The 72,089-nt window shown below is 39.9% G+C and overlaps 1 protein-coding gene and 1 pseudogene across 1 annotated transcript; both read right to left on the reverse strand.

The window, feature by feature from the left end:
- Positions 1-17,536: 17,536 nt before the first annotated feature.
- Positions 17,537-18,474, reverse strand: LOC126074054 (olfactory receptor 7G3-like; annotated as a pseudogene).
- A 23,302-nt stretch (positions 18,475-41,776) lies between these two features.
- On the reverse strand, positions 41,777-42,715 carry LOC126074033 (olfactory receptor 7D4-like). The gene has a single exon (XM_049881377.1). It carries the CDS (start codon positions 42,713-42,715, stop codon positions 41,777-41,779), a length of 939 nt encoding a protein of 312 aa, XP_049737334.1.
- Between the last annotated feature and the right edge of the window lie 29,374 nt (positions 42,716-72,089).

The following is a 72,089-nucleotide window of genomic DNA, read 5'->3' on the forward strand; positions in this document are numbered from 1 at the left end:
GGGAAGTGACAGGCGGGGCCAGAGGAAAGAGGATCAATGAAAGTTAAAAGAACCAAAACCAAACCCAGTGCCGTCGAGTCAATTCCGACTCATAGTTAGAACATTCCTAATGTGAAAACGACAAATTTTAGGGAAGAAAAATGTGCCAAAACTCTACAGGGAATCTTGTTCATCTAGAGAAGCAGGAGGAGAGAACAAGCCAAATGAACATCACTGATATCAATGGAAAAGAAGCCCTGGTCTGGTGGCAGTGTTTAAGTGTTTGGCTGCTAATCAAAAGTCAGCTGTTCAAACCCACCAGCCACCCTGCAGGAGAAAGATGAGGAAGTCTGCTTCTGGAAAGATTTCAGCCTTGGAAACCCCTTAGGGCAGTTCTACTCTGTCCTCTAGGGTTGCTATGAGTTGGAATCAACTCGATGGCAACAGGTTAATGAGATATCAATGTTCATTTGGCGTGGACATAGGATGAAATATCTAGCAATTTAAATGAATAAATTAGACCTAGATGTACCATGACAAAGAATGAAAACTTAAAAAACAGAAGTTAATTTCTCTAACAAGACATCTATAAAAGACATCTATAGTATGGGAAAATTGAAATAAGTTTTAAAATTACACAGACATAAATTATTCTTCTTTAAATTGAAATATTTCAAGCACACTGAAAACTACAGAGAAAACAACAAAAGCCTAATTACCCACCACTCAGCACCATCGAACTAAAATATATCACCATACTTGCATTATGTACTTTTTAAAATTATGATTCTTTCCCTTTTTGTATGAGCTTAAATCCTTTATTCTATGAGTTATTTTTAGTTATTTTGTGATGTATTCAGTATTTTTTAAGAAAAGATACATATTTATTTGAATACCTACCCCTTTATTTTTTCACACATCTGTCTTTTTCTCTCCACCTGAACCACAACAATGAACTTGGTATGTATTATTCTCCTATGTTTTCATTACTTTCAGTCTAATTCAATCAATAAACAATGTTATTGTTTTACATTTTAATACCTTATGTACTGTGGGTGTCATTTTACAATTGGTCTCTGAAAATAATGCATTTAACCTTATCAGTCTTATTACAGCTCAGTCTGGTTCATTAACTTTAACTACTTTAAGGAATTTCACTCTGTTGTTACATCAGAACTTATTTATCCCTTCTCCAGGTGATGGGCATTTTCATTGGGCACACACACACACACGTAAAGGATGGGAATGGAGCGGAATAAAAAGGGCTTATCATCTTTGTGTTTACTATTTTGTTACTTTAAGAATAGAACTGTTATGGCAAAATGTCAATATTTATTAATTCTGAAAGCATCGATATATGACTATTTGTCCTATTACCCTGAGCTAATCTGTCTTAAAATATTTCCTAGGTTAATAAAGAGACACTGATAGATACAGGTATGTAGCCTGTGGAGTCAGACTGGTTCTCCACTTCCTCACTGCTAGTGCTCATAGCCAGGTCAAAGATCTCCCTTAAAAAGGTGTATCAAGAACCAGGTAAGGACAAGCTGAATGAACACACATGCCCCTTGCCAAAGAAATACAAAAATTGTTTTAAAGAATTCTAGAAAATTGAGCAAGGGCATATTTCTATTTAACACGGAAAAATTCCCTGGAAATTTAGATTCAGAGTAGGTGATTAGCAGAATGAGAGAAGCTCAAGTATTCGTGCAAAAGTACAAGGAAACATGTCAAGAAGATCATGGACAATTGGCAGGCATCACACAAGTAACTCCATTCTGCTCATCTTGTGCATGCACTCACCTCACAGCTGCCCCAGATGGACTTGAAGACAAAGACATCTCCCTATTTGCAAAAGATAAACTAGGGGACTTCAGATTACCTGAGTGCCAGCATTAAGAAATGACATTCGATTCTCCACTCAAGGCTGAATGATAAAAATGGAGGCTCTGGACTCACGGAGCACAGAAAACAAAGAAGGACCAGGATCCTATGGGAAGTGATGGAGACAAGGCTCAGGTGTGCTGCCTCCTGACCTGGGCAAGGTTATTGAGTGGGTGGTCACAGGCAGACTCTTTGATGTCTCTGTGCCCCTTGGGGTTTCAATACCCAAAGCTCCTCATTAGTCAAACTCTTTTGCTGTCATTCTGTTCCCTTAAGCAGCAAGCCTAAGAGAAGGAAAAATTTATATTGAATGATTCCATTATCCTAAGAGCCCAGGCATATGCCATCTTCTTTGCCTCATCTCATTCTGCTCATACTCATTTCAAGTGCCTTGTACAGATGGATATACCACCCTTCTGTAATTGTATTAGTCTTCTCTCTTTATATTCAAAGGTGCCCATAATCTAAAAACAAGATAAGGAAAATTGACACCATGTTTAGGCTAAAAATATATACTTTATTGTGTGAGGATGTGTATTCTATACAAATAAGAGCAATAATATAATAGATGAACCCTAAAAAGGGAGATGCTGAGAGCTAATTCTTTGATGGCACATGGATCCTTTTCCTGCATCTAATATCCAGCAGTTTCTAATCTAGCCTCTGTAATCAAACACAATTGAGCGTATAACAGGTATTTAACCTCCTTTTTAATATTTCAATATCAACGTTTCCAAATTTTATAGAAGTTAACTTCACTATCCACCCCTCATCTGTCAGTTTGTCACAGTGTGGTGGCTTGTATGTTATTGTGATGCTGGAAGCTATGCCACCAGTATTTCAAATACCAGCAGGGTAATCAATTCTGGACAGGTTTCAGCAGAGCTTTGAGACTAAGACAGAATAAGAGGAACAACTTGGGGACTACTTCTAAAAAATCTGACCACTAAAACGCATATGAATAGCAGTGGGAGATTGATATAGTGCTGGAAGATGAGCCTCTCAAATTGGAAGACACTTGTGGCCATTAAGATTGTGTGTCAACTTGGCTGGGCCATAATTCTCATTGGTTTGGCAGTTATAATGTAGTCTGGCAGTTCTATAATGATGTGATCATCTCCATGATGAGATTTGATATAATGTGACCACCTCCAAGATAAATCTGCTGTGAGTAGCCAATCAGTTGAAGGGGAAGTTTCCTTGGGAGTGTGGCCTGCATCCAATATATGTGGACTTTTTGGCAAGGCTCGTAGGCTTGTCCTTGTTTTGGATTCTGCAGCTGGTGCCTGTTCCTCTGAACTTCGGCCCTTAGAACTTGAGCTAGAGTCTTATGTGTTGTCTTGCCTGCTGATCTTGGGATTTATCAGCCTGTGAGCCAGAGCCCTATTGCCTGACTTGCTGATCTTGGATTCACAATCCCCTGAAGCTATGTGAATCAGAAGAAGCCTCCAACCTGACTCACCGCTTGGGACAATGTTCCAGCTTCTACAACCACGTGAGCCGTTTCCTTAATATAAACATCTCTCTATGTATATATTTATACACTTACTGGTCTTGCTTCTCTAGAGAACCTAGCCTAAGACATTTGGTACCGAGAGTGGTTCTAGAGAAACAGAACTGTAAGGATGAGTTTTCCAAATTGGTTTTCAAGTCCGATTAGTATTAAAGACGTTAATGACTGCTTCCAGTAATGAAGTGGGCACTGCCAATCCATGGTTGTTTTAGGCTGGGTTCTCTAGAGAAGCAAAAATGTCTATAAATATAGACTGAGAGATTTATATTAAGGAAACAGCTCATACAATTGCAGGGGTTAGAACTTCCCAAGTCCATGGATCAGGATAGAGTCCTTTCCCAATTCACAGAGCCGCGGAAGCTGGTGAGCCCAAGATGAGCAGGTTGGAGGGCATGGATCCTGCTCACAAGTCGTGACGGTCAAGGAATCCCCAAGGTCAGCAGACAAGACCATAAGTGTCTCCTGAGTCAGCAGCAGGGGCTGGAGAAACCAAAAGAAGCAGGTCAGGGAGCAGGACTCTTGCTCGCAGGCCATGATGACGGACAAATCCTAGGATAGGCAGGTAAGCTGCTAGCTCAAGTCCCAAGAACAAGAATTCAGACAAGAAACAGCTGTTGGGTCTAGAACAAGTCAACAACTTTTGCAAGGTGAGCAGGAAAAAGGAAGTAGCCAGCAGAAGGTAGAGAGATGAAGGCTGAGGAAGCGGTGAGCTACCACAGGCCCCACCTCCACTGCTACCATTCAACAGATTCTATCATGGGGGTAATCATATATCAAATTTCAACAGGACAGTGATCACAACATTACACAGCTGCCAAAGCACTGAGAATCATGGCCCACCCAAGTTGACACACTATCTTAACCATCACAGTGGTGTAAGGTGGCAAAGGAAATATTTTGATCACCTACGAGGCTCTGGGTGATCACTTTTGACACTTTTCTAAGTTTCGTAATAATGGGAAGTATAAGGAAGCAGGTTGCTTGGTCCTACATTCCCTAGACAAAGTGATGAAGGAAAGAGATGAGCTCAGGGCTTCAGAGTCACAACTCAAGTGCCACATAAACAACATAAATATTTCCACTTGTGCCTTGAAAGAAAGCCTGATTTCTTGTAGTAACAGACCTGATGTTGCAAAAAAACAAACCCAGAGTGGCTGAATTACAGTGCCAACTGAATTCCCAATCTTCAGTGGTGTCTGCAGTTAAAGTGAGGGCATTGATTGGGAAGAAATGGGATCATGAAACTTGGGATGGGGACATGTTTCTAGGTGCCATCAAGTCGATCCCAACTCATAGTGACCCTATGTACAACAGACCAAGACACTGCCTGGTCCTGCACCACTCTCACGATCGTTATGCTTGAGCCCATTGTTGCAGCCATTGTGCCAGTCCATCTCATTGAGGGTCCTCCTCTTTTTCATAGACCCTCTACTTTACCAAGCATGATGTCCTTCTCCAGGGATCGATCCCTCTTGATAACATGTCCACAGTGTGTGAAACGTACTTTGCCCTCCTTGCTTCCAAGGAGCATTCTGGTTGCACTTCTTCCAAGACAAATTTGTTGTATATGGAAACATATAGGCAGCTAATCAGGAAGCTGGGGACACCAAACCCCTAAATTCCATTAAGCCACTCCTACCAACAGAACCTGCCCTCTCATTCCCATCTGAAGAGATTATTCCATTTTTATTTGCTAAGCCACTCTCCTCGGTAGAACCCACTTCCACTCAACCTGATGAGATTAAAGCAGCTGTGCCTAAAAAGCCTTTGTCTGAGTCACTATGCCTGGTGCATTGCCTGAGGCAGATGTCTTACAAGGCAATGCTGAATGTTCTCAAACACACAACCCCACCACCTATTTTGGCTTCTAGGCCTGGCTGACATTCCAGTTAGCACCAAACGGTGAAGTATAAAGTGTGACATCAGCAGACGATTTTTAACAATCAAGTGGATAGGACGATGCAGTCTGTGGAAACCAGTCATCCTCTTTTCCAGCTACGCCTGTCATTGCTCAATGGGATTATGAACAAAGTGGTCATGATAGCAAGGATGGAGATTACGCATTGGTTCAGAAACACTCATAAGGCCAACTTGGCTACAGCCACAGCTGAGTGCCCTATCTGCTAGCAGTAGGGACCAACCCTGAATTTCCAATATGGCACCACTCCTCAAGGTGATCAGCCAGCAACATGGTGGCAGGCTGATTACATTGGGCCTCTTCCATCAGGGGAAGTGTGGCATTTTGTTCCTACAGGAATAGACACTCTGAATAGGAATGTTTCCCTGAACACAATGCTTCTGCCAATACTACCATCCATGGACTTACAGAATGCCTTATTCACAGTTGTGGTATCCCATACAACCTCACCTCAGATTAAGGGACTCACTTCACAGCAATTGAAGTGCTGCAGTGGGCCCATGCCCATGGAATTCACTGGTTTTAGCATGTTCCCATCATCCTGAAGCAGCTGGTTTGATAGAATGATGGCATGGCCTTCTAAAGACACAATTATGGTTGCAGCTAGGTAGTAGTACCTCGCAGGACTGGGGCAATGATCTCCAGGAGGCTTTATAGATTCTAAACTAGCATCCAATATATGGTGCTGTTTCTCCCATAGCCAAGATACCTGGGCCCAGGAATCAAGGGGTGGAAATGGGAGCAGCACCATTCACTAGAGCTGGAGATAGAAAACCAAAGGGAAGAATGTGCTTGGTATTTCTAAAGCTGAAAGAACTGAAGAAAAAATTCAAGCCTTGAGTTGTAATAGTGAAGGATTCTGTGTGGAAAATATTAAACGACCCAGGAAGCATCAAAAGAAGATGAAAGGAATACACAGAATCATTACACCAAAAAAAAAAAAAAAAAATGAGTCATCGTTCAAACATTTCAAGAGATAGCATATGATCAGGAACCAATGGCACTGAAGGAAGAAGCCCACGCTGCACTGAGGGCACTGGTGAAAAACAAGGCTCCAGGAATTGATGGAATATCATCTCAGATGATTCAACGTACACATGTACCACTGGAAATGCTCACTCATCTATGCCAAGAAATTTGGAAGAGAGCTACTGGGCCAAACGACTGGAAGAAATTCATATTTATGCTTATTCCCAAGAAAGGTGATCCAACTGAATGTGGAAATTATAGAATGATATTGTTGATACCATATGAAAGCAAAATTTTGTTGATGATCATTCAACAGTGGCTGCGGCAGTATGTCTCAGGGAACTGCCAGAAATCCATGCCAGATTCAGCAGAGGACATGGATCGAGGGATATCATTGCTGATGCCAGATGGATTCTGGCTGAAAGCAGAGAATACCAGAAGCATGTTTACCTATGTTTTATTGACTATGCAAAGGTATTCGACTGTGTGGATCATAACAAATTATGGAGAACATTACGAAGAATGGAAATTCCAGAACACTTAATTGTACTCATGAGGAACCTGTACATAGATCAAGAGGCAGTTGTTGGGACATAACAAGGGGATGCTGAGTGGTTTAAAGTCAGGAAAGGTGTGTTAGGGTTGTGTCATTTCAACATACCTATTCAATTTGTGTACTGAGCAAATAATCCTAGAAGCTGGACTATTCAAAGAACAATGGAGCATCAGGATTGGAGGAAGACTCATTAACAACCTGTGTTATGGAGATGACACTACCTTGCTTGCTGAAGGTGAAGAGGACTTGAAGCACTTACTAATGAACATCAAAGACCGCAGCCTTCAGTGTGGATTACACCTCAACATAAAGAAAACAAAAATCCTCACAACTGGGCCAATAAGCAACATCATGATAAACGAAGAAAAGATTGAAGTGGTCAAGGATTTCATTGTACTTGGATCCACAATCAACACCCATGGAAGCAGCAGGCAAGAAATCAAAAGATACATTTCATTGGGCAAATCTTCTGTAAAGGACCTCTTTAAAGTGTTGAAAAGCAAAGATGTCACCTTGAAGATTAAGGTGGGCCTGACCCAAGCCATGGTATTTTCGATTGCATCATATGCGTGTGAAAGCTGGAAAATGAATAAAGAAAACCGAGGAAGAAATGACGCCTTTCAATTGTGGTGTTGAAAAAGAGTATTGAATATATCACGGACTGCCAAAAGAACAAACAGATTTGTCTTGGAAGAAGTACAACCAGAATGCTCCTTAGAAGCAAGGATGGTGAGACTGCGTCTTAAATACTTTGGACATGTTGTCAGGAAGGATCAGTCCCTGGAGAAGGACATTATGTCTGGTAAAGTATAAGGTCAGTGGAAAAGTGGAAGACCCTAGAAGAGATGAATTGACACAGTGGCTGCAACAATGGACTCAAGCATAACAACTATTACAAGCCTGGCACAGGACCGGGCAGTGTTTTGTTCTGTGGTACGTAGGGTCGCTATGTGCCAGAGTCAACTTGACAGCACCTAATAACAACAACAACAACCATTCACTGTTACCCCTTATGACCCACTCGCAAAATTTTTGCTTCTTGTCCCCTCAACCCTATGCTCTTCAGGTCTAGAGCTCTCAGTTTCAAAGGGACTGGAGACACATTACTAATTCAGTTGAGAGAGAAGTTAAGAATGCCACCTGGACACTTTGGGCTCCTTATTCCTCTGGATCAACAGGCAAAGAAGGGAGTTATCATACTGCCTGGTGTGGTTGATCCTGATTACCAAAAGGAAATTGAATTGATATTACATGATGGAGGTAAAGAAGAGAATGCCTGGAATGCAGGAGATTCTTTGGGGTATTTCTTAGTACTACCATGCCTTGTGATTAAACTCAATGGAAAACCACAGCAACCCAATTCTGACATGGCCCACCAGCAACAAAGGTTTGAGTCATCACACCAGGCAAAGAACTACAATTAGCTGAGGTGCATGCTAAGGGCAAAGGTAATATGGAATGGATGGTGAAAGGAGGTATTCTAAACACCAGTTACAACCACATGACCAATTGTAGAAACATGGACTATAATTGTTCTGAGTATTTATGTCTTGTATGTGTACATCGAATATTTTGTTTTCTTCACTTATAAAACATAAGACATAAAGAGGGCTAATGCATTTTTGGTTATACGTGTGCTCGTTGTACACCTTGGACACAAATATGACTTTATAATTATTTTTATTCAGAGATTACATATGGTTTAAGGAGATATATATAGGCATCAAGTTGATAAGGCACAGACTGTGATCATTAAGATTGCATGGCAACATGGATGGGCCAATATTCTCATTGGTTTGGCAGTTATGATGTAGTTTGACAGTTGCATAGTGATGTGATCATCTCCGTGATGAGATCTGATATAACGTGATCACCACCATTATGGGATCTGCTGTGAGTAGACAATCAGTTGAAGGGAGAGTTTCCTTGACGGTGTTGCCTGCATCCAATATAGATGGACTTTATGGCAAAGCTCCTGTGCTTTTGCTCGAACTGGCTCCTGCAGCTGGCACCTGTTCATCTAATCTTTGCTTCTTGGGACTTGAGCTAGCAGTACACCAGCTCTCTTGCCTGTCAATCTTGGGATTCATCAGTCTTCATTGCCTGTGAGCCAGAGCCCAGCTGACTTGCCATTCTTGGATTCTCTAGCTCCTGCAGCTATGTAACTCAGGAGGAGCCTCCAGCCTGACCCACAGAGTTGAGATGTTCCAGCCTCTACAACCACGTGAGCCGTTTCTTTCATACAAATCTATCTCTACAGATATATTTATACACTTTACTAGTTTTGCTTCTCTAGAGAACTCAGCCTAAGATAACACTCAAAATATGACTGGGGAAACCTTTCTCTTCAAAGTAGAGTTGACCTTAATGAAATGGGTGGAGTAAAGCTTTTGGGACTGTCATTGGCTGGTGTGGCATGACTCAAAATGAAAGAAACAGCTGCAAATATTCATTAATAATTGGAATATGGTATGCAGGAAATATGAATCTAAGAAATTGGAAGTTGTCAAAAATGAATCGGAATACATGAAGATTGGTATCTGAGGCATTACTGAGCTGAAATGGACTGGCATTGACCATTTAAAATTGGACAGTTATGTGCTCTACTATGCCAGGAATGAAAAATAGAAGAGGAATGGCAAAAAGAACATTTCAAGATCGATCCTGAAGTACAATGCTGTCAGTGATAGGAAAATATCCATACACCAACAAGGAAGACCAGTTAATACAACTATTTAAATTTATGCACCAACCACTATTTTCAAAGAAAAAATTGAAGATTTTTTACCAATTGCAGCAGTCTGAAATTGATCAAACATAAAATCAAGATTCACAGAGAATTACTGGTGATTGGAATATGAAAGATAGAAACAAAGAAGAAGGATTAGTAGTTGAAATATATGGCCTTTGTAATAGAAACCATGTTGAAAATCCCATGGAGAATTTTGCAAGTCCAAAACGACTTATTCATTGCAAACACATCTTTCAACAACATAAATGGCTACTATAAATGTGGATCTCACAGGATGGAATACACAGAAATCAAATCGACTACATCTGTGGAAACAGTTGATGGAGAAGCTCAACATCCTCAGTCGGAACAAGGCCAAGGGCTGACAGCAGAAAAGACCATCTACTACTCATATGCAAGTTCAAGACAAAGCTGGAGAAAATTTATAAAGTTCACAAGAGCCAAAGTACAACCTTGAGTATACACCAACTGATTTTAGAGCAATCTCAAGAAGAGATTTGGCACCTTTGAAAGTTAATGAATGAACACTAGACCAGTTGTGAGATGACATCAAGAGAATCATACATGAAGAAAGCAAAAGGTCATTTAAAAGACAGGAAAGAAAGAAAAGACCAAAACGGATGTCAGAAGAGACTCTGAAACTTGCCCTTGAATCTCAAGTAGCTAAAGCAAATGGAAGAGATGATGAAGTAAAAGAACTGAACGAGAGATTTTGAAGGTTCGCTTGAGAAGACAAAGTATGATAATGAAATGTGCGAAGACCTGGAGTTAGAAAATCAAAAGGGCAAAACACGCTTGACATTTCTAAAGCTGAAACAACTGAAGAAAAAATTCAAGCCTCGAGTTGCAATAGTTAAAGATCATATGGGCAAAATATTGAATGACTCTGAGAGCATCAAACGAAAATAGAAGGAATATGCAGTCATTGTGCCAAAAAGAATTGATTGCAGTTCAATCATTTCAGAAGGTAGCATGTGGTCAAGAAACAATGGTATTGAAGGAAGACATCCAAGCTGCACTGAAGGCATTGGTGAAAAACAAGGCTCCAGGAATTGATAAAATACTAATTGAGATGTTTCAACAAGCGGGTGCAGCACTGGAAGCACTCACTCTTCTATGGCAAGAAATTTGGAAGACAGCTTCCTTGCCACTGACTGGAAGAGAGATCTGTATTTGTGCCCATTCCAAAGAAAGGTGATCCAACAGAATGTGGAAATTATCAAACAATATCATTAATATCGCATACAAGTAAAATTTTGCTGAAGGTAATTCCAAAATGGTTCCAGCAGTAAATGGACAGGGAGCTGCCAGAAATTTAGGAAGGATTCAGAAGAGGCCATGGAATGAGGATTACCATTGCTGATGTCAGATGGATCTTGGCTGAAAACAGAGAATACCAGAAAGATGTTTACCTGTGCTTTGTTGACTATGCAAATGCATTTGATTGTGTAGATGGTAACAAGTATTTATGGTAACATTTTGAAAAATGGGAATTCCAGAACACTAATTCATGCTCATGAGGAACCTGTATATAAACCAAGAGGCAGTCATTCAAACAGAACAAGGGGATACTGTGTGGTTTAAAATAAGGAAATTTGTTCATCAGGGGTGTATCATTTCACCACACTTATTCAATCTGTATGCTGAGCACATAATCCAAGAAGCTTAGCTATCTGAAGAAAAGTGTGGTATCAGGATTGGAGGAAGACTCATTAACAAGCTGTGATATGCAGATGACACAACCTTGCTTGCTGAAAGCAAAAATGACTTAAGCACTTATTGATGAAGATCAAAGACCACAGCCTTCAGTATGGATTACATCTCAACATAAAGAAAATACAAAAAAATCACAACTGGACCAATAAGATCTCATGATAAATGGAGGAAATATAGAAGTTGTCACGCATTTCATTTTACTTGGGTCCACAATCAATGCCCATGGAAACAGCAGTCAAGAAATCAAACAGCATATTGCATTGGGAAAACCTGCTGCAAAGGGCCTCTCTTAAGTGCTAAAAAGCAAAGATGTCACTTTGAGGACTAAGGTGGGCTTGACCCCAGCCAGAGTATTTTCAATTGCCTCATATGCATGCAAAGGTTTGACAATGAAAAAAGAATATTGAAGAAGATTTGGTGCCTTTGAATTATGGTATTGGCAAAGAATATTGAATATACCATGGACTGCCAGAAGAACTAAAATCTATCTTGGTAGAAGTACAGCTAGAATGCTCCTTAGAATTGAAGAACGTAAGACTTCGTCTCACTTACTTTGATCATATTATCTGGAGGAACCTCTAGCTGGAGAATGGCATCACTCTTGGTAAAGTAGAGGATCAGTGAAAAAGAGTAAGGCCCTCAATGAGATGGACTGACACAGTGGCCACAACAGTAGGCTTAGGACCGGGCAGTGTTTCATTCTGTTGTATACAGGGTTGCTATGAATACGAACTGACTTGGCCACACCTACCAAGAACAAGAACTTCAATATACACTTTTTCACATTATAATCCATGGGTTGAAATTACTGCTCTTAGTCATCAACATTGTTGAGAAAATTGCAAATGATCAAATAAACAGCCAACCTGTGATACAATGTATCTTTTTGGTTATAACCAACTCTGGATTTGGGCTTGTTCATTAGAACAACAAACTTATTTTGAGCAGAAAAAGACCAACACATAAATGTGTAGTTTATTTAATGTAGAACTGGTACTACAATGAATGAATGGGTTTATTAACAAAAGTCACTGGGACATAAAATGAATTTGGATGCTTGCTCACATCGGTGGCAAAAATAGTCTCCAAGCAGATAAATGGCAAAAATGTAAAACGCAAACTATAAATCCCTTAGATTGAGGTAGGTAGGGTTTGCATAAACAAGATCTTTTGAGGTGATCCAAAGGAATGCGGAAATTATTCAACAATATCATTAATACCACATGCAAGCAAATTTTTGCTGAAGATCATTCAAAAGTGCCTTCAGCAGCCTATCAACAGGGAACTGCCAGAAATTCAGGCTGGAGTCAGAAGAGGACATGAAACCAGGGATATCATTGCTGATGTCAGATGGATCCTGGCTGAAAGCAGTGAATACCAGAAGGATGTTTACCTGTGTTTTTACAGACTACGCTAAAGCATTCAACTGTGTGGGTCATAAAAAATTATGGTTAACATTGCAGGGAATGGAAATTCCAGAACACTTAATCGTGCTCATGAAGAATCGGTACTTGGATCAAGAGGCAGTTGTTCGAACAGAACAAGGGGACACTACATGCTTTAAAGTCAGGAAGGGTGTGCATCAGGCTTGTATCCTTTCACCATACCTATTAAATCTGTATGCTGAGCAAATAATCATAGAAGACAGGCATTATCAAGAAGAACTGGGCACTGGGATGGAAGGAAGACTCTGGAAGGAAGACTCGTTAACAACTTCCGTTATGCAAATGACACAACCTTGCTTGCTGAAAGTGAAGGGGACTTGGAGCACTTACTAATGAACATCAAAGACAGCCTTCAGGATGGATTACACCTCAAAATAAAGAAAGCAAAAACCCTCACAACTGGACCAATAAGTCACATCATAAACACAGAAAAGATCGAGGTTGTCAAGGGCTTCATTTTACTTGGATCCACAATCAACACCCATGGAAGCAGCAGTCAAGAAATCAAAAGACTCATTGCATTGGGCAAATGGGCTGTGAGAGATCTCCTTAAAGAGTTATAAAACAAAGATGTCATCTTGAGGACTAAGGTGTGCCTCACCCAAGCCAAGGTGTTTTCAATTGCCTCACATGAACAAAGAATAAGGAAGACAAAGAGAATTAACACCTTTAAATTGTGGTATTGGCAAAGAATATTGAATGTATACCATGGGCTTTGTTAGGCCAGGATTCCCAGTATTCTGTGGTTGTCTTCCATTTTGTGATTGTAATTTTAAGTTAAAGAGGATTAGGGTGGGATTTTAACACCACCCTTACCCAGTTCACATGCCTGGTCTAAAATAAAGGAAGTTTCCCTTGGGTGTGACCTGCACCACCTTTTATCTCTCAAAAGATAAAAGGAAAGGGAGGTAAGTAAAGAGTTGGGGACCTCATACCACCAAGACAGCAGCACCAGGAGCAGAGCATGTCCTTTGGACATGGGGCCCCTGCACCTGAGAAGCTCCTCCACCAGGGGAAGATTAAGGACAGGGCCCTTCCTCCAGAGCTGACAGAGAGAGAAAGCCTTCCCCTGGAGCCAACACCCTGAATTTGGACTCATTACCTGCTAGACTGTGAGAAAACAAATTTCTCTTTGTCAAAGCCATCGACTTGTGGTATTTCTGTTATGGCAGCACTAGATGACTAAGACAGAATTTTGTACTGAGTGGGGTGTGGCTGAAACAGACACCTATGATGTGGGAAAGGTTTTGAAACTGTGAATGGATAGAATTGCGACAGCAGCAGAGGACCAGCACAGCAGAAAACCTGCAGCAGCAAAGAAGCGGCAACAGCAGAGAAGCAGCAGCAGAAGCAGAACACCAGCACGAGGTGGCACTGGAGCCCACCCACGGAACCAGAGAGCTGAGTGCCTGTGTGCAGGAGGCTTCCTGGCAGAGTGGGTTGCCTCCAGGCACTTACTGATGGAGCTACTGAGCTTTAGAGCACTTGCTCCAGCAAGGCAGATGCAGGTGTGAGGCCTGAGGAGCTGAGAGGCCAAGAAACCATGAAGCAGAAGCTGAAGAGACAAGGAACACAAGAAGCTGAGCTGCCTCAGTCTCAAAAGGCACAGCCAAGACCTCAGGGGTTTCTAAGGGTGGAGTTGCCACTCAGATGGTTGAGGAGAATGGTGGGCCTAAAGCCTGAGGGAGCAGAGTTGCTGTCCCAGTGGGCCTGGAAGGGCACTTGAAGCCCAGGGCCGAGGGGCCTCTACTCAGAATCTGGAGAGTGTGGCCAATGCCTAGAGTCTAGAGGCCAGGGTTATTGTGTAAATTGTCTCAGAGAACAGAAGATTATTTTCAAAGCTTTGAGGGCTAATGTAGTGTGTTCTACTGACTTGCTTGGTGCCTGCTATGCCTTCTAACAGGAGTGTAAATTGGTTCTATCACTTAGGAAGACTTCTTTTTAACTACCAGTAGGAGAATAGGCACTCCACTATACACAATAACTTCACCCAAGCATGAAACTCTATTTCTACCAGGAGACATGTATGAGAATATTCCAACAATTTTATTCATAATGTTACAGGGTAGGGCTTCCCAGCTCGAGACTAAGCCCTGCATAGATTCTTACCTTCTTCTTACCAAGAATGACCAGAAGAGGCTCAGAGATTCTACACAAACAAAGGTTCATTAGGGACAAGCAAAAGGCTCATGAGGGAGAGAGGGAGAGGGTTTCCACCTACACTAGCCTCCAGTCTCTCACTGAACAAAGGATTTCACAGGGCTTATAAAAGTTCTTAGGCAGGAAAAAGGCATTGTTTTTATTCATTAGATGGGTGGAGATTTCTAGGCGAAGGGGAGGGATTATGAAAATCAAATGCTCATACAGTTAGAATTCAACATGGACTTCCTTCCACAGGTTGCTGGAACCAAGATGGAGTCTGTCACAAAGGCTGCTGGGATGTCGATAAGGACTTATTCTGGGACGTTGTGTATGCATGATGCCTCTGGACCTTGGTTCAAGCCCAGCGAGGGGACTCTGTTCATGTTAGTCTCACGTGGAATGTCATTCATAGTCCACGTGGATCTTGACTGTGCATGCCGTGCACCTGGTGAGGCCTTAGAAAAACAACTCAGAAGGATTAGCAGTAATTTATAGCTGGTCAACCACACAGGGCCTTGAAATGTAGCCCCTTATCTTGTCTAAGCACCTAGTTTGTTAATCACAAGTACTTTTCCCGTGCCAGCAGCAAAAGTTATGTGGTGCTCTGCACTTAGTTTTACATCCAGAGACTATTTAATTATAGCTGATTAAGCACAGAGGGCCTTGAAATGTAGCCCTTCTTTAATTCAGCCAGCCTGATCTCTTCCCTGTCTCAGTAACAGCAGAACACTAGTTATCAAAACTTCCATCAACATCAGAAAGGATGACATTTAAAAGTATATGGCATTGAAAATAAACAAAAGAATACATCCAACAACAAGATTGAATCTGAAAAGCGCACTGGGGAGAAAAGCTATCAAGGCACAAATTCATACATTAATACTAAAAGTTTAACAAGTTCAAAAAGGGACATTTAAGAAACTGTGTAAAAAAAACAAAAAAAACCATTGCTGTCGAGTTCACTCCAGCTCATGGTGACCCTGTAGGACACAGTAGAACTGCCCCATATGGTTTTCAAGGAGTGCCTGGTGGATTCGAACTGCCGACCTTTTGGTTAGTAGCTGTAGCTCTTAACCACTACGCAACAATGGTTTCCGATAAACTGTGTAGGGATACGTAAACTTGTGATAAAAAGATGTATTTAAATCTCATGAAAACACCAGTTTTGCAGAGCAAAAATTATCAAATAATGGCAACTTCATAGGATTCAACAGAATAGAAGGATATCAAAGAAAATGATAAATACAGAATTCAGGATCAATACAGAATTCAACAAAATGAGAAACAACCCAATCAAAAAACTGGCAAAAAACTTCAACAGATACTTCACCAAAAAGGATATACAAATGGCTAACAAACTCATGAAAAGATGCTCACAACATTAACCATTGTTGTCGTTGTTGTTAGGTGCCATCTAGTCTGTTCTTTTTTGTTTGTTTTTTAACCATAGCTATCCTAGTGGGGTTAAGGTGGTATCTCATTGTGGTTTTGATTTTCATCTCCCTAAATAGTTAATGTCCTCCACATATCTGTCAGTTTGGGGGACATTAACCATTAAAAAAATTTTTTTTTCTTTTTTTTTTTTTAGGGAGATGAAAATCAAAACCACAATGAGATACCACTTCATCCCACTGGGATAGCTAAGATTAAAAAACAAACAAACAAAATGGAAATAACAGTTGTTGGTGAGGATGTGGAGAAATTGGAACTTTCATCCGTTGCTGGTGGAACTGTAAAGTAGTACGGCCACTGTGGAAAAGTTCGGCAGCTCCTCAAAAATTAAACATATGATCCAGCAATCCTAATCCTAGGTAAATACCCAAAAGAATTGTTGTAAGCAGGAATACAAGCAGAGACCAATATTCATTGCAGAACTATTCATGTTAGCCAAAGGATCCCAATCTTTTGGCTTTAGCCCAGAAAAAAAAGATTTCAGACATCTGACCTTCAGAACTATAAGACAATAATACATCCGTGTTGTTTTAAGCCACTACACTTGTAATTCGTTACAGCAGGATGAGGAAGCTAATGCATGGTATATGTCCCAATTCATGCTGATGATGAAGAGAATGTCTTCTGGATGACACATTGGAAATATCATCTCTCCATTACAAAGACACCAAGGAGAGGCGATCATTTTTCTGTGTCTGGAAATGATCCAGGCACTGTTGCAGCCATTTGTGAACATCAAGGGAAAAACCTTAGGAGGAAGCCAGCACACGAGGGAGTAAAAACCACCCAGGTGGTTCTGTGCCTAAACTTACCCTACCTGTAAACTCTTTGTCAGGAAAGATGATACTTGTTTTTATTGTATGTCCCTATTTTAGTTGAGACTTTTCCCTCTTACAACTAAAAGCATCCTCACTGATAAAGTATCTCAGATCTTCCCAAATTTTGCCAAAGATGTGAGCTAATATAATTATGCCAGTTTTATAAATAAGGAAAACTGATCTTAGAGGGTTGAAATCGATTTTTAAACATCACAGAGCTATCACAGAACAAGGGATTCAAACCAAGGTGGTCAGATTCCAAAGTTCTCACCGTTAACCATTACAGTCTCTGGTCTCCTGTTTTCAAAGAACTTGGTCAGACTTTATGAATCTCTCATTATTTATTTCTTTCTGGTATGTTCCAGCAGCTTAAGGCTAAAGCCCCTGGCACATCAATGGAAAGAGAATATTCTAGAGATGAGTTTCCTCAAAGCCCCTATCATGTCCTTGTTCCTCAGGCTGTAGATAAAGGGGTTCCCCAGAGGGGTGACCACAGTGTACATTACTGAGGCTACTGCACTGTTCCTAAAGGAGTGAGTAGCTGCAGAACTAAGGTACACCCCAAAACCTGTTCCATAGAACAAAGAAAAAACTATTATGTGTGACCCACATATGGAGAAAGCCTTATACTTTCCACCAGCTGATGGCATTTTCAGGACAGAGGAGATAATTCGAGTATAAGAAAAAACTATCCCAGAGAGAGGAACAACACCCAAAAGACTGGTCACTACATAGACCAAGATGTTACTAATGAGGATATCAGAGCAGGCAAGCTCGAGAACATGAGCTAGTTCACAAAAGAAGTGGGGTATTTCCAGATCTGGGAAGAAAGACAGCCGCAGTGCCATCAGAGTGTGCAGCGGGCATCAAGGACACCAAAGAGGAAGGACAACAGAACCAGCAGCTCACAGAGTGTAGGACTCATAATGGCCGTGCACTTCAGTGGGTGGCAGATGGCCACAAATCTGTCATAAGCCATCATTGCTAGAATTCCGTTTTCCAGTCCAGCAAAAGTCAGGACAAAGCAGATCTGGGTGAGACAGCCTGTGTAACTGATGGATTTCCTCTGTGTCTGGGTGTTCGCCAGCACCTTGGGGATCGTAGTGGTGGTGAAACAGATGTCTACAAAGGACAGGTTGGAGAGGAAGAAGTACATGGGGGTGTGGAGGTGAGAGTCAGAGACGATGGCCAGGATGACGAGCAGGTTTCCAGCTACAGTGACCAGGTGTAGGGGCAGGAACAGCCCAGAGAGGAGGGGCTGCAGTTCTGGACCCTCCGAGAGCCCCGAGAGGAGGAATTCTGCCGCGTCTGACAGGTTCCCTGGTGTCATGTTGTTGATAGGTCTGATAGAAAAGATGGGGGTGACAACAAAATCAAATGTAAGAGAAATCTTAATTTTTATTATCTGAACCTTTACAGAAGAACTTGCTTGATTACATTTAGGTACAATTTTTGGCAAACGTTCTTATGTACTTTCATTAGGACCCACATACTGACTGCTTCTCCTATTTTTTTTAATGATAATTATTATCTGGAATCCATTAATTTATTGGGGTTTACAAAACGCTGATATTCTATTTTTTTCAATTATTGGCTGAAATACTCCCATAAAGAGGAAACCATATCAGTTATACATATTTCCTTCTGCTTCTCTTTCTCCTCTCTCCTCTCCTTTATTTACCTTTTATTCCCCTCACCACTTCTCCTCGTTCCCAAGTTTTTATTCACCACACATTCTTTGTCTAGGGGTCCCTGAGTGGTACAAATCGTTAAGCATTGGACTACTAACTTAAGGATGGTGGTTCTAACCCACCCAGAATCTCCTTGGCAAGAAAGGGCTGATGATCTAACTCTGAAAAAAAAATCAGCCATTTAAAACCCTATGGAGCATAGTTCTGCTCTGCCAAACACAGGGTCACCATGAGTCAAAGCTGACTCATTGGCAACTAGTTTGGTTTCGGTTTGATATTCTTTGTCAAGTAGGGCTACTTGCTGAGAATACGATAGGAACAAGACATTTTGCTCACCCTTAGGATTATAGCAGGACTTCCAGCAAATAATCAATCCAGGATGAAATTACTAAGGCTGTATTCCAGAACACAGGTTGGCAAAATTGAGCTTATGGGTCAAGTCCTGCTGGCTTTTGTAAATAGTTTTATTGAAAGACAGCCATTTGTTTCCACACAGTCCATGGCTTTTATGTGCTACAGCAGCAGAGTTGAGTAGCTGTGACAGAGGCCTAAAATATTTATTATCTAGATCTTTAAGGGAAAAATTTGCTTGATTAGATTTAGGTACAATTTTTGGCAAACACCCTATGTATTTTCATGAGGAAGCACATACTGACTGCTTTTCCTATTTTTTAATGATAAATATTGCCTGGATCCATTATGTTACTGGGGTTACAAAATGCTGATATTCTCATTTTTTTTTTCATTTATTGGCTGAAATACTTCCATAAAGAGGAATTTTCCCTAATCAAATATACGATTACCTTGAGGTACAGTTATTATAGGCAAAGCAGACTATACCTTGATTTCTGTATCCATCACTTTTTAAAATAGTAAATTAGTTCCCAGCATTATACAAAGGCAAACACTATATCATTATGAACTCTAGGATTGTAAATACATTTGATGCATTTCAACTCATTTCAGTTATTATTCATATTAATTCTCAAATTTCCCCATCTTTGGCCAGTGGGAACTTCTTCACCTTGCTTCCTGAGTCCTTCTGAAATGAGCCTAGCAATCTCATATCTCCCTTAACTTTGGTATGAAAGATATTCTAGGCCCATCTTATGCATTTCCTATCCCAGATCTTGAACCAACCATTTCTCCAGGAAGCCATGGTTCTTTTTAGTGGTAAATGATATTTAGAGACCACAGTCTGGCCACTATAGGGTTTTCAGTGCTGTTGAGTTGGTCATTGTTTTTAGCCTTTTCCATTGGGCAGAGCCATAAAATAGTTTTTTTTTGTTTTTAATAGTAACACATTTAACCCTTTTGTATAACCTAAAGGTTAGGTTTCACTTTCTTCTATTTATGCTTGAGGAAACTGGGCAAGGGGATATTTAGTAACCTACGCAAAGACCCAGCTAGTGAGTAACATAGCTGAGATTTGATCCAGAAAGTCTTATTCCAGAACAGGCATGCTTAAACATTATGTGGTAATGCCTCCCAAAAGTCTGTAATTCAGCTTCCTATGAAATTGTTCAGATTTCCTTTGAATAATTCTAGTGACTTAGTAAATAAAATCCTGAGCACAGTCCTCGATCTTCAGTCTTCCATGTCCTGGCCCACATAGTTAGTGTGTTTCAGGTGACAACACCAAAAAGGGGAAATCTTCAGGACCTGATGAAGATTAGAAAATGCTGCCTGATAGAATAGAGGCTTGTATGAATCTGTTACAGGCCAGACAAGCTACTTGCCTATGTGATTGATTTTAAGAGATGCTGGTAACTAGGGACTCTGCTCCACAGAGTCACTTAGGGACCCAAGCTAATAGAGATTCTGCTGCCTTGAAGTTGCATCACATAGAACATGTCCCTGTTTCAGTCCTGAGTGTAGCAACTGTAGAATGTGTCCACAAATTCCTTGATATTTCTCCTTAAGGAAAGAAGGGGAGATGCTGGGCAAATATATTGCTGCAACTTTCTCATTATTTGAAGACTAAATGTCCTTCTCTGAAGTAGGATGAGGCCACTTTTCCATAACAGAATGGTGGAGGAAACTTGCCTACATGGGTGTTATAGATTGGATTGAGTCCCCCCAAAAAGATATGTTTAAGTCCTAACTTCCAGTACCTGTGACACTGACTTTGTTTGGAAATGGGCACTTTGAAGATGTTATCAGTTATCAATTAACATGAGGCCATAGTGGAGTAGAGTGGATCACACTCTAATATGAGTGGTGTCCTTATAAAAGATAAGAGACAGGGAGAGACACAAAGGGATGACAGCCATGTGAAGATGAAGGCAGAAATTGAAGTGATGCATCTATAAGGCAAGGAATGCCAAGAATCATCAGCAGCCACCAGAAGCTAGGAGAAAGGCATGGAATAGATTCTCCCTCAGTGCCCTCAGAGGGAATAAACATAGCCAACAGCCTGATTCCAGATTTTAGCCTCCAGAACTATGAGAAAATAAATTTCTGTTTTTATAAGCCACCCAGGACTTTGTTATGGTAGCCCTAGGAAAACAATACAGTAGAGTCTTAAGTACGTAAAACAAAGTAGCAATAAGTTTTAAGTTTAATCTTCAGGGTCCTAAGCAGAAAATATGTCTTAACCCTGATATTCAGGCCACTTAATAGGTAAGTTGCCAACATGCCTGGTGAAGGGTTAAAAGGAAGTTGAAGTAAATACACCTGGGTAATTACACTTACAGAGTAATGTTGGGACTCACAGTAATAAGTGCAAAGTATTTGGCATAGAGCACACTCACAGTAAAAAACCTCAGCACTTGCTACTTGGTGTTAACCTTATGTTTGAGAGAGAAGACGAAACACTTGGGTTTTTAAATTCCTTAAGTCTTCCTCAATGTTACAGTTTCTATAGTAAAAACCCATGATCTTTTCTGTTTAACTGTCTTTAACTACATGAATGAAAGCAAAAAAAAAAAATTGAAAAAATATTCAAATGTTAACAGGAGGCACAATTAATTTCCATAAATAGTCAAGCTAGGTTCATTTGCCCTTTACTTTCTTCATATGTATCCCATCAGTGTCTTTCTCCCCATCATTTTTCCTTTCTTATTACGGTTTTTTATTACAGTTTGTGAAAATAATTAGTCCCTCTATACCCCGTGGAGTCAGTCCCTGGGAGGTGGAGATAACACACTTGGCTGCTAACCAAAAGATTGGAGGTAAGAGCTCACCCAGAGATACCTAAAAGAAAGGCCTGGCAATCTGCTTCTTAATTGTATTTGTCTCAGCCCATCATTTTCATTTGCATAATTAATAGATAATACTAGAAAAGAAAATGTTGAGAGTAAAAGTCACAGAATATGAGACCATGCCTCGTATTGTTCCTAGTTCCACCACCTCAGCCCCCAGTTCAGGCTTGGCACTGATTCCTGGAGAAGTTCCCAGTGAACCATCTCAGGACTAGCTCCAGGCCTCTCTTATCCCCTATGGCTTATCAAGTTTCTTGATAAATTGATCCTGGAGTCCCCAAAAGAGACAATAAGGAATTACTGTGCACTGGCAATGTCAAAGCATCTGTTCACTGTTTTCATAAGCTAATTATTAGCAATTTCTTTAATAGCGTCTCAAATTAGGGCAACCGTGTCTTGAATCCCAGCATGTGTATAGTGAAAGGTACAGTGATTTCACATAACCCAGCCCATTGCTTCACAGATTGAGGCCCTGAATAGGGAGTTGATTTCTCCTGGAGAAAAACAAGTGATCATAAAAATGTCAACCATATAGAGATAAGGTCAGGACTCAGACACACCCTGATTCAATCATGGACCCTGTCTGCTAGCTCTGTGACATAGAAAGGTCTCTGATCCTCGATGAGCAGACTCAAATTTTTTCAGTTGTAAAATGGAAACTACTATAAAAATAGAAGACCCTGGGTGGTACAAATGGTTAACATGCTCAGCTGCAACCAAAAGTTTGAAGTTCAAGCCTACCCAGAGGTGCCTCACAAGAAAGGCCTGGTGATCTACTTCTGAAAAATCAGCCATTGAAACCCCTGTGGAGCCCAGTTCTACTCTGACTTACATGGGATTGGCATGAGTCAGAGCCAACTCAATAGCAACTGGCTCCTATAAAAATATACAGGGCTGTTGCAGGGATAAGAAATAAGGAAAAGCACCAAGCATAGTGCTCAGCCCTGCCCTGCCATGACTTTTACGATCCATCATTATTGTTTTTAGCTGTGGCCAATTCCTGGTGCCCAGGGGGGAAGTGGAAGGTAGAACAGAAATGAAAGAGGAAGAAGGAGGAAAGGAGGGAAGATACCCCAGGAATAATGTCCTAGGACTGGGCAAAGGAGAGATGTTCTCCAGCTCCCACTGGAAGCCCTCCTAGTGTAATGAAGCAGAGGGAGGAAAGAACCTCAACACACATCAGTGTGGGGATAGATACACAAAATATGGCAATGTCAGGTGATGGAATAGTCTGAAAATGTTACTTTAATATTACTTCATCATATTTAAATTAACTTGTAAAAAGTATTCCAAATAAAAATATTTAAATTATTTCCAGATGTATAAAATTAAGCAAGGAAAAAAAATGAAGAGAGGAAGCTAATTTGACAAATAAGAGCTATAGCACAGTGAAATTTATAGAAATATAAATACACCCCAAAATAACTATCATTTATTTTTATATTTCAAGCATCTTGAAAATTATAAAAGATGACAATGAAGGGCTTGAACCCACCAGCCACTATGAACAAATTCAAGCACTGTGTCTTACTTTCTTGTTTTTTTTTTTAATAAGTAAAAAATGCAGAACTTCTTGAAGCCTTTGTATATTCCTGCACAATCTCAATCCTGACCTTCCCTCCCCACAAAGCTCTGACTCCTTAATTCTAACATCCATCATCACATTTAGATGTGTTACAGTTTTCTGTTTGTTTTTTTAATAGCAGAGAAGTATTTGGTAGACACATTCAAATGAAACAACATGCTAAACTAAGGATGGTCAATACCCACCAAATTCCAGAGAGTAGTGACCTATGGGAAGGAAAGGAGGAGGAAGAAAGAAAAATAAATAGCACTTCGTGGGTATGTGTAATATTTTCTTATTTTTGAAAAGGTGGCAAAGTGTCAGTATTAATTAATTCTGGAAGGTAATTGCATGGCTGTTTTATGGTTCACTGTGCTGCTCTGTTTTAAAACATTCCATAGTATTTTTTGTTTTGTTTAAAGAAAAACAAAAATACTGGAAAGGTAGAACAACAATTCTACATGGGTCTCAACCTCCTTTCCCAGGGTACTCACAGTGTGGTGACAGGGACGAGATAGGGTTCTCTAAGTGTGAATTCTGGAACCAGGAATAGGAAATTTGGAAAGGCAACTTCACCACACCCCAGCCCCACTCATGGCCAATGAAATGAGAGAATGATAGAACATTTATCAAATTTTTGGAAGGGCTAATTCGTGTGTGGGTGGAGAAAAAGTCCTTGGAATTTAGAACACATAGTAGGGAGATGGGACTAATGAAAGCTGCTTGTAAATTGGATGCAAGAGGGAAAGTAAATATTAGCAAAAAGAGGATCATAGTTTAACTTGAGGTCTCCTCTATAATGTAAACTCATTGAACTTTCTCTTACCTCTCAAATGTCCTCCAGATAGGCTGGTAAAAAGAAAGACCTGTTCAGTTTCCCACAGCATTATGAAATGCTAATCAGGGCACTTCAGTAGACCTTGGAGCCATCGGTGAAGGATTCTTCAGTGTTCTTCTGGATAGTGAAGGAGGAAGATGGAAAACCTGTCCTCAGGAAGGGGAGATGGACAGAGTGAGGCACATGGCTCTTGGGTGAGAGGGATCATCTCTGGGAGGAGACTCAGGTGTCCTTTTCCTGCCCTAAGCAGGGCCGTTGAGCGGGATGGTCAAAGGAAAACAATTTGCGGTTTCTGTGGTCCTGAGGGCTCGATTTCCAAAGCTTCTCACTATATTTTTTACTATCATTGCTTTCCCAAGGAAGCTCCAATTCTTAAGCAGCAGAGCTCACAGAAGGAGAGAACTCCTAGAGGGCTGACTCCCTGATCCTGAGAGGCCAGGTATAAGCCATCCTCTTCCCACCATGATTTCTTTCCCCTGTGGGGGAGCCCTCTCCTGTATCCTTGCGTCTGACCTCCAGGGAGCTGGTGAGATTCTCCTTAGACCAGATTCCAGCTGTCTCTGAGCCAGAAGTGATCATTGAAGGGCTATAGAACCACAGTAGTGTGAGTCCCAAGAGGGACAGAGGCTCAGGGATGCAGATGATGTGTCATGGGATCACCTCCACAAAGTCACACTTCAAAATGTTTCTCTTTTCTTAATCTCCCTTCATGAATGAGCTTATTATAAGAAAGAGGCAGCAAAGAAATCAGCCAGTTTAGTAGTTACTGGAGCAGGCTTTTAGGAGTTGTCTGAAAAATACAGACATCAAAACCAATGATCTTAAGGCCTATCCTCTGCTCAATCTATGATAAAGTCACTCTTGAAAAAATTTTAATTCAAGCTGAGGAAGGAATGAAATTCTCTGGAGGCCATTTAATTGCACTGTTATAGACTTTAGCATTTTAAACATTAATACTCTGTAAAAAAAAAAAACTGGAAGAGATTTGGATAAATCAGTGGTAGGAGGTGGAAGAGAGGACATACTATGGAGATTGATGACTTGGCTTAGACAATCACAGAGGCATGTGTGTTTGTTCAAGAAAGTGAATTTAAACTCTAGCCCTAACACAGCGTGCTGAGTGAATGCTTTAGGTCTGCAAGAATTTTATAAAAGTTAGATTTAGGAATTGTCATATATTTAGCTGTATTTTAAAGGTATAATAAAACCTTGAATGTTCAAAAAAAAAATAAAACAAAAAGCAATGATCTGATTGAGGAGGCCACAGAAAAGAATAACTATAAAGGAAGCAGTTGATAAATTCATTACATTAACAATGTGAACCTTTGAGGGGTATGCAGAAACTATCTGTACTATCTTTGCAACTTTTCTAAGTTTAAAATTAACTGAAAATAAAATCTGAGGTTTTTTTTTTTTTTAAACTAAAATAATAAAACATGGTACCAGTACATACTTATCAAAATGGCCAAAATGAAAAAGACAGACGTAAAATATTGGCAAGGTGCTGGAGATGTAAATTGATGCAGCCACTTTGGAAAATTGTTTAGCAGTATCAGACAAATCTGACCTATGTATTCCCTATGAGCCAGAAATCCCACTCCTGTGTATAAACCCAAGAAAAACAGGTACACCTGACAAAAACATCCATCTTATGGCAAACCCATGCACAAGAAAACAATATTGTGCTCTGCCTGGTCACACATCATTCCCATGATCATTGTGACCACTGGCTGATTTTCAGCATTAGAACACCAGGCCTTTCTTCCTAGTCTGTCTCAGTCTAGAAGCTCCACTGAAACCTGTTCAGCATCATAGCAACACACTACAACCACAATGCTTTTCTTGGGTTTAATTCACTTGTATGTCTTAAAGAATGAGTGTCCACTGAATGCCATTCCACAATGATTTTATTAAAAGGGATTCTCTGCAGCAAGAGTTCTTTGATGATGCCTGAAGAATAAACATTTACTGAAAGCTTTCTTACAGACATTGCATTAATAGAATTTTTCTTTGGTATGTATTCTTTTATGCACAATAAGATTACACCTTATCCTAAAGTATTTTCCACATCGATTACACTCAGAGCATGTCTCTCTAGTATGAGTTCTCATGTGTAGTTTAAGAGATACATGCCTAATAAATGTTTTTCCACATTGACTACATTTAAAAGGTTTCTTCTCCTTGGTGTGATTTTTCACGTTTCCTATGAGATAAGAGATAACTGAAGACTTTCCCACATTCCTTTCATTTGTATTGTTTCATTCTCATGTGAATTTCCTTGTGCCGAATAAGGAAGCATTTCACTCTGAAGGTTTTTCCACACTGATTACATGAAAAGGGTTTTTCTCCAATGTGAATCCTCCTATTTTCTTTAAAACATGAGCAATCCCTGAAGGCTTCCCTACTGTTAATGCATTCAAAGTGTTTTACTACAGTATGAAGTTTCTTGTGCATAATAAGATTAGAGCTCATCCTGAAAGTTTTCCCACATTCCTCACACTTGTAAGGTTTCTCTCCAGTGTGAATTCACAGGTGTGTCTTAAGGAATGACTGATTATTTGTTGCTTCTCCACAGTGGCTACATTTAAAATGTTTATCTACAGAGGGGTTCACTTATGTCTTCTAAGGCATGGAAGAACACTGAAAGTTTTCCCACAACCAATACATTTATAGGATTTCTCTCCAGTATGTATAATCTTGTTCATGGTAAACCTAAAGGTCCTACTGAAGGCTTTGCTGCATTGATTATATTTGTAGGGTTTTTCTCTAGAATGAATTCTTTCATGTTGTCCAAGCAGTGAGCTGTCCCAGGAGATTATTCCACAGTCATGACATTCACAGTGTTTCTCCCCGATACGATTTCTCTTGTGTCATATAAGGCAATAGCTTGAGCATAGGCTTTCTGCATTGATTACACTTGTAAGGTTTTTATCTAGGATGGGTTCTCATGTACAATTTAATGGATTAGTGGCTCTGAAATGTTTTCCCACACTGACTACATTCAAAGGATTTCCTTCTAATGTGAGTTTTCTCATGCTTCCTAAGATATAGGATTGAACTTAAGGCTTTCCTACAGTCACTGCATTCATAGGCTTTCTATTTTGTATCTTTTCTAGAGCCCAGGCTGGAGGTATGTTCATTTTGTTTACATCCAGGGGATTTTTCCCCAGGACAAATTCTATCTTGTGGTTGAGGTTGTGAAAAATCTCTAAAGGCTCTCCCAGAATCAAAGTATTACTGGGATTTCCCTCTAGTATGAATCGTCTTATTCAAGTACTCTTCATGCTCATGGTTAAAAAAAGTTTCATTACATTTAATGAGTTTATATACATGAATTCACCCCTGTTAATTAACATGAGTTATAAGCACAGAATTTATCATACTAATTGTATTGACCCCATGCATCTCTCAGTTTGTCCTACTTTGGTGGCTTCTGTGTTGTTGTGATATTGGAAGCTATGCCACTAACATTTCAAATACCAGCAAGGTCGCATGTTATACACATATTTCAGCAGAGCTTTCAAATCAAAAAAGACTAGAAAAAAGTACCTGGAAGCCTACTTCTGAAAAAATTGGCCAGTGAAAACCTCGTGAATAACAGGTGAACATTGTCAGATATAGTGCCAAAGGTGAGCCCCTTAGCTAGGAAGACACTCAAAATATGACTGGGGAACAACAGCCTCCTTAAAGTAGAGTTGAACTTAATGATATAGATGGACTCAAGTTTTTGGGACCTTCATTTGTTGATGTTCCATGACACAAAATGTGAAGAAAGAGCTGAAAACATCCATTCATACTCGGAATCTAGAGCATACAAAATAAGACTCTAGGAAAATCGGAAGTCGTCAAAATGACGTGGGATGCATAAGAATCAATATGCTAAGCTTTAGTGAGCAAAAATGGACTGGTATTGGCCATTTTGAGTCAAACAATCATACAATCTACTAACCAGGAATGACGAATTGAAGAGGAATGGCTTAGCATCCATTGCCAAAAAGAAAATTTCAAGATCTATCCTAAAGTACAAGGCTGTCAGTGAAGAGATAATATCAATATGCATGCAAGAAAGACCAGTTCATATGACTATTATCCAAATTCATGCACCAACCACTAATACCAAAGACAATGAAATTGAAGATTTTTACCAACTTTTCCAGTCTGAAATTGATCAAACATGCAGTCAAGAGGCATTGATAATTACTAGTGATTAGAATGCAAAAGTTGGAAAAAAGTAGAAAGAACTGTAGTTAGAAAATATGCCCTCAATGATACAAATGACATCAGAGATCACATGATGGAACTTTGTAAGACAAATGACTCATACATTTCAAATACCTTTTTCAACAACATAAAAAATGATGATACACACGGACTTCACTGGATAGATACACTGGAATCAAATCAACTACATATGTGGAAAGAGACAATGGAAAAGCTCAATATCATCAGTCACAAGAAGGCCAGGAGCCAGCTGTGAAGCATACCATCAATTGGTCATCTGCAAGCTCAAGTTGAAGCTGAAGAATATTAAAACAAGTCCACAAGAACCAAAATATGGTCTTAAGTATATCTCACATAAATTTGAAGACCATCTCAAGAATAGATTCAACACATTGAACACTAATGACCAAAGATCAAATGAGCTGCAGGATGGCATCAAGGACATTACACATGAAGAAAGCAAAAGGTCATTTAAAAGACAAAAAATAAAGATCAAAAAGGGTGTCAGAAGAGACTCTGAAACTTGCTTTTGAACAAAGATTAGTTAAAGTGAATGGAAGAAACGATGAAGTAAAAGAGTTGAAGAGAAGTTTTCAAAAAACAGCTCAAGAAGACAAAGTAAAGTAGTATAATGAAATGTGCAAAGACCTGGAGATAGAAAACCAAAAGAGAAGAAGACACTCAGCATTTCTCAAGCTAAAAGAACTGAAGAAAAAATTCAAGCCTTAAGTTGCAATTTTGAAGGATTCAACTGGTAAAATTTTGAAGGATTCAACTGGTAAAATTTTGAAGGATGCAGGAAGCATCAAAAGAAGAAATTCTCTGAATTTTAATTTCAAGGCCTGAGTGGTTTTTCACTACAACATTCCCAGTACTCTTGTTTTCCTTCACACTGCATGCATCTTTCACATTTAACTAAAAATTACTGTGACAGTTAAGGTTGCATGTCAACTTGGCTGGGTCTTGATTCTCAGTAATATGACAGTTACATAATGATGTAATTTGGCAGTTATGTAATGAGGTAGTCATAATCCATGTTGTGATTTTATGTGATTAGCCAATCAGTCATAAGCAGAATTTCCTTGGGAGTGTGGTCTGTATTCACTATTTATATGGACATTCTGGCAAAACTTATTTGCTTCTTCTGGATCCTGATTCTGACTCATCTTCATCTGGCCTCCGGTCCTCGGGACTTGAGCCAGCAGCCTTCCATACTGCCTGCTGATCTTGAGTTTCATATGTCTCTACAGCCTGTGAGCCAGCAGCCTGCCATCTGACCTCCCAATCTTGGGTTTGTCAGTGTCTGCAACTACGGGAGTCCAGAGAAGCCTCCAGCCTGACTCCTGAGCCATGCACTTGGGACTTGCCACCCTCTACAACTGCATGAGTCATTTCCTTGAAATAAATCTCTCTGACTCACTACATATATATATATATATATATATACACACACACACACTTGACCCAGCCAAGTTGAGATACATATATATATATATATATATATATATCATGGACTGCCAAAAGAATGAACAAATCTGTCTTAGAAGAAGTACAGCCAGAATGCTCCTTAGAAGCAAGCATGGTGAGAATACACCTCACATACTACGGACATGTTATCAGGAGGGATCAGTTCCTGGAGAAAGACATCATGCTCAGTAAAGTAGAGGGTCAGGGAACAAGAGGAAGACGCTCAATGAGATGGACTGACACAGTGGCTGCAGCAAAAGGCTCAAGCATAACAAAGATTGTGAGGATGGCATAAGACCAGGCAATATTTCATTCTGTTGTACATTTGATATTTATGATTTGGAACTGACTGGACGGCACCTAGCAACAACAACAATATATATATATATACACACACACACACACACACACATATATATATATATATATATATATACATACTTACACTTCACTGTGTTTGCTTCTCTAGAAAACCCAGCCTAAGACATTTGGTACTGAGAGTGATTCTAGAGAAACAAAATTGTAAGGATGAGTTTTCTAAACTGGTTTTCAAGTCTGACTAGTCTTAAAGGTGCTGATTACTCTGCCTCCAGTAGGAAAGAGGGTGCTGCTAATCTATGGAATGAGGTGGCCATATTAATATGCAAAATATCACTACCAATGAAAGAAGTATTCGGGAGAAGCAAGGTTCTGTGTGGTGGCATGTTTGATACTTTTTTACAATTTTGTCACAATTGTGACCAAGCTGGTTGGTTGGTCCTAGTTTCTCCAGAAAAAGTGGTTAAAGAAAGACATGAGCTCAGGGTTTCAGAGTCACAGCTCAAGTGCCACATAAAAGACCTGAAATTTGCCACTTGTGTCCTGAAGGGAATCTTTATTTCTTGAAGTAACAGAGCTGATATTGCTGAAAGCCAAATCAAGTCATATTGTAAGAATGGCTGAATTACACAGCCAACTGATTTCCCAACCCCAAATGGTGTCTGAAGTTAAAGTGAGGGCATTGATTGAGAAGAAATGGGATCCTGAAATTTGGGATAGGGACATGTGGGCAAATAATCAGGGATCTGGAGACATTGAGCCTCTGAATTCCATTGAATCACTCCTGTCAAGAGAACCAGCCCTGTTACTTCCATCTGAATGCATTATTCCCTGCTTGTCTGCTAAGCCAACCTCCTCAGTGAAACCACTATCTCCTCCACCCTCACCTGAAGATATTAATGCAGCTGTGTCTGAAGAGCGTTTGTCTGAGATGTTTACTGGTTTGGCATCTGAATCATCATCTGGTGAATCGCCTGGGATGGTTCCCCTGCCAGACATTGCTGAATGTTACCAGGACCAATACTGACCACCTATTTTTGCTTCTAGACCTGTAACTAGACTTAAGTCTCAGTGATCCCCAAAAGGGGAATTACAAAGTGTGTCCCAGAAGGAGGTACACTACACTCCAAAAGAACATGTTAATTTTTCTAATATGTACAAACAGAAACCTGGGAAATATATGTGTTAGAATGCCTATTAAGGGTGTGGGATAGTGGTACAAGGAACTTAAATTTAGATTAGTTTGAATTAATTGATATGGGCCCACTAAGCACAGATTCTTCATTCAATGTTTCAGCTCAAGATGTTGGGAAAGGATCTAACCGTTTCTTTGGCTGGTTCACTGAAGCATGGATTAGGCAGTGACCTACACTGAGTCAAGTTGAAGTACCAGGCCTGCCTTGATATACCTTAGACGAAGGTATCCAAAGGCTTAGGGAAATTGGCATGTTAGAGTGGATTTATCAGGTTAGACTTACAGACTCACACATGAAGTGGCTAGAGGACACACTTTTTACTACAATGGTAAGGGATTTGTGAAGGAAGCCTCAACATCCTTGAAGATTGCTGTGATTGTTATTTTATGTAAGTCATATTTGACAGTGGGAACTACCCTAACTGAGTGAAGACACCTAATTACAATGGGGCTGATTGAGCCCCATGGTGGTAGGAGCCAAATGGATGCACTCAACTGAAAAAGACAAGGTGGGCATGGTTACCAAAATGACAGTGGAGTCAAAGCAGTAATCAGAACAGTCTGACTCATATGAACTTACGGTGTTGGCTACTTAGTCATGGTATGTCTAGGAGTGAAAGAGATGGAAAATCTACTAAATACTTACTTGAACTGTACAAGCAGAGGAATTCTAGGTAAAGTGAACAGCAGTCTAACTCAAATTGCCATATAAGAGAGTCATGGCCCCTAAATCAATTCCAAGACTTAAGCCAGTTTATAGACCCACAAGGGGATACCAAGTCCCCCTGGTGAAGGACCCCACTATACTGTCAAAAACATATACTGTTTATCTTTCTCCCCACCCTGCCACATGTCTGTCAGTTTGTCATACTGTGGTGGCTTGCACATTGCTGTGATGTTGGAGGCTAAGCCACTGGTATTACAAACACCAGCAGGGTCACCCATGGTCGGCAGGTTTCAGCTGAGCTTCCAGACTAACAAACTAAGAGGAAGGACCTGGTGGTCTACTTCTGAAAAAATTAGCTAGTGAAAAGCTTCTGAATAGTCTGATACAGTGCCAGAAGATGAGCCCCTCAGGTTGGAAGGTACTCAGTATATGACTAGGGAAGAGCTGCCTCCTCAAAGTAGACAGACAAGAAAAAAAAAACAAACCCCTGCCACTGAGTTGATTCCAATGCATAGTAATGTTATAGCACAGAGGAGAACTGCCCCATAGAATTTCTAAGGAGTAGCTGGTGAATTCAAACTGTCCATCTTTTGGTTAGCAGCCTGAGCTCTAGTCGACCTTAGTGATGTGGATGGAGTCAAGCTTTCAGGACCTTCATTTGCTGATGTGGCATGACTCAAAATCAGAAGAAACAACTGCAAGTATCCATTAATAATAAGAACATGGAATGTACAAATTATGAATCCAGGAATATTGGAAATAGTCAAAAGTGAAATGAAAGGCACAAACATCAATGTCCTAGGCATTAGTAAGCTGAAATGGACTGGTATTGGCAATTTTGAATAAGGCGATCATATGGTCTACTATGCTGGGAATGACAAATTGAAATTAAAGACTTTTACCAACTCCTGCACTCTGAAATTGATCAAACATGCAACCAAGGTGCACTTATAATTACTGGTGACTGTAATGTGAAAGTTAGAAACAAAGGAGGATTGGTAGTTGGAAAATATGGCCTTGGAGACAGAAATGATACCAGAGATCACGTGGCAGAATTTTGTAAGACCAACTACATCTTCGTTGCAAATGCCTTTTTTCCCCAAATGTAATTCTGTGACTATAGAGGTGGACCTTGCCAAGCAGAATACACAAGAATCATACTGACTACCTCAGTGGAAAGAAATGATGGAAAAGCTCAGTATTATCAGTCAGAACAAGACCAGGGGCCGACTGTGGTACAGACCATCAATAACTCATATGCAAATTCAAGGCGAGGCTAAAGAAAACAAGAACAAGTCCATGAGAGCCAAAGTACGACTTTGAGTATATCTCATATACCACCTGAGTTTAGACACCATCTCAAGAATAGATTTGATGCGTTGAACACTAATGACCAAAGACCAGATGAGTTGTGGAATGACATCAAAGACATCATACATAAAGAAAGTAAAACATCACTAAAAAGACAGGAAACAAAGCCCAAAATGGATATCAGAAGAGAATCTGAAACTTGCTTTTGAACATATAGTAGCTAAGGTGAAAGGAAGAAATGATGAAGTAAAAAAGTTGAACAGAAGATTTCAAAGGGTGACTGGAGAATACAAAATAAGTATATAATCAAATATGCAAAAACCTATGGTGTAGTGGTTAAGCGCTACAGCTACTAACCAAGAGGTTGGCAGTTCGAATCCACCAGGTGCTCCTTTGAAATGCTGTGGTGCAGTTCTACTCTGACCTATAGGGTCACTATGAGTCGGAATCAACTTGATGGCAGTGCGTTTGGCTGAAAGAGATCCATATTTGTGGACATTCCAAAGAAAGATAATCCAACAGAATGCAGAAATTTTCAAACAATATCATTAATGTCACAAACAAGTAAAATTTTGCTCAAGATCATTCCAAAGTGGTTGCAGCAGTACACTGACGGGAAACTGCCAGAAATTCAAGCTGGATTCCAAAGAGGGTGTGTTACGAGGGATATCATTGCTGGTATCAGACAGATCTTGGCTGAAAACAGGGAATACCAGAAAGATGTTATCTTAGTTTTCTGGTACTGCCAATACAGAAATACCACAGGTGGATGGCTTTAACAAGTAGAAATTTATTCCCTCACAGTCTAGTGGGCTAGAAGTCTGAATTCAGGGCACCAGCTCCAGGGGATGGCTTTCTCTCCCTGTCAGCTCTAGAGGAAGGTCCTTCTCATCAATCTTCCCCTGGTCTAGGAGCATCTCAGTGCAGGGAACCCTGGTCCAAAGGATGCACACTGCTCCCAGCTCTGCTTTCTTGGTGATAGGAGGTCTTTTCAGATTCTGCTTCCGGGTTTCTTGGCCTCTTGGCCCCTCAAGCCTCACTGCCTGCATCTACCATGCTGGGGCAAGTGTTCTAAAGCTCTGTAGCTCAATCGATAAGTGCATGGAGGCACCCCACTTTGACAGTAAAATTCAGCTGGAGGACACACAGCTCTCTTGCTCTATGGGTTTTATTTAGCACATACTGTAAAACTATGACAATCATAATATTCTGTATTCCCAACGTGTAGAATACTTGTGTCTCGAAACCAAGGGGTAAAAGTATAAATGACGCAACATAAAATCACTCCCAGTGACACACTTCAGGAGTTTGTGCTTCAGGTTTCCTCCACTCTGGCCTGTTCAGGTTTAGAGGTCTTAATTCATAAAGGGAAAATTCTTCTACTTTACATTCCCACCAGATTTATCTCCACATTTTCACCAATACTGTTATTTTCTCTTTTATTATTTCTTTTATTATCAAAATCATCCTCATGGAAGTGAAGTGGTATCTCAATGTGGTTTGATATGAATTTCTTTAATGACTAATTATGTTGAGCATTTTTCATGTGCTTCTTCACCCTTTGTATATCTCCTTTAAAGAAGTGTCTATTCACATCATTTGCCCAGTTTTTATTACGTTATTTGGATATGGTTGTTGAATTGTAAGAGTTTCTTTTATTCTTTTGTTCCCTTTTATATCATTTTGTTATCTTCCACCATAATACTGCTGAACTAGTATATTGGGACAACCCTATGGTACAGCCAGAAGTAAACTAACTGTGGAGGCATCACAGTCATGTGAGACTGCCTGGGATGAGTCCTTATTGCACATGTTCATTTGACTTGGTTCATTTTCCTAAGCCAGATTTCCCACTTTGATGTTGAGTCTGTAAGCTAGTAGATATTCATCCTATAACATTAATTATCCCCTTAATTTTTGCCAAAAGGCAAGGGCAAGGATGTCATTTTCTATAATTATCTTTTAGGTCTAGTTGCTTTATAATAATATTCAAGTTCTTTATTTCCTTACTGGCATTTTTGTCTAGATGTTCTAATCATTTTTGACAGTTGTCTATTGAAGTCACCAACTATTATTAAAGAATTGTCCATTTTCCCTTCAGTTCCATGTTTGCTTCATATATTTTGGCGCTCTGTTGTTAGGTAGGAAAACCTGGTGTAGTAGTGGTTAAGAGCTACAGCAGCTAACCAAAAGATCGGCAGTTCGAATCCACCAGGTGCTCCTTGGAAACTCTATGGGGTGGTTCTACTTTCCCTAAGGGATGTGCTAATGCTACAAGGGATGTGTTAATGCTATCAATAGCTGTGACTCTCAAAATCCCATTGTGACAAAAATGGAATGTATTTTGGTTAAGCAATCTTTGGCAGATCATGGAAGCAGAATAAGGTCCCTACTTCAAGAAAAAGAATGCAGTCATTAGTAACTTTGCTAATGAAAAACCAAGCAGTGTGAATGCTAAAAGCATCCCTTAGAATTTGTTGAGGATAGAAGGTCACTGCAGACCTCCGGGAGCATGACCGAGATGGAGGTAGAAAGACTCCAGATCAGGTTGGTTGAGGAGAGAGTAAGCAGTGTGGAAAAGAAAAAAACAAGTGCAGAACAAATATTTAGAAGTTTGCAGCAATATTCAAAGAGGAATGGGGGTGATGAGTGAGTCTTATTTACATTGAAAGATATGGGAATATGTTTGACTACATTGCAAATTATAAACTTGCATGCAGACATTGGAACATACAGGATAAAGAAGGGATAAGTGATAGTGTAAAATACTAATACATCAGGAAACCCTGATGGCATAGTGGTTAAGTGCAACAGGTGCTAACCAAAGGATCGGCAATTTGAACCTGCCAGGCACTCCTTGGAAACTCTGTGGGGCAGTTGGATCAGGAATGGATTGAATCCAAAAGTCAGGTGGATATTTTGAAGAGACATTCATCGATAAAATAATTGTGTACAATGGTGGCTGATATTGTGATGGATGGCTACAGTGTCCAGTGAGAGCATATGTCTGGTGGGGACACTATAACTGAGAACTGAAGAATCATGGGTAGGATTCAGCCAAGAGTCATCTCTTTCTAACTCTAGACTAAGCACTATTTTCTCCCTCTATCTGGGCAATTAATTGATTACATTGCCACAAGTGCAGACTGATGAATGCCAAACCATTATATTTGACATCTGAAATGATAGCACCAGTGAGGAATTCTGTGGTCTCCACTAACTCAACAATTCCTAATAATAAGCTGATGTTTTGTTGTTCTTGTTGCTGTTGATAGGTGCCATCGAGTCCGTTCCGACTCACTGCCAGCCCTATTCACAGCAGAATGAAACACTGCCCAGTACTGAGCCATACTTACAATCGTTGTTATGCTTGAGTGCATTCTTGCAGCCACTGTGTCAATCCACCTCATTGAGGGTCTTCCTCTTTTCCACTGACCCTGTACTCTGCCAAGCATGATGTCCTTCTCCAGGGACTGATCCCTCCTGACAACATGTCCAAAGTATGCAAGACTCAGTCTCGCCATCCTTGCCTCTAAGAAGCATTCTGGCTGCACTTCTTCCAAGACAGATTTGTTTGTTCTCTTGGCAGTCCATGGTATATTCAATATTCTTTGTCAACACCACAATTCAAAGGCGTCAACTCTTCTTCGGTCTTCCTTATTCATTGTTCAACTTTCACATGCATATGATGTGATTGAAAATACCATGGCTTGGGTCAGGAGCACCTTAGTCTTCAGGGTGACATCTTTGTTCTTCAACACTTTGAAGAGGTCTTTGCAGCAGATTTACCCAATGCAATGAGTCTTTTGATTTCTTGACTGCTGCTTCCATGGCTGTTGATTGCAGATCCAAGTAAAATGAAATCCTTGATAACTTCAATCTTTTCTCCATTTATCATGGTGTTGCTCATTGGTCCAGTTGTGAAGATTTTAGTTTTCTGTGCTTTGAGGTGCAATCTATACTGAAGATTGTGGTCTTTCATCTTCGTCAGTAAGTGCTTCAAGTCCTCTTCACTTTCAGTAAGCAAGGTTGTGTCATCTGCATAACACAGGTTGCTAATGAGTCTTCCTCCAATCCTGATGCCCCGTTCTTCTTCTGGTATTATTTGTTCAGCATACAGATTAAATAGGTATGGTGAAAGAATACAACCCTGACTCACACCTTTCCTGACTTTCAACCAGTAATATCCCCTTGTTCAGTCCAAACAAACGCCTCTTGATCTATATAAAGGTTTCTCATAAGCACAATTATGTGTTCTGGAATTCCCATTCTTCGCAATGTTTTATCCTCCCTTAAATGTTGTGTCTCCTATTTTCCCTGTCTCCTGGAATATTAAGGCCATCAACTCCTGCACCTTTTAGACCAGTGGTTCCCAACTTGGGCTATTTTGCCCCCTAAGGAACAATTGGTAATGCCTTGACACACTTCTGGTTGTCACAAATGATGAGTAGAGTTCTGGCATGCAGTGATTAGAGGCCAGGGATGGTGCTAAACATCCTACAATGTACAGAATAGTTCTCCACAACAATGAATTATCCAGCCCAAGATGTCAATAGTGCTTAAGTTGAGAAACACTGGTCTAGACTGTTAAACAATCATATTAAAAATATTATCTAAAATATCCCAGCAGTTTTCTATTATTTCACCATGTTATTGAAAATGTTATTTAAAATAAATCTCACAATCTTTCTCTATTCTTTGGTGCTTCTTCTTCTTTTTTTTTTTTTTTTTATGGTCCTTTCTGTAATTCTAAAGTTTTTATTGGTTCACTTGTTTGTCTTTTTTCTTCCCCAATGGAATGTAAGCTATATAAGGACAGGATCTATTTTTTCCTCACATCTTTGTTCCCAGCACCTAACACATAGTAGATTCTCAATAAACATTCCTTCTATAAAATGAATGTATCACTTTGATGGCTATGAGGGTGGTGAAGGAGGAAGACTGGTATTCACCAACTAGATGGTAGACAAGAATTACTTTAGGTGAAGGGAAGGACAATGCACGATACAGGGGAAGTCAGCATGACTGGAGTAAACCTAAAGCTAAGGAGTTTCCATAATGCAACAAAACACTTAGAGGGTCAGAGTAGCAGGGGCAGGGGTCTGGGGACCATGGTTTCAGGGGACACCTAGTTCAACTGGCATAAAAAGTTTATTAAGAAAAGATTCTGCATCCCACTTTGGTGAGTGGCACCTGGGGTCTTAAAATCTAACAAGCAGCCATCTAAGATGCATCAATTGGTCCCACCCCACCTGGAGCAAAGGAGAATGAACACCAAAGACACAAGGAAAATATGAGCCCCAGAGACAGAAAGGGATACATAAACCAGAAACTCCATCAGCTGGAGACCAGAAGAACGAGATGGTGCCCGGCTACAACCAATGACTGCCCTGACAGGGAACACAACAGAGAGTCACTAATGGAGCAGGAGGAAAGTGGGGTGCAGAACTCAAATTCTAGTAAAAAGGCCAGACTTAATGATCTGATTGAGACTAGAGGGACCCCAGAGGTCATGGCCTCCAGACTCTCTGTTAGCCTGAATCTAAAACCATTCCCGAAGCCAGCTCTTCAGACCAAGATTAGACTGGAGTATAAGACATAAAACGATACCAGTGAGGAGTGTGCTTCTTAACTCAAGTAGATACATAAGACTAAATTGGCAGCTCCTGTCTGGAGGCCAGATGAGAAGGCGGAGGGGGACAGAAGCCATACATGGGAAATACAGCGTGGAGAGGAGAAGTGTGCTGTCACATTATAGGGAGAGCAACCAGGGTCACAGAACAATGTGTGTATATGTTTTTGTATGAGAAACTGACTTGAACTGTAAACTTTCACTTAAACCACGATAAAAAAGAAAAAAAAAAAAAAAAATGAATGTACCAGTAAATCTCCTGGAAGTCTAAGATTGAAAGAGACTGAAAATAAAACAAATAGGACAGATATTCTCCCTATGGTAATTAAAATTTTACAAATACACTATTTTTTTCCAAATACTACTAGGAAGCAGTCCCAATGATAAGTACATTCAAGGTAACAAGTTGTACAGGGTAAATCTGGAACTCCTGGGGTGTTTTAATAAATTATTCAACATAAAAAAATCACAGAAAGGGCGGGCACTCTCCTTATCTACTTGTTTCCTATACAGTTATGGAAAGGAGGTCATTACTGGAGGAGACTAGGAAAACAATACCAAACATTGCTTTATAAAATATTTATGAAAGATTTTTGATAGGACCTGGAGCACTGCCCAACCCCAATGTCATTAGAGATGCCATATATTCAAACAATCTAAGATTGCTCTGACCAAACGGACTCTGTCTGTAATACCTCACTCTCTGAAACTGGATTTGGGTGACGAATGTACAACTAAATAAATTTGCTAAAATCATTGGATTATAGCAATGGGACTATTTCATGGTATGTAAACTGTACCTCAGTAAAGTTGTCCAAACTACCTTCAGAAAGTTTTCGATAGAATCATTCAAGGTGAGTTGAAAATACTTACTTTTGTTTACAACAGTTTCTAGTACACATCAGTATGATTATGCCTACTACTTGGAATTGAAATCTTTTTTTTCTCTTTTTTTATACCTCTCTGCCCTCCTCCTCACTTTGTACAAGTAGATAATAAGCTAACCAATTAAGATTTTTCAGTAAATTATTTCTTCTTTTTTTAGTTTTGTATTGGCCACAAAGAACCCAGTTCCTTTCATGTCTCCCTTAATACCTGTTGGTCTTTATCAACTGTCCTAGTTTTGGTTCCCACAGAAGCAGACACTGAAACAAGGATTCAAGTGCAAGCAATTTACTTGAAGGAGCAAGGAATATGTATGGAGAGTGGAGAAGTGACACAGGAAAGAAAATACATCCAGTAAAGTGTGCATTAAGTCAGCTACCACAGTGAGTGAGCAGAATTTTCAACCCTTGGGGAGATTTTGGAAAATGTGCAAAACCCACATCTAAGAATTACCCCCAAGTAAAGAGGTAAATCCCACACCTCTCAGTGAAGGCTACCCCAGAAATAAATAATTACAGATCACATTTGCTACTATGCATTTGGCAAAGTAGGTTCCAGCTGGTGCTGTCCATAGGCAGTCAGACTGGGGTACAATAGAGATGGTGAGAGGACCCCAGGGAATGTGATAGGAGCATCTACTACTCCACCAATCACTGGGTAGACTTAATTCTACCAATATTCTTCTCAAAAAATGAATATCTGAATGCATTCCACAAGTGTGTAACTACCTTTCCGGATGACACCTCCAGAGAGTCCCAGAAAATTAAACCACTTGTGGGAACAACTCTTATTCCACTGTATTCAATACTACATTGTTTTACTATCTTGGGGAGTATATCTAAAAACTGCAATGATGAGACATAAAGGTAAAATGAAATAAGGAATTGGAGAAAGTAAGGAAGAAAGAAAGGGGAAAAGAAGGAAGAAAAGAACCAAGAAAGGACCACAGAGAATGAATCAACATCTCAGGTCATCCAAGGCAGTATATTACTATGAATCATCTGCAAAAACCATCTATCAAATCTAGATTACCACCCTTGAACTTGAAAACCACATCATTGTTCTTATACAAAGTAGGATAGCAAAGTATGGTTGCCAGTTTGAAACCATCCCAATCTCAGACTCTTCTCTGAAAAATGGGGTGAATGAGAATATATCTCAAAGAAATATTGCCATGGTTAAATGAAATCATATGTGTAAAGCAGTAAGGACAGTCCAGATGGGGAAAGCAGTTTGTGATGACTGTTGTATGATTTTGATTTTATTTTGTTCAGGGAAAAACACACACATAACCAAATGAAGGTGAAATGCATCAATGGTTGAGAGATTAACTTTTGGGAAAATCATGTCTGCACTTAACAAGATTAATGATGTCAATCTAAGGTTGGATTTTCTAGGAATGGCTCTAAGAAAGCTGACCAAAGAAAGAACTTTATGGACAGCACATAGGAAAGAAGAGTCAAAAAAATTACTAAGTCAAAACGGTACAATAACAAGTAGAAGGCCAATTATAGTTGCTTTGGGATTGGAAGAAACGGTGCATGTCTTCTGAGGAAGAAAAAAGATCAGGATATTTAAATTCATGATATTTGGCTTTGGGGACTGTGAAGCCCATTTAGCCCTGAGGCCAGTGGCCATCATCATGGACAAAAAGCTGCTCTACAGAGGAGCCTTCCCAGGGCTCCCTTCACATCCTTATTCCTTAGGCTGTATATGAAGGGGTTCAGCATGGGTGTGACCACACTGTACATCACTGAGGCAATAGAGCTTCTCTGGGAAGAATGGGTCACAGCAGAACTGAGGAAAACCCCAAGACCTGTCCCATAGAACAAAGAAACCACGGAGAGGTGAGACCCACAGGTGGAAAATGCCTTATACTTGCCCCCAGCAGAGGACATCCTCATTAAGGTGGAGACAACCTGAAAGTAAGAGAAGAGGATCCCTGAGAGGGGAAACACACCCAGCAGGGCAGTCAACACATACAAGAAGACATAATTGATGTGGGTATCAGAACAGGCCACTTTGATAATCTGAGTCAGTTCACAGAAAAAATGTGGTATTTCAGTGTCTATACAGAAGTTCAGCCGTGTGATCAAGACAATATGAAGCAGGGAGACCCAGAAAAAGATGACCCAAGACACCAGAACCAACAAAACACAGAACCGGGGGCTCATGATGACTGTATAGTGCAGGGGGCGACAGATGGCCACAAATCGGTCATAGGCCATCATGGTCAGGAGGAAATTGTCCAGTCCAGCAAAAATCATGAAGAAATACACCTGAATGAGGCATCCTATGTACGAAATGTCTTTGTTCTGTGTCTGGATGTTCACCAGCATTTTTGGGACCGTGGTAGTAACGAAACAGGTGTCAACAAAGGACAGGTTGGAGAGGAAGAAGTACATGGGGGTGTGGAGGTGAGGGTCAGAGGTAACCGCCAGTATGATGAGTAGGTTCCCAAGCACAGCGACCAGGTACATAGACAGGAAGAGTGCAAAAAAGAGGGGCTGAAGTTCAGGATCCTCTGAGAGGCCCAGCAGGAGGAATTTTGAAAATTTTGTTTGGTTTTCTGCTTCCATGTATTTAGTGTGTAGGCTGGAGAAGGTAAGAGCAACATTCAATGAACTGCCAAATGGCATCTCAGCTAGTCATCACCTTTACAGTACCACCTGCATTTTGTTATTAAGTCCTTCCATTGACTGTGACTCTCAGTTACAGGTAGCCCTTTTCATTTTAAACATATATAATTATTCAGACACTTTAATTCAGCAGAAATTTCTCTTTTTAGCTTCTATTCACTGGTTCTAATTATCCTATTTGAATCTATACTCATAAACCAATTTCCAAGCTAATTGGAAACATGTAATGTGAACTCCTAAGTATGATCTTTTCCCTGATAATCTCCATGCCTCATCCATTCTGGTAACTCTATGTTAGTGATTAAAGGTCATCTGAGCTGAAAATCCATGTCTTAAATGTGACCTGTCACATCCTATTGATGTAACAGTTAACTTTTTGTGCCTTATTTTTTTTCTTTTTTAAAAAATCTGGTTATTGCTATTACCTTCTTTGCAAGGTTTAGAAATGCCTTTGTGAACGGGAGGATCTGTTTTAAAAATAACCCCCACCCCCAAAAAAAATCCAAACCCATTGCCGTTGAGTTGATTCTAACAAAAACAACTCTATAGGACAAAGTAGAACTGCCCTACCATGTTTCCAGGGCTGTTATCCTTAAGGAAGAAGACTGCCACATCTTTTTCCTGTGGAGTTGCTGGTAGATTCAAACCGCTTACCTTCTGGTTAACACTAGAGTGTTTAGCTCCTGTGGTACCAGGGCTTCTAATTAGTAACAGCTATTATCTTTTTTTTTTTTTTCTTATTATCGATGGCAATGGGCTTGGGCTTGGCTTCTTCATTATTATTATTAATCTGTTCTTTTTATGATAACTATTTTAGATACATAATTCTCCAAAGCTACAGTATAAAGCTGTGATTTCAAAAATGAGGGTTTGAATCATACTGCCCAGAATAGAATTTTGGCTTTACCAACTTACTATCTTATGTGACCATGAGAAAATTACTTAATCTCTCTTAACTGCAGATACCACCTTCTCAAATGAGAGTGCTAAATATTCCCGACATAATGAGATCGATGAGTGAATTAAATGAGATGATGCATGTCATTTTTCTAGTGGTGTGCCTGTGATATAGAGCAGGCACCTGATAATTGTGAGCTTCTGTTTTTTTTTTTTTTCACTATCACAATAAACCTGCCTTGCATGTCCATCGATTATCAATAGCTCCTTTAAACTATGGCAGCCATAAAGCAAGGATGGAATTGTGATAAGTATAAACAAAACAGGTCTGTTACCTCTTTTGATCTCCATGCAGCTCTTCCAATTAGTGAAGATCCCTATGGCTCCTTATTGCAGAAACCACCTGCCAAATGCATTCTTCCAAGAAGGGGAAAGGCCAAGTGGACTCTGTAAATAAGAGGAGGAAATAGAAGAGCACAACCATTGAAATGAAATACAAACTATGTGTGTACTCATGTGTACATGCTCTTGAAGAAGGATGTGTTGCACTAAAATCAGTGGAGTTTATTACAAAGTATAGGATGGATAAACTAGATTAAAATATCAAAAACTTCTATACAGCAATTATACCAAAGAAAACTAAAAGTCAAACTTAAGATATGAAAATTTAAACTTAAGTCAAAAAGTCAAACTTAAAAAACCAAAACCAAACCCAGTGCCTTCGAGTTGATTCCAATTCATGGAGACCCTATAGGACAGAGTAGAACTGCCCCATGGAGTTTCCAAGGAGCGCCTGGCAAATTCGAACTGCTGACCCATTGGTCAGCAGCCTTAGTACTTAACCACTACGCCACCAGGGTTTCCAAACTTAAGTCAAACTTAAGATTTGAAAATTTCCAAAAAAGAAAAATAGTATTATTCATGCATAAAATATGGAAATTAATTAAAAAGAGAAAAAAAAAACATTGTGGATATATAATTTAGGCTGGGTCTATGAGCAAAAAAAAAAAAAAATTTGTTTTTTCTTTTTTTCCTATGAGTAGGAAAGATTTTCTCTGAAATAGGATTCTTTGAATTGACAGAGGAAGAATAGGTAATTGTTATTCACAGGAAGTAAGAAAAGGGAAAGCACAATAGACTGAGAGAATAGAAGGTTAATTCCCTGTGAGGCAGTGAGCTTGGTAACCAAAGGGATTTGAGAGACCAGTGAGATGAAGAACAGAGAATGACAGATAGGAAGGACTGAGCTTATGACTCCCACAAATAGAGCATGCAGAACTACTCATTGATGTGTCTCTTACACGGGTACTTTTATGTTTACTTGTGTGTCAGAGGTTGTGACTTTGTTTTCTCACCATTCCCTTAACCCAATATAGAGTGGCTGTTTTTAAACCACAGCCAACAGGATAATCTCTATTAAAACACTAAAATATTTGTGCTAAATTCATGAATAAGCCAAGGAAATCTAATTCCACTTTAGTCATTCTCCTGTATCACTTAAGATGAGAAATGAAATAAGTCTGAGTATTAAAACCTCAAAAATAATTTTACTATTTACAGATGATATTGAGGACACTGAGGAGAAATAACGTGAAAATAGAACTTTTAAGTGCTATCAGTAAGTTGGCAGTGTATTCAACAAATATTTAAAAAGCAGTAAATTTCCATTTGGAGGAAAAATACTTAGGGAATATATAGAAAAACCCAAACACTTCAGGAACAAAACAATACTTCCCTTATAGTAGATTTTCTTTGAACAGGTAATAGAAAAATTACTGGATGTACGAAATCTAACAGCAATCTTTAATTTATAGAAGACAGAAGAGAAGTGATGTTTGATGAGAGAGATAAGATAAAATGTCATAACTGGGTGAGTCAGAGTTTCTTTGGAAAAATTGCACATTCAAGAAATGGCCATTTCCCTTCGGGGGTCTTAAATGCTAGCAAGCAGCCATCTAAGATGCACCAATTGTTCTCAACCCACCTGGAGCAAAGAAGAATGAAGACCACCAAAGACACAAAGTAATTATAAGCCCAAGAGACAGAAAGGGCCACAAACACCAGCGCTTATATCAGCCTCAGACCAGAAGAACTAGATGGTGCCTGGCTACAACCAATGACTGTCCTGACAGGGAACACAACAGAAAGCCCTTAGGAGCAGGGGAGCAATGAGATGCAGACCTCAAATTTTCGCAAAAAGACCAGACTTAATGGTCTGACTGGACTAGAAGGACGCCAGAGGTCATGGTCCCCAAACCTTCTGTTAGTCCAAGACAGGAACCATTCCCAAAGCCAACTCTTCAGACAGGGATTGGACTGGGCTGTGGGATAGAAAATGCTACTGGTGAAGAGTGAGCTTCTTGGATCAAGTAGACACATGAGACTATGTGGGCAACTCCTGTCTGGAGGGGAGATGAGAGGGTGGGGGAGGGTCAGAAACTGGCTGAATGGACATGAAAATAGAGTGGAGGGAAAAAGTGTGCTGTCTTATTAGGGGTAGAGCAACTAGGAGTATATAGTAAGGTGTATATAAATTTTTGTATGAGAGACTGAATCGATCTGTAAACTTTCACTTAAAGCACAATAAAAATTTTTAAAAAATTCTACATAAACAAATTGAAAGAGCCCTTGAACCAGACAAAATTCAGGACACCCAGTTAAGCTTCAGATAAACAATGAATATTATTTTAGTATAAATATTCCATGTGACATGCAATATTGCATGGGACATAGTTATATTAAAAATAAAAAGTATTATCTGAAATTCAAATTTAAATGGATGTCCTGTATTCTTATTCAATGAATTTAGCAATCCTACCCTGAGCATATGGCAGAAAATTAATATCAAGAATGCTTATCTGAATTATATGAACTCTCTAGACATGAGAATGTCAGAGAAAGCTATCAGAAGGCTAGAATCTTCTTGGAGACCATGTGTCAATATTCATGTTGGGGAGGAAGTTCCTTGATTCCCATTCCATCTCTGGGGCCATGTTATTCCTCTAGCTGCTGTACCCTGAGGAGTCCCCCTAGGTCAATAAAAATGAATGACATTGCGTATTTCCCCCTTTGCACAAGTAAGTGTTGATCATCTATCATCTTTCCCTTTTCTCCCAGTGCTTCTTAGTAACAACCTCAGTTGCTAATGTCAAAAAGGAACAAAAAAGATTCTCTTGTCATAAAAGTTCTTCTAACACTTTTTTTTGTTATACACTGTGGTGGCATAGCTAGCTGAAAAAGGAATCTTTCAAACCATCAAGGGAGGAAGGAACGGCTGTTGCAAACTCAAAATTACAAAAAAACAGAAAAAATGTTAAAGCTGCAACTGATGCCATTCTAGCACTTTCAACAGTTTCTTTCCTCTTTCAGAATTTTGACAGTTTAACTTTTAAGAAAAATTGGGGACAGGAGTAGACAAAAGATAATAAACTAATAAAGTCTATAGCTACAAAAAAAAAAAAAAAGAAATGGCCATTTCCAACTCTTCTTGGAAAGAGATTCTAGATTACAGAAAGACAAAGAAGAAACAGAATGAGAGCTGGAAAAGACTGGCTACAGTGGAAAGTAAAGTGCGTTCAAGGGACAGGGAGCTCACATTCCTAAGCAAATATGGAAGGTTTCAGTATCCTTACCAGAGAGATGAGGCCCAGTACATACTTTTGTTCCTCTTGTCCTTCTTACTCCACCAGCTCTGAAGGGAACACACTAACTCTTTCTAATGGTGTCACTGAACCAGTTTCTCTTCTCCATTGTCTGTCTCTGACAAGCCAAATTTGGTTTTCACCAAGGCTAGGGTCAAATATTTACATGGTGAGGGACAATGATGAGATGTTTAGAGTTTGCTGAGTCTCCTGGGTTGACTCTCAGAGCTCTTCATTAAAAAATTGTTCTATTCTCCCCTTACTCTCTAAATAATTCACCTCCCATGGGGTACAAAAAAATAAAAACCCATTGCCTTCAAGTTGATTCCAACTCCTAGCGACCTTATACGACAGAGTGGTGTTGCCCGAGAGGGTTTCCAAGGAGCAGTTGGTGGATTCGCCCTTTGGGTTAGCAGCCAATGTCAAAAAAAAAAAAAACCAAACATTTTTTTTGCCAATTTTGTCTCTTTGTAGAGAGCAATGGGGGGAGGGGTGGGGAAGGGTTTCTGAGATGGATTTTTTCCTCCAAGGAGAAATTCTTCTGTTTTTAGTTTCATTTTAAAGTAACAAGCTGTCCTTTAAGGAAAGTTAACTGCTACAAGGAACCAAACCTAGGAACCATCTTTCTTAGAGTGAAATCCCACATTGGGAAGTGTTTACCTTAAAGAATATTTGGCAATTTTATGGAACACTTGGTGTCCTCAAGGTTATGGAGGCAAACGGGTTCTACCTGAAGAAAGGCAAGCTGGTCAATAGTTTTAATGCTGTTAAAGAACTAAGAAGACAAGGACTGAAAAATACCCCTTGATATGCACTTAGTGACATGAAAACTTTGTTGATCTTAGAGAGTGCTCCATTTATTTCCTGGCTCTCTAAATAAAGAGGTAGGGTTAGAAATAATTCAGGTGCAGTGGCTAAAGAGTGATTGAGTATTGAAGAAAAGTAGGCGGCGGGTATAGACCTGTTTTGCAAAAGTTTGTAAGGAAAGGGAAGGAAAGAGGCAAAGTATAGCCTAAAGTGAATTTGAAGTTCAGAAGAATTAAAAAAAAAAAAAAACAGTGGTTGTATAGGAAGATAATTAATTACAAAGGTAATCATCATATATAGCACAACATTTGAATACACAGGCAGTTATGACTACATAATTTTCCAGATGGTATATACACTGAAGAAGCCCTGGTGATACAGTGGTTAAGAGATCAGCTGCTAATCAAAAGGTTGGTGATTCTAACCCATCAGCCTTTCTGCAGAAGAAAAATGTGTCAGTCTGCTTCTGTAAAGATTACAACCTCTGAAGCCCTATGCGACAGTTCCATTCTGTCCTATAGGGTCACTATCAGTTGGAATAGACTTGATGTCAATGAGTTTGGATTTCGTTTAGTATATACTGTAAATTAATGACAATCATAGTATTCTGTTTTCAAAAAGTGTAGAATACCTGGGTCCAGAAATCAAGCGGTGGAAGCATAAATGGCCCAACATAACATCACCCCCAGTAACCCACCTGGGGAGTTTGTGCTTCAGATTTCCTCAACTCTGGACCCAACTCATAAAGAGAGTTTTTCCATTTTATATTGCCACCAGAAATATCTACACATCCTCACCAAATCTGTTATTTTATCTTTTTTTTATTATTTATATCATTATAAACCCTCAAGTGTCTGTCAGTTTGCCATACTGTGGGAGCATGCCTGTTGCTGTGATGCTGGAAGCTCTGTTACCAGTTTTCAAATACCAACAGGGTCACACATAGCAGACACATTTCAGCTGAGCTTTCAGACTGAGGGAGACTAGGAAAAAGGGCCCGGTGGTCTACTTTGGAAAAGAATTAGCCACTGAAAACTTTTTGAATAGCAGCGGAGCATTGTCTGATACAGTCCCAGAAGTTGAGTCCCTCAGGTTGGAAGCCACTCAAAACACAACAGAGGAAGAGCTACCTCCTCTAAGTAGAGTCAACATTAATGACGTAGATGGAGCCAAGCTTTCAGGACCTTCATTTGCTGATGTGGCATGACTGAAAATGGAAGAAACAGCTGCAAACGTCCATTAATAATTGGAAGCTAAAATGTCCAAAGTACGAATCAAGGAAAATTGGAAATAGTCAAAAAAGAAATGGCAGGCAGAAACATCAATATACTAGACAATAGTCAGCTGAAATGGACTGGTATTGGCCATTTTGAATTGGACAATCATGCAGTCTACTTTTGGGAATGAGAAGTTGAAGAGAAATGGCATTGCATTAATCATCAAAAAGAGCATTTCAAGATCTATCCTGAAGTGCAATGCTGTCAGTGATAGAATAACATCCATAAGCCTACAAGGAAGACCAGTTAATGCAGCTGTTATTCAAAGTTATGCATCAACCACTAAGGCCAAAGATGAAGAAATTAAAGATTTTTACCAACTTCTGAAGTCTAAAATTGATCAAACATGCAATCAGGATGTATGGATAATTACTGGTAACTGGAATATGAACGTCGGAAACAAAGAAAAATAACTGGCGTTTGGAAAATACGGCCTTGATGATAGAAACAATTCCAGAGATCACATGATGGACTTTTGCAACACCAACAACTTCTTTATTGCAAATATCCTTTTTTTTCACCAACTAACACATGGACCTTATGAGCCAGAATACACAGGAATCAAATCAACTACCTCTGTGGATAGAGTCGACTGAAAAAATATCATCAGTCACAACAAGGCCAGGGACCGAATATGGAACAGACTATCAACTGCTCGTATACAAGTTCGGGTTGAAACTGTAGAAAACCAGAACAAGTCTACAAGAGCAAAAGTACGACCTTGAACATATTCCTCCCAAATTTAGAGACAATCTCAGCAATAGATTTGACGAGTTGAACACAAATGATTAAAGAGCAGACAAGTTGTGGAATGCCATCGAGTACATCATACATGAAGAAAGCAAGAGGTCATTAAAAAGAGAGGAAACAAAGAAAATTCCAAAATGGATGTCAGAAGAGACTCTGAAACTTGCTTTTGAACGTTGCGTAGCTAAAGTGAAAGGGAGAAACAACTAAGTAAAAGAGCTGAACAGAAGATTACAAAGGGCAGCTGGAGAAGTCAAAGTAAAGCGTTATAAAGACTAGCGCTAAGACCTAGGGGTAGAAAACCAAACGGAAGAACACACTTAGCATTTCTGAAGCTGAAAGAACTGAAGAAAAAATCCAAGCCTGGAGTTGCAATACTGAAGGATTCTACAGGGAAAATATTAAAAGATGCAGAAGCATTAAGAGAAGTGAGAAATAGTTTAAACTGAGAAGAAAACATTCTTTTGTGGTTAGGAGAGGGGGGAGGGAGAGAGGGTGGGAGAGGGGCATTCACTAATTAGACAGCAGATAGGAACTACTTTAGGTGAAGAGAAACACAGCACACAATACAGGGGAGGTGAGCACAACTGGACTAAACCAAAAGCAAAGAAGTTTCCTGAATAAACTGAAAGCTTTGAAGGCCAGTGTAGCAGGGGCAGGGGTCTGGGGACCATGGTTTCAGGGGACATCTAAGTCAATTGGCATAATAAAATCTATTAACAAAACATTCTCCATCCCACTTTGAAGAGTGGCGCCTGGGGTCTTAAACGCTAGCAAGCAGCCATCTAAGATGCATCAATTGGCCTCAATCCACCTGGATCAAAGGAGAATGAAGAACACCAAGGACACAAGGTGATTACAAGCCCAAAAGACAAAAAGGGCCACATGAACCAGAGACTACATCATCCTGAGACCAGAAGAACTAGATGGTGCCTGGCTACAACCGATAACTGCCCTGACAGGGAACAAAACAGAGAACCCCTGGGGAAGCAGGAGAGCAGTGGGATGCAGACCCCAAATTCTCATAAGACCAGACTTAATGGTCTGACTGAGACTGGAAGGACCCTGGTGGTCATGACCCCCAGACCTTCTGTTGGCCCAGGACAGGAACCATTCCCAAAGCCAACTCTTCAGACATAGATTGGACTAGACAGTGGGTTGGAAAGGGATGCTGGTGAGAACTGAGCTTCTTGGATCAGGTGGACACTTGAGACTATGTTGGCATCTCCTGCCTGGAGGGGAGATGAGAGGGTAGAGGGGGTTAGAAGCCGGTGAAATGGACATGAAAAGAGAGAGTGGAGGGAGAAAGCAGGCTGTCTCATTAGGTGGAGAGTAATTGGGAGTGTGTAGCAAGGTGTATATGGGTTTTTCTGTGAGAGACTGACTTGATTTGTAAACTTTCACTTAAAGCACAATAAAAATTATATAAAAAAAAGAAGATGGAAGGAATACACAGAGTCACTATGCCAAAGATAATTGGTTGACATTCAACCATTTCAGGAAGTAGCATATGGTCAGCAACCGATGGTACTGAAGGAAGAAGTTCAATCTGTACTGAAGACTTTGGTGAAAAACAAGGCTCCAGGAGATGGCAGAATACCAGTTAAGATGTTTTGACAAATGGATGCAACACTGGAAATTCTCACTCATCTATGCCAAGAAGTTTGGAAGATAGCTACCAGGCCAATTGAATGGAAGAGATCCAATTTTTGCCTATTCCCAAGAAAAGTGATCCAACAAAATGAGGAAATTATGGGAAAATATCATGAATGCCACACACAAAATTTTGTTGAAAATCATTCAAAGGCCACTGCATCAGTGTATCAACAGGAAGCTGCCAGAAATTCAAGCTACATTCAGATAAGGACATAGAATGAGGTATACCATTGCTATTGTAAGATGGACCACAAAGATGTCAGCTGTTTACCTGTGTTTTATTGACTATGCAGTGGCCTTCCATTATGTGGATCATAACAAATTATGGATAACATTTGGAAGAACGAAGATTTCAGACCACTTAATTGTGCTCATGAGGAACCTGTACATAGATCAAGAGGCAGTGGTTTGAACAGAACAAAGGGATACTGTGTTGCTTAATGTCAGGAAAGGTGTGTGTCAGGGTTGTATTGGACATTTTACCAGAAGTGATAAGCCCCTGGAGAAGAAGATCATGCCTGGTAAAGTGGAGGGGCAGTGAAACAGAGGAAGGTCCTCAACCAAATGTATTGACACAGTGGCTACAACAATGGACTCAAGCATAACAACTGGGAGGATGGCACGGGATCAGGGAGTGTTTCATTCTGTTGTACATAGGGTTGCTACGAGTCAGAACTGACTCCATGGCACCTAACAACCTAACAACAACTTTATTATTAAAGTCATCCTCATGGAAGTGAAGTCACATCTCAATGTGTTTTGATTTGAATTTCCTTAACGAGTAATATTGTTGAGCATCTTTCATGTGCTTCATACCCCTTGGTACATCTCTTTGAAAGAAATGTTTATTCACATCTTTTGCCCATTTTTATTAGGTTATTTGGATGTAATTGTTGAATTGTAAGGGTTTCTTTTATGCCCTTTTGTACCCGATATCTTCTGGCTCCACACCCTCCCCACCCCGCACATGGAAGAGGATCCTCCATCCAGCTACAGCAGATGACATTTTCCAGATTGTTATGTCCAGTTGTTCACAAAACCTCCTATCCTTGGAATACGTGTTCCATGCCCCAACCACCAGCAGAAAAGTTACTGTTAAAGATCTCAGTTCAAGCATCATCCCCTCTATGGAAGGCTTTTCCAATTCTCCTTCCCAAGGGTATAATGAAAACTTTCTCCTTTCTGTCCCCAAGGTCTCATCAACAAGTGTAGTCTTCCATCATCATACCTGTGAAACTTATTGACCCTGTTCACAGGCCTGACAAAGTACAAAGAAAACCATGGCCTGGCTGATGTCATAAATAAATAAATAAATAGAAGAAGAAGAGATAAGATTCACCTGGGGGTTTACTGAAACATAAATGGCTAGAACCCACCCACTTGCACAGTTTGTCTCAGTAGTTCTGTGGTGTGGGTCAAAGATTTGCATTTCTAACAAGCTCCCAGGTGGTGCTGAAGCTGCTGGTCCAAGGACCACACTTTCAGAGATTACTGGATGTTGGCTATGAATTGACTCTAATTCCAGGAGACCCAAAATGCCACTGTGGCCCGCCAGTCAGAGTGGGGGCATAAGGAGGTCAGGTTATTAATGGGGTCTTAGCTCACATCCATCTCACAGTAGGTCCAGTGGGTCTCTGAACCTGTCCTGTAGTGATATGTCCAGTTCCAGAATATATAATTGGAATAGATATACCCAGTAATTAGCAGAACTGCTGCATCGAATCCTGACAAATGGTGTACGAGCTATTACAGTAGGAAAAGGTGACTGGAAGTCATTAGAACTGCCTCTACCTAGGAAAATAGTAAAATAAAATCAATGCCACATTCCTGGAGGGATTGCAGAGATTAATGCCACCATCAAGGACTTGAAGGATGCAGGGATGCTGATTCCCACCACATCCCCATTCAACTCGCCTATTTCGTCTGTGGAAAAAACAGATGGATCTTGGAGAATGACAGTGGATTATCAAAAACTTCACCAGGTGATGACTCCAATTTCAGCTGCTGTTCCAGATGTAGTCTCATTGCTTGAGCAAATTACTACATCTCCTGGTACCTGGTATGCAGCTATTGACATGGCTAATGCCTTTTTCTCCACACCTGTTTTGAAGAGCTGTCAGAAGCAGTTTGTCTTTAGCTGGCATGGCCAGCAATACACCTTCATTTGCCTACCTCACTGCTACATCAACTCTCCAGCCCTACATCATAATTTAGTCCACAGGGACCTTGATCACATTTCCTTTCCACAAGATGTCACACTGGTCCATTACCTTGATGACATTATGCTGACTGGACTTGATAAGGAAGAAGTGTCAAGGACTTTGGACTTAACTGATAAAACACTTCTGTGCTAGAGTGGGGGAAATTAATCCCACAAAAATTCAGGCATCTTCCACCTCAGTGAAATTACTAGGGGCCCAGTGGTGTGGGGAATGTCGAGACATTCCTTCTAACGTGAAGGGTAAGTTATTGCATGTGGCTCCCCTCAAAACTAAAAAGGAGGCACAACACCTAGAGGGCCTCTTTGGATTTTGGTGCAACATATTCCTCATTTGAGTATGCAGCTCCAGCCTATTTATCAAGTGACTTGAAGAGCTGCTAGTTTTGAGTGGTACTGAGAACAAAAGAAGGCTCTACAACAGGTTCTGGCTGCTGTGTAAGCTGCTCTGCCACTTGGGCCATATGATCCAGCTGATCCGATGGTGCTCAAAGTAACCATGGCAGATAGAGATGCTGTTTGGAGTTTTTGGCACCTCCTTTTGTTAAATCACAGAGTAAACCATTAGGAGTTTGGAGCAAAGCCCTGCCATCCTCTGCAGATAACCACTATCCTTTTGAGAAACAGCTTTTGTTGTTACTGGGCCTTAACAGAGGCTGAATGCTTAACCATGGGACGCAAGTCACCATGCAGCCTGAGCTGCCCCTCATGAACTGTGTGTTGTCTGACCCACAAAAGTCATAAAGTTAGACATGCACTGCAGCTCTCCATCATTAAATGGAAGGGGTAGTTATGAGATACAGCCTGAGCAGGACCTGAAGGCACAAGTAAGTTGCGTGAGGAAGTGGCCCAAATGCACGTGGTCTCCACTCCTGTCACATTACCTTCCATCTCCTAGTCTGCATCTATGGCCTCATGGGGAATTCTTTATGATCAGATGACTGAGCAAGACAAAACTTGTGCCTGGTTTACAGATGGTTCTGCGCCATATGCAGACACCACTCGAAAGTATACAGCAGCAGCACTACAGCCCCTTTCTGGGACACCCCCTAAGGACAGTGGTGTTGGGAAATCCTCCTGATGGGCAGAGCTTTAAGCAGTGTGCCTGGTTGTTCACTTTGCTTGAAAGGAGAAATGGCCAGATGTGTGATTTTATACTGATTCATGGGCTATGGCCAATAGTTTGGCTGGGTGTTCAGGAAGTTGGAAGAAACATGATTGGAAAATTGGACACAAGAATTTATGAGGAAGAGGTATGTGGATAAATCTCTCTGAATGGGCCAAAGAAGTGAAGATATTTGTGTCTCATGGGAATGCTCGCCAAAGGTAACCTTAGCAGAGGAAGATTTTAACAATCAAGTGATTAGGATGACTAGTTTCCAGAAAACTAGTCATCCTCTTTCCACAGTTACTCCTGTCATTGCTCAGTGGGCTCATGAACAAAATGGTCATGGCGGCAGGGATGGACTTCCATTCACAAAGGCTGACTTAGCTACAGCCACTGCTGAGTGTGGCACCATCCCTCCAGGTGATCAGCCAACAACCTGGTGGTAAGTTAATTACATTGGAGTACTTCCATCATGGAAAGGGCAGCATCTTGTTCTTATTGGAATAGACACTCAGGATATGGATTTGCATTCCCTGCATGCAATGCTTCTGCCAAAACTATCATCTATGGACTTACAGGATGCCTTATCCACAATCATAGTATCCTGCAAGCATTGCCTCAGATTAAGGGACTCACTTCACAGCAAATGAAGTGCAGCAGTTGGCTCATGCTCTTGGAATTCACAAGTCTTACCATGTTCACCACCATCCTGAAGCAGCTGGCTTGATAAAGATGCAATTACAGCACGAGCTAGGTGTCAATACCTTACAGGGCTGGGGCAATGTTCTCCAGGAGACTATTGCTCTAAACTAGTGTCCAGTATGTGGTGCTGTATCTCCCATGGCCAGGATTCATGGTCCGGGAATCAAGGGGTGGAAATGGGGTGGCACCACTCACTAATACTCCTAGTGACCCACTCACAAGATTTTTGCTTCCTCTCCCTGAGACCTTATGCTCTGCAGGTCTAGAGGTCTCAGTTCTAAAGGGAGGAATGCTCCCACCTGGAGACACATCACTGATTCCACTGAACTGGACACTAAGAATGCCAACTGGCCACTTTGGGCTCCTTATTCCTCTGGATCAACAGGCAAAGAATGGAGTTACCATAGTGCCTGGCTTTTGTGATTGATCCTGATTACCAAGAGGAGATCAGGTTGGTATTATATAATGGAGGTAAGAAACGCATCATGGATTGAATTATGTCCCCCCAGAAATGTGTGTATCAACTTGGTTAGGCCATGATTCCCAGTATTGTGTGGTTGTCCTCCATTTTGTGATTCTAATTTTATGTTAAGAGGATTAGGGCAGGATTAGGGCACCACTCTTATTCAGGTTACCTCCTTGATCCAATGTAAAGTGTGTTTCCCTGGTGTTTGTCCTGCACCACCTTTATCTCAAGAGATAAAAAGAAAGAGAAGGAAGCAGACAGTGGGGAACCTCATACCACCAAGAAAGAAGCACTGGGAGCAGAGCACATTTTTGGGTCCAGGGTTCCTGTGCCGGAGAAGCTCCTCGACCAAGGGAAGGTTGAGAACAAAGACCTTCCTCCAGAGCCAACAGAGAGATAAAGACTTCCCCTGGAGGTGATGCCCTGAATTTGGACTTTTAGCCTACCTTACTGTGAGGAAATAAATTTCTGTTTGTTAAAGCCATCCACTTCTGGTATTTCTGTTACAGCAGCACTAGATGGCTAAGACTAAGAGTATGTCTGGAACGCAGGAGATCCCTTAGTGCACCTCTTAGTACTACCATGCCCTGTTTTAAAGTCAACCCAAAACTACAGCCACCCAATTCTGACAGGACTACTTCAGAAATGAAGGTTTGGGTCACCCCACCAGGCAAAGAACCACGACTAGCTGAGGAGCTTGCTGAGGGCAATGGGAATACGGAATGGGTAGTGGAAGACTGTAGTTCTAAACACCGGTTATGATCATGTGCAGAAACAAGGGCTGCAATTGTCATGAGTGTTTCTGTTTTTTATGTGTGCATCAAATATTTTTGTTTTCTTCACTTATAAAATATAAGATGTAAACAGGGCTAGTGCTTTTTTGGTTGTATGTGTGTTCATTGTATCATGTTAAGCGTAAGTTTGACTTTATAATTGTCTTTATTCAGAGATTATGTCTGGTTTAAGGAGATGTGTACAGGTGCCAAGTTGACAAGGGGTAGACTGTGGTGGTTAAGATTGTGTTTCAACTTGGTTAGGCCATGATTCTCAGTGTTTTGGCAGTCGTGCGATGTTGCGGTCACTTCCCCATTGAGATTTGATGTGATCACCCCAATGCTGGGATCTTGTGTGAGTAGCCAATCAGTTGAAGGGGAGTTTCCTTGGCCATGTGGCCTGCATGGAATGTGCAACAACACTTTGACAGCCTGCGGAGGCTTTTACTCATTCTGGACACTGCACCTTCTTCCTGTTCATCTGACCTCTGGTTCTTGGAACTTGAGTTAGCAGCTTACCTGCAATCTTGCCTGCCGATCTTGGAATTTGTCAAACTTTACATTCTGTGAGCAACAGCCCTGCTGTCCAGTCTGCCAATCTGGGGCTCACCAGTCCCTGCGGCTGCATGAATCATGAGAAGCCTCTATCCCTGCCCACCGACTTGGGACATTACAGCCTCTACAACCTCGTGAGTCATTTCCTTGATATAAATCTCTCTCCCTATGTATATATCTATTTACACTTTTTCTTGGTTTCGCTTCTCTAGAGAACCTGGCCTAAGACACCCACCAATGAATATTCAGCCCAAGATGTCAGTAGTGCTTAGGTTGAAAAACCCTAGTCTAGCCTGTTGAGGAATAATATTAAAAATATTACCTAAAACATTTCAGCCATCTTCTATTATTATATCGTGGTATTGAAAATATTATCCCAAATAAATTTCAGTTTTTTCCATTTATTTGGTGCTTCTTCATTTTTTTTTTCATATCACTTTCCACAATTCAAATGTTTTTATTGGTTCTTTTGTTTGTGTTCTTTCTTCCCCACTGGAATGTAACCTATATAGGGACAGAAACTATTTTTTTTCATGACTTTGTCCCTAGCACTTTAAACATTGTAGCTTCTTGACAAACATTCCTTCTGTTTAATAAATATATCAGTAAATCTCCTGGAAGCCTGAGATTGAAAATAAAACAAATAGGACAGACATCCTCCCTACTCTAATGAAATGTTTACAAATACACTAATTTTTTCCAAATATTTTAGAATGCCATCTGAATGGTAACTACATTTGAGGTAATAAGTCTTACAAGGGGTCATTTTAATAAGTCATTCAATATAAAACAGAGAGCAGCAGGGTACTCTCCTTTTCTGCTTGTTTCCTATACAGTTATGGAAAGGATGTCATTTCTGGAGGACACTAGAAAGGCAATATACAATATTGCTTTATAAAATATTTATGGACCTGGAGCACTGCCTGACTCCTATGTCCTGGGGGATGCCACATATTCAACACAATCTAAGATTCCTCTGACCAAATATCTCTGTCTTTGCAGTACATGAGTGTCTAAAACTGGATTGGGGTGACGATTGCACAATTCAAAAATTTACTTAAACCATTGGATTAAAACGATGGGTTAATTTCACGATATGGATTTATTCAAGGTGAGCTGAAAATATTTCCTTTTGTTTACAACAGTTTCTAGTACACATCAATATAATTACCATGATAAAATGACAAAAAACAAAGCAGCATTAATGGGATATTGCAATGATGAGAAATGTGCAAAAGTGATGGTCCCTTGGCTCTGGTGCTCAGCCAATGGGCTTGGGTAGGGCTGTGCAGTAGGGTGGTCACAGAGGGGCTCTCTGCAGTCTTTGCAGCCCTTGAGGGTTCAATATCCAAAATTCCTCATTAGTAAAACTCTTTTGCTCTCATTATAATCTTAGAGCATTTCAATTCCTTAAGGAGCAAGGCTCAGGCAAGGAGGAATATTGGGTTGGCTGATGCCCATACCCTGAGGTCAGAAATATGCCATCCTCTTCCCTTTAATTCTCCCTGCTCACATTCATTTCAGGCCCTTTGCACATGGCCAACCTCTCTCTGTAACTGGATGCTAACTTTCTTTCTTTAGGTGTACTCAAAGGCATCCGTATCCTAACAATATCAGGAAGACTGACTCCACGTTTAGGTTAAAAAAAATAGTTTGTATTAATATTAAATATATGTATCTCCTGTATAAATACAAGTGATAATATTTCAAATGCACCCTCAAAGTACTAATTTTAAAGGCTAATTTTACATATAGCTCATTGAATGTTGCTGTTATTTCTACATATTATATTCAGCACTGCCTAATATAATCTTTGTAATCAAAATGGACTGAGGATATAATAGCCATTTTATGTCTTTTTTGAATTTTACTACCAACTTTTCCTAATTTCAAAATTCTAGCTTAAATATACTTTTTTTTTTTCCATTACAGATCATAGGTTGAACTGATGGCTTTTTGTTATCAATGATGTTGTAGTAAATTAAAAATTATCAGGAAATTGTGAAGCTGTGACATTCTTGTGGTACTAAGAGTGATGCTGGGCCTTGTTTGTTATGACAACAAAGTTTTTGTACCTGAATGTTATTTTGCAGTAATTAAAACATATAATATGGGTTCAGGGATAGACACAATGGCCCTATTGACCTTAAGAGAGAGCCTAGATATAGATCAATACATAAATGGACACTTTATTTGCTACTGAATTGAATTGATGGATTATTTTAATAAAAGGTGCTACAACATAAAAATGAATTGAAATTCTTGCCTCATATCAAAGGCAAAAATAAATTCTAGGTGGGCTCAACCCTCAAATGTAAAAGACAAAGCTATAGATTGAGTTAAGCAGCAGTTTCAAAAACAACACCTACTGAGCACAATTCACTCAGGAAGTTCTGAGAAATACAACTATGTTAAAACTAAGAACATATAAAAAAAAATACTATAAAGGATATGCAGAAATCAAGACATTCACCTAAAGAATAAGTTAGCATTACCTATAACTGAAAAAGATTAATATCCTGGTTATATAAAGAACGGACATAAATTAATAAGAAATAGATAAACAGCTCGATAGAAATACAGGAGAGGAAATGTCCACAAGAGGGAAAGTAAATAAATATGTGAGAAGATGGCTTTACTTCATTAAAGACATGTCAACTAATGAAATCATTTTTATACCCACTAAATTGTCAGAATAAATGAAAATGTGTTGACGATTAGGTGTATCACCAGGAACTTCTTTGAAAGTTTAAAATGTTTCATCCACTTAGACAAACTCTTTGGAAGTTACTGAAAGAGAGTAAGTGACTCTCTTGCACCCAAAAAGTCCACCCCAGATATCAAACAAACTCTCATTTCCACCAGGAGACAGGCAAGAGAATGTTCAAACAGATTTATTCATAATAGAAGGACACTAGCTACCAAAATTTCCAGCAACATAAAAAATGATATTTTGTAATGTCATGATACGTAACATAAATATATATAGCATTTAAATAAATGAATTACTCTTACACCCAGCAACACAATTGAATTTCAGAAGCACAATCAGGATACAAATTTTATGCACTAATATTTAAATATTAACAAGTTCAAAAAGATGCAAATTTATAAATTGGATATGGATACACACAAACACAACACACAGTGATGATTAAACAATAACCTTAAATCCCATTGACAGTTTCATAGAACATGATCAAATACTGGCAATTTCACAGATGTCTCACTTTTATCATGTAATCAGGGTACATTGATAATTACTGGTGATTGGCATGCAAAGGAAACGCTGGTAGCAGAGTGGCTAAGTGCTATGGCTGTTAAACAAAAGGTCAGCAGTTCAAATCCACCAAGCACTCCTTGGAAATTCTATGGTGCAGTTCTATTCTGTCCTATAGGTTCACTATGAGTCAGAATCAGCTCAATGGCAGTTTTCTTTTTTTTGTAATGAGAAAGTTGGAGACAAAGAAGGATTGGTAGTTGGAAAATATAGCCTTGGTGATGGAAACAATGTTGGGGATCGCGTGATAGAATTTTGCAAGATCAATGACTTCTTCTTTGCAAATACCTTTTTCAGCAACATAAATGGTTGACTATACACCTGCACCAAGCCACAGGAATCAAATCGACTACAGTTTTGGAAACAGATGGTGGAAAAGCTCAATACCATCAGTCAAGACAAGGCCAGGGACCAACAGTGGAACAGACCATCAATTGCTCATATGCAAGTTCAAGCAGAAACTGAGGAAAATGAGAGCGAGTCCATGAGAGCCAAAGTATAACCATAAGCATATCCCACCTGAATTTAGAGACCATCTCAATAATAGATTTGACGTACTGAACACTAATGAGCAAAGACCAGAAGAGTTGTGAAATGATATCAAGGACATCATAAATGAAGAAAGTAAGAGGTCATTTATTAAAAAGACAGGAAAGAAAGAAAAAACCTGAATGGATGTCTGAAGAGTCTTTGAAACTTGCTCTTGAACTTTGAGTAGCTAAAGCAAAAGGAAGAAATGATGACATAAAAGAGCTCAACAGAAGATTCCAAAAGGCAGATCGAGAAGACGAAGTAAAGTGTTATAATGACACAAACAAAGACCTGGAGGTAGAAAACCAAAAGGGAAGAATGTGCTCTGGATTTCTCAAGGTGAAAGAACTGAAACAAAAATTCAAGACTCAATCTGCAATATTGAAGTATTCCATGGAGAAAATCTATGGGGCAGTTTTACTCTGTCCTATAGGGTCGCTATGAGTGGGAATCAACCCAAAGGCACTGGGTTTTTTTGGGTGTGGAGAAAATATTAAATGACTCAGGAAGCATCAAAAGAAGATGAAAGGAATTCACAGAGAGTCACTAAACCCGAAAGAATTGGTCTACATTCAACCATTTCAGGAGGTGGCAGATGATCAGGAACTGATGGCAATGAAGGACGAAGTCCAAGCTGCACTGAAGGCATTGAAAAAAAACAAGGCTCCAGAAACTGACAGAATAGCAATTGAGATGTTTCAACAAACGGAAGCAGCACTGGAAGTGTTCACTCATCTATGCCAAGAAATTTGGAAAACAACAACCTGGCCAATTGACTGGAAGAGATCCATATTTATGCCTATTCTCAAGAAAGGTGATCCAACAGTATGTGGAAATTATTGACCAATATCATTAATATCACACACAAGCAAAATTTTGCTGAAGACCATTCAAAAGCGACTGCACCAGAAATTCAAGCTGATTCAGAAGAGGACGTGGAACCAGGGATACCATTGCTGATGTCAGATGGATCCTGGCTGAAAGCAGAGAATACCAGAAAGATTTTTACCTGTGTTTTATTGACTATGCTAAGACATTCAACTGTGTGGGTCATACCAAATTATGGATAATATTGTGGAAAATGAGAATTCCAGAACACTTAATTGTACTCATGAGAAACCTGTACATAGATCGAGAGGCAGTCATTCAAACAGAACAAGGGGATACTGTGTGGTTTAAAGTCGGGAAAGATGTGTGCTAGGGTTGTATCCTTTCATCATACCTATTCAGTCTATATGCTAAGCAAATAATCCAAGAAGTTGTACTATGTGAAGAAGAATGGGGCATCAGGATTGGAGGAAGACTCATTACAACCCAAGTTATGCAGATGGCACAACCTTGTTTGCTGAAAGTGAAGAGGACTTGAAGCACTTACTGTTGAAGATCAAAGACCACAGCTTTCAGTATGGATTACACCTCAACTTAAAGAAAACAAAAATCCTCACAACTGGATCAATAAGCAACATCAGGATAAATGGAGAAAAGATTGAAGTTGTCAAGGATTTCATTTTACTTGGATCCATAATCAACACCCAAGGAAGCAACAGCCAAGAAATCAAAAGACACATTTCATTAGGCAAATCTGCTGCAAAAGGCCTCTTTAAAGTGTTGAAAAGTAAAGATAGCACCTTGAAGGCTAATGTGCCCCTGAACCAAGCCGTGGTGTTTTCAAATGCCTTATATGCATGTGAGAATTAGACAACGAATAAGGAACACTGAAGAATTGACACCTTTGAATTGTGGTGCTGGTGGAGAATATGAATATATTGTGGACTGCCAAAAGAATGAACAAATCTGTCTTAGAAGAAGTACAACCAGAATGCTCCTTAGAAGCAAGGATGTTGGGACTACATCTCACGTCCTTTATACATGTTATCAGAAGGGATCAATCCCTAGAGAAGGACATAAAGCTTGGTAGAGGACCAGCAAAAAAGAGTAAGACACTCAACGAGGTGATTGACGCAGTGGCTGCAACAATGGGTTCAAGCATAAGAATGATTGTGAGGAGGTGCAGGACTTGGCAGTGTTTTGTTCTGTTGTACACAGGGTCACTATGAGTCTGAACCGACCTGATGGCTCCTATCAACAATGACATTTGTTTTATAGGGCTACCATATCAAAGTACGACAAAGCGGGTGGCTTAAAATGAGAAAAATCTTTTGTCTCAAGGTTCTGGAGGCTCAAAGTCTGAATTAAGGTTGTCAATAGGACGCTGCTTTTTCTTAAATCTCGAGGGGCAGATTTTTTCTCAGCTCTCCCAGCTTCTGGCATACCCAGTCATTCTTTGTTTTACAGCTGCAGCCTAACTCCATCTTTTTCCTCTGCCCTCACATGACCATCTTTCCTCTGTAATCCTCTCTGTGTCTATACTCATTTATAAGGACACCACTCATATTGGATTAGAACACACCCTACTCCAATAGGATCTCAAGTTAACTGATAATATCTTCAAAGACTCTGTTCTGGACAAGGTCACATTCACAGGTACCAGAGTTACAATTTCAGCCTATCTTTTTGGGGGGCATAATATAATCCATAACAGGAGGATTCAGCAAAATAGAAGTAATCCCATGTTTTTCAAATATTAACTTCATGCTCCTCAGACTTCAGCACGGGTCAAAACCTCACAACGTAATTTTTTAGAATGCTTATCTCTCTGATGTCTCCCCAGAGATTCAAGTCAGTAGTTCTTGGGTGAGATATGGAAACCTGCAGTATGAATAAAGGCCTTAGGTGACTCATCTTTGTAGTTGTTCTGGGGACATAAATGGAGGCAGCTTTGCATGAGAGGTCACCTGGTGTGCCAGGTGAGAGGCTGTCTTCACAGTGTGATGCTGAACACAATTCCATCACTATCATCAGTGAGGACCACAACAGAAGGCTCTCCAGAAACTCCACTGATTCTCCTACAAGACCTATGTAGTTGCCACCCCTGCACCACAGAGATGATTCTGACTGAATGTTCTGTTTTTTTTCTAACTCGTGGGAAAATGATCTCCTTAATCCTGCTAACTTTGCTGTTGTCACATTCTGTTTTATACTCAACACCTCTTCCTCAAAATAAAGTTCATCTCCACAGATAAATTCTTACCCTAATAAATTCATAATAAACAGCTAGGTATACATGAGATCAGACTTCCCCTTAAGACCTCACTGACATTTCATTTTACTTAATCATATTTCTCTGTTTGAATACCACCAGAAATTACAAAGAAAAAATGTAAGATTAGTTGAATAAGGGGAAAAGTTAAAAAAAAAAAAAACCTCGTATACACTGTGTTATGAATTGAATTATGTCCCACAGAAGTATATGTTGTAATCCCTAACCTCTATACCTGTGATTGGAGCCCTGGTGGCACAGTGGTTAAGAGCTCAGCTGTTAAGCAAAAGATTGTCAGTTCAAATCCACCAGCCACGCCTTGGAAACCCTACAGGCAGTTTTACTCTGCCTTTAGTGTCTCTATGAGTCAGAATCGACTCAAAGGCATCTGGTTATGGTTGTGGTTACAATCTCATTTGGGAATGGGTTGTCTTTCTTATGTTAATGAGACAGGATTAGTGTAGGGTGTATTTTGAGTCAATCTCTCTTGAAATATGAAGGAGATTAAACAAGCAAGCAGAGCAGAGATTGGGGAAGATTGATGGCAAGCCACATGGAGATCTCTAGAGAACTGGGAAACAAGCTGAAGAAACAAGAATGTTCCTACAGAGCTGACAGAGAGAGAAAGCCTTCCCTTAGAGCCGGCACCCCGAATTCAGACTTCTAGCCTCCTAAGTTGTGAGAAAATAAATTCTGTTTGTTAAAGTCGTTCACTTGCAGCATTTCTGCTATAGCGGCACTAGATAAATGAAACACACTTTTTTTTTTGAACAATTTATTGTAGACAACAAACTAGTTTCCCATTCAGGAATTTGAATACAAACTGTTCCATGACCTCGGTTGCTATCCCCACAATGCATCAGCACTCCCGCTTTTCCACCAGGACTTCCTCTTTCCATTCCTCTCGTTCTCCTGCCCCTCCTTGCCTTCTTCTCTTTGTTTTTGGGCAAATGTTGCCCATTTGGTCTCTTAGAGTTGATTGTTCTAAGGAGGGATCACTTTCCTCATGGGTGTTATTGTTTATTTCAGTCTATTATTTGGCTGAAAGGTGACCTCTGTGATGACTTCAGTTCCAGACTAAAAGGGTATTCTTAGGGCAGTAGTCTCAGGGGTTCCTCTAGTCTCTATCAGTACGTTAAGTTTGGTCTTTTTTTTTTTTATGAAATTGAGTTGTGTTCTATATTTTTCTTCCGTTCTATCTGGGAACTTCTACTGTGTCTGGAAAGACACACTTCTTATCAGTAAATCAGTGAAAAGGAATCAGACGAATAAGTTGACTGAAAGTTTACCAATGTTGCCTACTGATTATATTACTAAGACTAGGAAATAGATATTATATTTCCTGGTGATAGATATTATGACAAAGGTAAACCAATAAAACTGCTGATACAAGGGGTAGAAATACATGAGAGTGAAGAACTATAAGTCTTACAAATGATGGCAAGGTATAGAACACAACGATCCTAGTTAAATTTTATTGCGCATCATGTACCAAACCTGCAGTGGTTATGGGGATTGACTTTCCCACAGAAAATATACTCTACGTAGTCTATGGGGCAGTTCTACTCTGTCCTGTAGGGTCGCTATGAGTCGGAATCGACTCGACTGCACTGGGTTTTTTGGGTTTTTTTAGTCAGTCTAAGTCTGTCAAAGTAATTATTTTTCACCATACCAGAAATTTGATTAGGAAGGAATATATGATCCTATTAATTTGTGATGAGATGGGAGGAGTGTCTTCTGTATGACTCCATGGAAAGGATCTATTAATAATAAAACTCTGTTGCCAATGATTCAGTTTCAACTCATACCAAACCAAAACCATTGCCATCGAGTCTATTCTAACTCGTAACAACCCTATCGGACAGAGTAGAACTGCCCCACAGAGTTTCCAAGGAGTGCCTGGTGGATTCGAGCTGTGGCCTTTTGGTTAGCAACCATACCACTTAACCATTACACCACCAACTCATAGCAACCCTCTATTAATAACAGACACTACTTGTCTGTCAGTTTGTCATACTGTGGTGGCTTGTGTGTTGCTGTGATGCTGGAAGCTATGCCACCAGTATTTCAAATGCCAGCAGGGACACCCATGGTGAACAGGTTTAGGGGCACTTCCAGACAAAGACTGACTAGGAGGAAGGACTCTGTTATCTACTTCTGAGAAAAATTGGCAAGTGAAAACCTTATGAACAGAAGTTAAACATTGCCTGATATACATCTGGGAGATGAGACCCTCAGGTTGGAAGGCACTCAAAATATGACTAAGAGGCTCCTCCTCAAAGTAAAGTCAACCTTAAGGATGTGGGTGGAGTCAAGGTTTCAGGACCTTCATTTGCTGATGTGGCACCACTCAAAATGAGAAGAAACAGTGGCAAACATTCATTAATAATCAGAAAGGGGAATGTACGAAGTATGAACATAGGAAAATGAGAAGTCATCAAAAATGAAATGGAATGCATAAAGATCAATATCCTAGGAACTGTTGTTGATGCTGCAGTTAGGTACCATTGAGTTGGTTCTGACTCATAGTGACTCTATGTACAACAGAACTTAACACTGCCCAGTCCTGTGCCATCCTCATAACCATTGTTATGCTTGAGCCCATTAATGCAGCCACTGTGTCAAACCATCCGGTTGAGGGACTTTTTCTGTTTTACTGACCCTCTAGTTTACCAAGCATGATGTCCTTCTCCAGGGACTGGTCCCTCCTGATAACATGTCCATACTATGTGAGATGTAGTCTCCCCATTCTTGCTTCAGAGGAGCATCCAGGTTTTACTTCTTCCAAGATAGATTTGTTCATTCTCTCGGCAGTTCAGGTATATTCAGTATTCTTCACCAACACCATAATTCAAAGTTTTCAGTTCTTCTTCGGTCTTCCTTATTTATTGTCCAACTTTCACATGCTTGGGGTAATTGAAAACACCATGGCTTGCGTCAGGTGCACCTTAGTCTTCAAGACGACATTTTTGCTTTTCAACACTTTAAAAAGGTCTTTTGCAGCAGATTTGCCCAGTGCAATGTGTCTTTTGATTTCTTGACTGCTGCTTCCATGGGTGTTGATTGTAGATCCAAATAAAATAAAATCCTTGACAACTTCAAACTTTTATCCATTTATTATGATATTGCTTATTGGTCCACTTGTGAAGACTTTGGTTTTCTTTATGTTGAGGTGTAATCCATACTGAAGGCTGTGGTCACTAGCTCACTAGGTATTAGCTAAAATGGACTGGCATTGGCCATTTTGAATAGGACAATCATATGGTAAAGTATGCCCAGAATGATAAAATGAAGAACCGTGTTGCGTTCATCATCAAAAAGAACATTTCAAGATCTATCCTGAAGTACAATGCTGTCAGTGGTAGGGTAATATCCATAAAACTACAACTAAGATCAGTAAATAAAACTATTATTCAAGTTTATACACCATCACTAATGACAAAAATTAAGAATTTGAAGATTTTTACCAACTTCTGCTGTCTGAAATTGATCAAACATGGAAATTAAGATGCATTGATTATTATTGGTGGTTGGAATGCAAAAGTTGGAAACAAAGGAGAAAGATCAGTAGCTGAAAAATACAGATTGGTGACACAAAGGATACCACAGCCATATGATAGACTTTTGGAAGATCAATGACTCGTTCATTGCAAATACCTTTTTAAACAACCTAAATGGCTACTATACAGATAGATTTTACCAGATGGAATACACAGGCATCAAATCTGTTACATCTGTGGAAAGAGATGATGGAGAAGCTCAACATCATCAGTCAGAACAAGTCCACTGTCCATCTGTGGGACAGAACATCAATTGCTCATATGTAAGCTAATGTTGAAGCTGAAGAAAATTAGAGCAAGTCCATGGGAGGCAAAATATGACCTTGAGTATGTCTTATCTGAATTTAGAGACCATCTCAAGAATAATTTCATGCATTGAATACTTATGATGGAGGACCAGACAAATTGTGGAAAGACATCAAGGATATTGCCCGCAAAGAGCACAAAATGATGTTAAAATAACAGGAAAGAACAAAAAGACCAAAATGGATGTCAGAAGAGACTCTGAAGCTTGTTCTTGAAGATAGAACAGCTAAAGTAAATGGCAGAAATGATGAAGAAAAAGCTGAACAGAAGATTTCAAAGGGTGGCTTAAGAAAACAAAGCCAACTATCGTAATGAAACCTGTAAAGATCTGGAGTTAGAAAACCAAAAAGAAGACCACTGTAGGCATTTCTCAAGCTGAAAGAACTGAGGAAAAGTTCAATTTTGAAAGATTCTGTGGTGAAAATATTGAAGCATCCAGGAAGTGTCAAAAGGAGATAGAAGGAATACACAGGGTCACTGTACCAAAAAGAATTGCTTGACATTCAACCATTTCAGGAGGTACCATATGCTCAAGAACTGATGGTCTTGAAGAAAGACGTCCAAGCTGCACTGAAGGCATTGGCTAAAAATGAAGTTCTAGGAGTTGACAGAATACCAATTAAGATTTTTCAACAAATGGATGCAGCAGTGAAGGTGCTCACATGTCTATGCCAAGAAATTTGGAAGACAGCTACCTGGCCAACCATCTGGAAGAAATCCATATTTGCACCCATTCCAAAGAGAGATGATCCAAAGAGTGTAGAAATTATCAAACAGTATCATTAATACCACATGATAGTAATATTTTGCTGTGGATAATTCAAAAGCGGTTGCAGCAGTACATCCACAGGGAACTACCAGTAATCCAAGCCTCATTCAGAAGAGGTCATGCAATGCAGGATATCATGGATCTTGGCTGAAGGTGGAGAATAAAAGGAAGATGTTTACCTGTGTTTTGTTGACTATGCAAAGGCATTCAACTGTATGGATCATAACAAACTATGGATAACATTGCAAACAATGGGAATTCCAAAACACTTACTTGTGCTCATGTGGATGGAATCTGTACATAAACTGAGGGGCAGTCATTACAGAAAAATGGCATACTGTGTGATTTAAAATCAGGAAATGTGCTTGCCAAGGTTGTACCCTTTCACCTTACTTATTCAATCTGTATTCTGAGCAAATAATCCAAAAATCTGGACTGTATCAAGAAGGACTAGCATCAGGATTGGAAGAAAACTCATGAACAATACAGGTGACACAAACCGCTTGCTGAAAGTGAAAAGAACTTGAAGCACTTACTGATGAAGATCAAATACTGCAGCCTTCAGTATGGATTGCACCTCATCATTAAAGAAAACTGAAATCCCCACAACTAGACCAATAAACACCATGATAAATACGGAAAGGAAGGAAGGAAGTTGCCAAGCATTTCATTTTAGTTGGATCCACAATCAGTGCCCATGGAAGCAGCAATTAGGAAATCTAATGAGGTATTTCATTGAGCAAATCTTTTGCAAAAGACCTCTTTAAAGTGTTAAAAAGCAAAGATATCACTTTGAGGCATGCATGTGACCCATGCCACAACATTTTCAATCGATTCTTATGCATGTGAAAGCTGGACAATGAATAAGGAAGACTAAGGAAGAATTGATACCTTTAAATTATGGTGCTGGGGAAGAATATTGAATATACCATGGGTTACCAGAAGAGCCAATAAATCTGTCTCTGAAGAAATACAAACAGAATGCTCCTTAGAAGCAGGGATGGGGAGACTTTGTCTGATATACTTTGGACACGTTATTATGAGGGACCAGTTCCTTGAGAAGGACATCATGCTTGGTAAAGTAGAGAGGGGGTCAGAAAAAGAGAGGAAGACCCTCTACAACATGGTTTGACACAGTGGCTGCAACAATAGGTTCAAGCATAAAAATGATTGTGAGGATGGCACAGGACCAGCCAGTGTTTGTTTCTGTTGTACATAGGGTTGATTTGAATCAGAATCAACTTGACGGCATCTAACAAAAACATTTAACAACAGGTTTAGGGACAAATTTTCAGCCTTGTGTACTTGAGCATCACATCTGCACAGGATGCCTCAGTCCATTGCTGCCATTCCTGAGGGTAACCATTCCAAGAATGAAGCTACCTCGCGGAGGACTGAATAAAGTCTTTCTTTCTATCTTTTTTTTTGGCATTCTCTATCTCTGAAGTTCTTGTAATTAAGAGTAACTCTGTGGTTTAAGCATTTTAGAGTCAGCGCTTACATTTTCTTATTAGAAACAAAGACTTCCTTGCTAGTAGGATTCAGTTATCACACAATCATCTGAAGCCACTGTGATAATCCAAATATGACAATTTTATGGATAATGTAGGGGGAAATTATGGTTCACCTTCCATGTGGGAGACCCAAGTTTGATTTCTGGCCAACGAACCTTATGTGTAGCAACAACCTGTCTGTCAGTGGAGCATCCAGTGTTGTTATAATGCCGAAGAGGTTCCAGTGGGTGTTTCACACTAAGATGCACTAGAAACAAAGCCCTGGCAATTTACTTCCAAAATTTACTTCCAAAATGAGACCCTATGATCATGAAGGCCAACTTGATTTCAGCTAACAACAATGCCAACAATAGCAACAACCACAAAAATATGATGAATGCTAATGTTACCCTGGACACTCATGGTTTACCACTGACATGTCATGGTAATAACTAAATTTGGGCATGAAAGGTCAGCTGTCTTGCCTTGCAGTGAGATTAAGCCTAGTTTTCAGTCACAGAACTCTACCCATGGCATCAGGCTGAAGCTAGTCTCTATTCCCACAGGTTTATCTACATCCTGCTTTCTTTATTTTGAGAATGTGCTACCAAAATAAATCAACCCTGCCTTAGGCTCCGCTTCTATAAAACCTGACCAAAGAGATTCAGCTTAGAGAATAAAAATAATTTGTCAAATAGCACAGAGCTACACAAAGAGAAAATTCAAATTTCAAACCTACATTGAGTTGCAGTTAGCCACTAGGTTATGTCATTATTTTAGAAGAAAGTGTTGGTGGAAGAGTCAGGCATCCTGTCTCACAATTATTCTTTCACTTTGATGCAGTCTAGAAAGCCAAGCCAAATGTAGGTAATGCAATCACTGAAAAGCAGGTATGCTCCTCATAATTTTTCTCAAAGCCCCCTTCACTTCCCTATTTCTCAGGCTGTAGATAAAGGGGTTCATTATGGGAGTGACCACTGTGCACATCACTGAAGCTACTGCAGTCCTCCTAGAAGGGGTAAATGCAGCACTGATATATGAACCAAAACCTGTCCCACAGAACAAAGAAATTACTGAGAGATGAGACCCACAAGTGGAAAAAGCTTTATACTTTCCAACTGCTGATGGCATTCTCAAAATGGAGAAGACAATTTGAGCATAAGAGAAAATGATTCCAGAGAAAGGAACACCACCCAGTATTGTAGCTGCAAAGTATGAGAAGATGTTATTGATGAGGGCATCAGAACAGGCAACCTTGATGACCTGAAGAACTTCACAGAAGAAGTAAGGAATTACTAGCTTTGTGCAGAAGGACAGTCGCAATGACATCAGACTGTGGAGCACGACGTTCGTGATGCTAATGAACAAGGAGAGTAGAATCAGCAGGCCACAGATGTGGGGGTTCATGATGACAGTGTACTTTAGTGG

This window comes from Elephas maximus, chromosome 3 (assembly GCF_024166365.1).
Source record: "Elephas maximus indicus isolate mEleMax1 chromosome 3, mEleMax1 primary haplotype, whole genome shotgun sequence".
In the NCBI taxonomy this organism is placed as follows: domain Eukaryota; kingdom Metazoa; phylum Chordata; class Mammalia; order Proboscidea; family Elephantidae; genus Elephas; species Elephas maximus.

Excerpts from the sequence above, each read along its gene's own strand:
- LOC126074033 (XM_049881377.1), bottom strand. The coding sequence starts at position 42,715 with ATGGAAGCAGAAAACCAAACAAAATTTTCAAAATTCCTCCTGCTGGGC.